Consider the following 72089-nt stretch of genomic DNA (forward strand, 5'->3'; position numbering starts at 1 on the left):
TAGGAACTTAGTAACTTATGAAAAAAACAAAAAAAACATGGTTAACAAAATGTGGCAAACATTTGCAATCCCTTTCCATATATACAGTTTGATGACTATACCTCTTCCGATAATCTTTTTTAATTTCTTCTTGTTTCCATTTCTAGCAGCATCATGGTAATCAATTCCCAAGGTATCAGACTGTTCCATTCGACCAATTCGAAAATTTCTTATCTGTGGACTAGCTGTTGCCATGATCACACTGTCACGTACCACACCAGTACTGCCAGTACTGAAAATAAAATTTAAGTATAAGCTTAGAGGCCAAACCGCAAACATAACTTGAAGACGAGTTGAACTTGAAGATCAAAGCTACGAAAAAAAATATGTTCATTAATTACATTATATTCATTCTACTTGCTTGTGGCATTATCAGTTTCTTCTGTACTATAAATTGTTTGGTCATATAAAAAACCTTCTTCCTGTTACATGTCTGGAAAAAAAATCAAAAATGTTTAGGAGTTGTTCTTGACTTTAACAGTGCTTCCTTGAAAATTAGGCACACAAAATTAGGATTATATGTAGTATAAACGCGAAAAAATAACATTTTTTATTTGGCCTCATCAAAGCAACATTACAGAATTAGGATACATAGGAATACATTTGATTTGCAGACCATTGATTTGATAACAATTCAATCATAGGTAAGCACTGCGAACAAATTGCTATTTGTGTCGTGAAATATCTGTCCTTTTCAAAAGAAGTACTACTGTACTACTCCATAATAAACAGATGTTGCAATGCATTGTACAGGATTATTCTTTGTCTTAATTTTAATAGAAAGAAAAAAAAACATAAAAAACACATGTGATTAACACAGGATCTGTTCATAGTCTACTAGATCTACCATCTAGTACAATTTAACCAAATCCAATGAGCTGAATGAAAGCAAAGTCAGTAGGCTACTTACTTCTTTTACAGTAGGACTAAGAACTCAATGTACCGCTTGCATGAGGACAGCTGTCGATTGGCGGGAAATGTAGTAGAAATTCGCTCGAGTTACAGTTCCTTAGGAGGGGTCATCGTATTCCAGGCAGGTTTACTTGCAATGTTCAGCGATTTATTCCGGGCAAATATTGCAAGCAGACGATGTTTATTTTCTTTCGGAAGACTCGAATATACAATCGGAATACCTCGCATCTTTTCCTCTCCTATTACCTTTCCACTGCATCGCTGCTGATTGGTGAATACAAATATAACCCGATAAAGTAATCGACCAGACAAAACTTAGTCAAAAGAAGGGCAAGCAAGGAATATTTCTTTGACTTTTGTCATTGTGGAAAAATTTAGCTTTTAAAAACCACTTACCCAGAGTGCTCTACAGCCATGCAGACTTAAAAGAAAATAGACAATGTTACCACTTTCAAATGAAAACTTACTAATTTCTGTATAGCAGTGTCCTAGATTTTAATTTGTTTCTCCATGTAACCAAAACTTGTTACTTTCTAAATACACTTCTTATCTAAATTATTAGCGTATAGCTATGTCAATTTTTATTGTTTGCTATATTAGCATGTATGGATATTATAGGCACATGCCATTTAATTGATGAAATACCTTTGCATGAAACTTTATGCATTCTGTGATACTCTTAACTAAGATAACTGTGATATAACCTTATATAGGTCGATTGCATCAATATGTATGTAACTTTTAACTAGCACATGTATTTTACTAGCAAGATTACCATGCCGGTTTATTTATATATCGATTGCGTACTAAATATGTTATTGTATCTAACACATGTATTTTACTAACAAGAGGACCATGTGGAAGATTAGCCTTTGGCTAAACTTGTATTTTATCCTCAATAAATAAAGTTTATTAAAGACTTAAAACGAATAAGGGGTGTAAAGGCGGAGCATTCGGCACAATTTTTTATTTTTATCTACACAGGTAGTTATTTGCCGCGATGAATTTTTTAATGTTAACCTAATCAACACTTATTTTCCTGACGGCTAGACTGTTTTATGGATCGGCCACCCATTTTCAGCGACATTCCTACTCCTTGCGCCGGGTATTGAAAAAAAAGTTTTCTGGAAATGTCGCTTGGTTAACCCTTTCACCCCTAGGTAACTACAGTGGACTCTACCATGCAATTATTGGGATGAGTCCTTCATGGTATACGTGCAGTGGTGAAAGGGTTATACCGGCAGAAGTAATAAAATAGCCCCCGCTTTGGCCTTACAGTCACCCGGGTGTAACTAGCAGAGCATATGAGTAAAAACGCAATGGAACGTATGGTACGTGTTCCCCAATGTGTGAATAAAATAATTATTTCAATTTTGCACGAAGTGACTCCCTTCTGAGCACCCTCCGTATGCTTATTGTAAATAAATAAGCTTTGTGAAAAGCTAGCAACTCTCAGCCCCCCTCCCCGTTTTTTTTCTTGTCGGAGTTAGAACAGACCTTTCTGGAGCATAGGTTTTTATCTCCTGCCTTAATTTACAGAGATACGAAGTTTTTTTTAACGGTTTAGCACTCTTTGACCCCTTATAGTAATATTGTCCTTCAGCCCAGTAGGGAAAAGGGTGGAGATAGCCCTTTCTTGATTTACTTGATTCATAGGTATCTACTATACTTTACACATAATATACAGTATATCATGTGTATATAGTTCTAGTTCTAATGTCTTGCCTACTTCAACAAAATGAAGATCAAGTTAGGCAATTTATGATAGGAATTGCATGGCTGGGGGGGGGGGGGGGGGGGGGAGGAGATTAGTTATATCACGGAATTAGATTTGCTATCAAAGTCCGTGGTTATATGTACCTGACTGAAGAGTTGATTGCAGATTTAAAAGAAGATATAGTGTAGCACTAGTGGCCAAGTCTATAGTATATCCCCTTTGGTTCGAGACAAATCTTGCGCTTGAATATAAGATTCTGATCCTCAATAATCGTCAATGGATAAATGTAATAAATAGTGTTCAAAATCAAACTGTAGCTTTCAGATATGTGTTGAATGATTTGAACTATGTGACCCCTTACAACTCCGAGGGAGGGGTTAGGAGGATCAATCCAAATCGGGAACCGTCGGCACTTTCCGTAAACGAGAAAATAGTATCCCGATTGGAACAGTCCCTTTGTTGAGTATAAATTGAAAAAGAACATGTTTCTTAGGAGAAATTTGATGTTGTTACGGAGGACGGATATCGAAGACAGACGATGTAATACGTACGATAGACGAATGGCAATCAAAATAGTTCACTTGAGTTACTCGGGTTATCAAAATCTACAACATAATTAACGGTTTAAAATAAATAGCACAGAATCGACTAAAAAGTTTGTGGATTTGAAGGTATTATTTTCATTTGTTTATCTTATCACAAGCGTAACAGTTCAGATAGGATGTAAAATAGCAAAGTCCAGACCGATCCCTGTGTATGTGTCTGTGACTAAAGGGAGATAAGTCATGTTTTCGAAGCATAACAAACGATTTTTATAACAAAATATTTGGAAAGTTGGGGGAATTTTGTTTTTCTTTTAAACACTGATAGTTTTATATTTTGTTAAACTGCGGTCAGCTCCTTGTGGAGGATATTATACTGTAAATTGCCTGAAATTAATTACGTTGTACGTGAGCAATATCTGATAAATTTTATATCTCCAATACCGCTTCATACTATAAGAGCTTAAAGAAATACTGAAGAAACTTATGTATTATATGACGTGAACTTTTGTTACAGCCTATATTTGGACCTAAATTAAAGTGTTCAGAGTAATTTTACACGATTTCGAGGTTTCAATCAACTTTCGGTATAAAAATGCCACCTCAATATATATATATATATATATATATATATAATATATACAACATTTGATATAGCGCCCTATCTAGCTAACATAAGCCACTCTAAAGCGCTTAACAGTACATAGATATACAATTGTATACAGTCAATACAATTAGCATATATATTAATCAATACAATATTGAGGATTTCGCAGGAGCTGCCTTATCAGGCGCTAACTACTAGTCCTATGCCACCTGGCTAATATCTCCCTATGTGTGTATGCCTGTGTGTGTGCTGGAGATGTATTGTCTCAATGCTGATATATACGAGTACATATCACCATTGGGTGTCTTTTTTACCAAATGTAAATTAAACCCATAAAACTTGTAATATTACTCTGAACACTTTGGTTTAGGTCCAAATATAGCTGTAACAAAAAAGTCCCTGTGCTTTCTTTAGTCTATATAAAATCGTAATGTTAACTCCATTTTAGAGATTACTACGGGATGGGTCTCAGTCTTTGTATGCGGGTTTTGTTGATATTTTGAAGTCTCCCTTCTTTCTTCTCATTCTTCTTTTTTACATTCATCTTTGTTGGTCGCCGTGGCGGTGCTGTGAAAAGCGCCTTCACCAAGATCGCCTTACAGCCAGACGACCCGGCGGCGTTCGATTCCCCGTTCGGACATGAAAATGTATCGGGTCGTCACCTGTCCGACCACGTGGGTATTCTGGGTTTGCTACTTTCTTCCATAGCAAGACATTCTGAACACCAACAAGAGCGATAAGAAGAAGCACGGACTTATAATGCAATGGTTGAAGTTAGAAAGAAAAAAATGAAATTGCTGGGAAGAATAAATTTTGTTTTTAAACAGTGTATGGGATTAGGCTATATTCAATCAGAGACACAATGGCTTTATACGTCTCTGATTCAATCAATTTTTTGGAACACTTCGTGTTGTTTAATAAATTCTTTCTGTTTATAATGAAACATAGTGTTGAGTAAAATATTTCGATTATATATAATAATAGGTTTTGTACGTTTGTTGGCGAAACTGCAATGGTAAGAATGAATGGAATGATGACCATTTGAAATAGACATAGCCAAATGCTCTTCATATCCGATATGTAATTTATGTATATGCTCGATGGTTAATGACGGGAGTCCGCTCATGTTCTACTTTCATTTTCAACAAAACCAAATTTTAGTGGTTTGACCGAACTAACAAGCTTGTTCGTGTGAAATCAGAAATATATTTATTAGGGACCTGAATTTCAGTGCGGTGTTCTGGTGAGTCCTAACAAAATCAACACGATGCAAAATGTAAACATTCGATCCATTCATAAAACATAGTTCAATGGTGATATGTTAAGGAAAACGTAAACGCTATAAGGCCGGAACGACTAAGGGGCAGGAACTACTAGGGACGGACCGGTTTGGGGCCGGAACTACTAAGGGGCCGGACCAGGACAGGCCGGAACGACTTGATATCGTTTCACAGAATACGTTTCACGGTAGCGATATACAACTCGTATACGTCATAAGGAACATCCGGGGTTGTGTGGCAGTTTGTCACGTGTCTACCTCGTTTCCATCCTTTACAAACCAGCTCGTGGGTTTGCCGGTAGTGACTGTCCATCCTCTGATCTTGAACAGCAACGGAAAGCAATCAAGGTTTGTATTCCTCAAATTGAATGGATATTTCAATTGCAACAGCATAGACTATTCAATCATATTCCTTTCATATTTTTGTTTTGCAGCTGTTTTCATATTGATAAGATTCATGCCTACCATTGTACAACCTACACTTGACATGACATTGAAAATTTGCTCTGCTGTAAAACGAAATTTGAACACATTTGGCAAAGTGATTTATTAAAACATGGCTAAATATACGTATTGTTTTAATTAAATGCGTTTTTATTTAATATTCCATAACTGCAAACTTATCTTTTTCCGTTCTCCAGCATTTAGCTTCAACATGACCTTGTCAACTTGTCCGTGCAATGATTTCGACTTTGGTCATTTAAACTGCAGTATCTTTTAGATTTAAAATTAAAGACTGAAAATAAACGTTATCGAATAAACTTAATCATTGGTATGTGATGTTAGAGTACAGCACATAGTCTTGTTGCTATGGTAAGAATATGCTGTTAGCAGGTTTGGGGGGTCATCGGGCCCCTCTCAATAAAAGTTTCCTCTAGCATGTCTAAGCCCCAGACAGGACCTTTAAGACATGATGATACAGTTGTCAGACGGTCTGGTGTTGGGTCAAAGCACAATTTTATGCCAAAATTACTTTTGAATATGGTTTTGCCAAGTTTTTGTGTGCTGACAAAAGAAATGTGATATATTGACATAACAAGATTTAGTATAGATTTTCAAAACCGTACATAACAAGTTAGCCTTATCCACCTTGGACGAAATCTGCCAAACTTTCCCGATTCGGCTTGGTCAGATAACTACATTAACAGGATCATGTGAGTAACATGTTTCATGTAGTGACCATGTTGGATCGTCTTTCAGGGTGTTCTTATGAACTGTTTCCTTGGAGCATATAAACTATAATGCACAATGACAGCTTTTGTTTTCGTTCAATACCTCTGAGTCTTGCAACTGCACCATTTTAGTAGTGGAACGTTAATGATATCTGAAACATAAAAAACAATTGATAATTTTATAAAACAATAGCATTTAAATTATCCAAGAGGATGCCCTTATTAGAGGAGGTACAATCATTAGGTCAAGTACAGAACGTACACATTATTAAATGTATTCTGTTTGTATCTTTCAGATGTCGAAGAAACTTGGGTTTGCGGAAAATTTCGCCCTTAGTGGTGCCGCTGCTGTCATTTCCAAGACAGCTGCAGCCCCAATTGAAAGGATCAAGCTGCTTGTTCAAAATCAAGAGGAAATGTTGAAAAGTGGTCGTCTGTCTGAGCCATACAAAGGTATCATCGACTGCACTGTCAAAACATACAAAAATGAGGGGTTTTTGCCATTCTGGAGAGGAAACTTGGCAAACTGCATCCGATACTTCCCAACACAAGCTTTAAATTTTGCATTCAAAGACAAGATCAAGATTATGTTCAAAGCCTCCAAAACTGATGCATATGCAGTGCAATTTGCAAAGAACATTGCATCTGGTGGTGTTGCTGGAGCGATGTCCCTCTGCTTTGTTTATTCCCTTGACTACGCCCGTACCCGTCTGGCCAATGATGCCAAATCTGGAAAGAAGGGCGGTGAGCGTCAATTCAACGGCCTGGTAGATGTATACAAGAAGACCTTGAAAAGTGATGGAATCGGTGGTCTGTACAGAGGATTTGTCATCTCCTGTGTTGGTATTGTAGTATACAGAGGATGCTACTTCGGATTCTACGACAGCCTGAAGCCAATTCTCTTAGGCGACAATGCTGGAGTCCTAGCTTCTTTCTGTCTTGGCTATGTGGTGACGGTCTCATCCGGCTTGCTCTCCTACCCCATCGATACCATCAGAAGGAGAATGATGATGACATCCGGTGAGGCTGTTAAATACAACGGCTCAATTGACTGTTTCAAGACCATCCTGAAGAATGAGGGATTCATGTCCTTGATGAAGGGTGCTGGAGCCAACATCCTCAGAGGAGTTGCAGGTGCTGGTGTACTGTCTGGCTTTGACAAATTCCAGTCACTTTACATCAAGTGGCGTATTGGAGATAATTAAGTACAATTAGGACTAGTAAAAAAAAAATTGAACTTTTTCTCACAGTGACATCTTCAGAGAGGAACAACTCTTTTGAACACCCAATTTTCCAGAACTGTATCTTTGTATTTATAGTGCTGTTTGAATTTCGATAACAACAGAGTGTGATATTGTTGATTGGTAATTGATTAGATGCATACAAGTTACTATGTTGGAACAGTGGACCTGATAAAAAGCGATTGTTTGATGATAATCAAAATTGTGTTGTGTTTGTATTTAATTAAGGCTAGTCTCGACTGAAGGCATGGCATCGGGGGTCAACTTGGTCATGTAACAACTTCAGAATAACTGTGAGACCCAGGGTCCACTTTGTTATTTTATGTTTATACTTTATTAGGGCCAAATGTGTTAAAATGTTTACAAACTTCTGAAAAACCAAGAACTCGAGTCAGAGGCAGATAATACATGGCATTTGATTAAGATGAAGGAATATTAATCAGCTTGACCTACTTTTCAATGTCACAAGGGTCAAATATATTATTCTCCAGAATAACAAGGATACCTTTGTGATGGGCCAATAGCTTATGATAATGAAGAAACTTATGTAGACCAGCAGTGCAAAACCTTTTCGTTTATGACCATGATCACGATCACTGCAAGGTCATCCGAGAGTACGAACAATTTTGAGGATACTTGCCTGGGACTAGTAGATACTAATCATCCACAAAACCGAAATAAAGTTCTGCTAGTACGACAAATACAAAATGGATCAAGCCGACAACATGATCAGTCTATATTTCATTCACAGATAGATGTTTTACTTCAAATTTAATAACTAAATGGCTTAAAAAAAATGAAACTTAAACCAAAAAAAAGTTCAATTAAAAAACATCCTCAAAAGTCGCTAGTAAGTCCCTAAATTTCACTAGCCCAATCTGCAAATCCGGTAGCATTGGGTTAGTGGATTTTTAAACCCCTGGTCATTGATAAAAAAAACGAGAGGCCTCACCTGGTACTTTATTTTTCAATTTAAAACCCGAGTACCATACAGGTTTATCAAAGGAGTACAATGAAAAAGTTGCAAGAAGAACTACATATAAATCTGTTTTGGTGGGAAAGACACCAAGAAAAGGAGAATTCCCTTTGCCCGAAGATTCTAGAGAACAAGCTTTGTTAAAATCCCTTCAACGGTACAGAAGGAGAAGGATCTTGAATGTTTTCCTCTATTTCCCCTAATGGGCCCTCCCCCCATCTGACACAATTTGGTCAACATCCTTCTATTAGTTGAGAAGAAGGAAGATTTTATAAGATTTTCCTATTTGGCCCCGCCCCCAGGGGGACTATACCCTCCGTTTATACAAAACTCTTCGCCCAATGATGCTCCAGACCAAATTTGGTAAAAAAAAAGTTGACGGACGCTGCGTCATGGCATAAGCTTAAAACATTAATCATATATAATTCTGTATGACAAATAGCATACAAGGCCTTTTGGTTGAGATATACTGAACAAAAAAAGAAACGCACAATTAAATTATGCAATCAATAGCCTGTGATATTTTGGGAAATTCTATAAAATTTCATATCAATATGAAGGCACAAATACTGTAGAAGAAAAGTCTGTAGTTACTCAAAGTGGGATAACTGCAAAAAAAACAAAATGATACTTCAGTACCTGGTGTGGGCACGTTTTGCACGAATCCCTGCACAGATTCTCCTATGCATTGAATTCATGAGAACATTTATTCACCTTAAGGGAATGTTGTTCCATTCTTGTGTTAATGCTGCGATCAACTGGGCGCGGTTAGTTGGGGGGTTTTGACGTTTCCTAATATGCCTGTCCAGCTCATCCCACAGATGCTCAATGGGAGACATATGGGGGCCATTCCAGAGGCTGAATGTTGTTTGCCATGAGAAAATCACGACAAACTCGAGCAACATGCGGTCGAGCATTGTCTTGCTGGAAAATTAGGTTATGACATCTTAGAAGTGGAAGGACATGTGGTTGGAGGATCTGGTCTGTGTATCAAATGGCATTGAGGTTATGATCTAGGACCACTAAGGGGGATTTTACTCCATGGGAGATGCCTCCCCAAACCATTATAGAATCCCCACCGAATCAAGTTCACAGATTCAGTATCAAGAAGGACAATACAACTCATGTTTAGTGGTGCCTACAAAATATAGGCGACGAAGTATATGATATACACAGTGAACTAAGGGCCATAACTCGGGTTAAGATACAAGTATATGATATACACAGTGAACTAAGGGCCATAACTCGGGTAAAGAGACAAGTTTATAATATACACAGTGAACTAAGGGCCATAACTCAGGTTAAGAGACAAGTATATGATATACACAGTGAACTAAGGGCCATATCTCGGGTTAAGAGACAAGTATATGATATTCACAGTGAACTAAGGGCCAAAACTCGGGTTAAGAGACAAGTATATCATATACACAGTGAACTAAGGCCCATAACTCAGGTTAAGAGACAAGTATAGGATATACACAGTGAACTAAGTGCCATAACTCGGGTTAAGAGACGAGTATATGATATACACAGTGAGCTAAGGGCCATAACTCAGGTTAAGAGACAAGTATATGATATGCACGGTGAACTAAGGGCCATAAATCGGGTTTAGAGACAAGTATATGATATACACAGTGAACTAAGGGCCATAACTCGGGTAAAGAGACAAGTATACGGCACACTATAGCTACCATCAAATGAGGTTCTTGCACAAACTTTGCCAATTTTTGGGAGACAGTTTATGAGACACGCCCTGGATAAAGAGACGCACGTTAGTCAAAGAGCCATAACTCTTTAGTTTGCCAAAGGACTTGATTTGAGGTACTAGCATTCAAAATTGGACAATTAGGTGACAGTATACGAGATATGCCCCAAACAAGTTGATGAACTGACTGACTTAAATACCAAGGAATGGAATGGAATAGTCCCATCAGTAGTACCAGTAGGGGCTTAAAGAACCAGGCATCTTATAGGGAAACCTAACCTTCACAAGGAAAAGCTTACTAAAATGAGTAATTCTAGGATTTGTTTCATATCTCATAAGAAATGGAAACTTGTGAAAATTCAATTTTTATTACTAGTGACATTCATCTAAACAATAAGTACACCAGCAAACACATGTTAACATTGCACAAACAATTTGAAATCTAGTCTTATGAACATCATCTGATGCCAAGTGCTGTGGCCGGGTCCTGGTACTGACACATGATGAGAACGTCCCTAAATTTGTCCAGTAAAGTCACCAAGTGGGCTCTATGGAGATTCTCGTAGTACATGATTTCTTCTATATGATGTTTTCCATTGAAGTATGAGCACAACCTTCAAAACAGAATCAAATGAAAAATTTCATTTAATTAAAGTACTTTTAAAAAACACAAAATTTTCATTTTATGTTAACAATGTTGACTAGTTGGTGATGGCTGATTTTTAATTAAAATACATTTTTTTACATTTTTTTTTAGGTCACCTGAGCTTTAGCTCAAGTGACCTATTGCTATTCGTCTGCGTCGTCCGTTAACAATTTACATTTTCAACTTAAGCTGAAATACTGTCAAAGGGATTTCATTGATACTTCATGGGAATGTTACTGACAGTTCCTTGACCAAGTGTTGTTATTTTTCGGGTCGATCAGTAATCCAATATGGCCACAACGGCCGCCATTTTGAAAAACTATTTCAAACTTTAAAATCAACTTTTTATGGGCCGATTTAACTGAAACTTGGTAGGAATGATCAAATAATGGTCTTGACAAAGTGTTGTTATTTTTCGGGTCGATCAAAAATCAAATATGGCCGCCACGACCGCCATTTTAAAAAATGATTTCAAACTTAAAGTAAATTAAGTTCTCCTGGGCCGATTTAACTGAAACTTGGTAGGGATGATCGACTCATGGTCCTGGCAAAAAGGCGTTTTTTTCAGGTCCATCAAAGATCCAATACGACGCTATGGCTAACAGGTTTCAGTTTTCCATGATACAGTTAAAAGAAATTCATCAAGTTGAGCAGCTGCCTATATGCTGGTACCCAGGTGAACCAACCAAATTTTCAAACAGAAAAACGAAACAAAAACACTACCATTGTTGTACCCCCTTGTACCAAGGCCCTGCTTTGGACCAGATACTAAATGTTTCAACTCCGAACAAGGGCTAACTACCCCCCTGAATAAGATCGTGGTTATCACGTATAACACCACAACTGAAAAATCCTGTATACACATCTGAATGCAGTGAAAACTTACAAAAAAATAAAAATCTGTTATGGATAATGTAGATTTCAACATATAAGATGAAAGATGATGGAAATAAAATTTTCAGCCATTTTCACTGGCAGGAAAGGCCCAGGAGTGCAGTCCTATTATTTTTTTTTACCTTGAAAAGAGTTTCAAATCCTCTGGACTTTTGGCAGCAGGAACATTTAGAACACACTCTCTCTCCTCCTTTGATAAGTGAGACAAGCCGTCTTGGTTGAATCTATTGCCTGCCCTCATGTCCTCCGATACCTGCGAACTATCACTGGCTATTTCTGACGAAGGCGACTTAGAAAACATCGCATTGATAGAGTTTGATCCTATGCTGACACTTTCATCACTGTTTACTGAAGAAAAAAATCACAGACAAATCGTACAAACTGTATGGGTACACAATAAACTCTTTTGTACGTCGTTGCCAACATTTTTTATATTGTGTACTTCTGAAAACTATATATGTTTTGACCTGGTAGCCTCAGCTCAACCGATATCACTGACGTGTGAAGCACGGGTGTTATGGCGACAATATCAAAATATTCACGAGGGTTTTAATTTCACGGAATTAAAACCCTCGCAAATATTAGCAACTATACATTATACAAGAGGTTCAAATCTGCTAAAAGAGGTCATCCATTCACTAATTCACTTAACGGTTTCTCATGAATGTCTTCTTTTTTTTTGCGTTTTAAGAAAGACTGATAAACTGTTAATAACAGAAACAGTAAAACCTTCATATAATGCCCCATCACTTTACACTAAAACATTTGTAAAAGTTGAAATTAACATGGTGTTGGAACTGCTCATGGTTTTTTGCATTGAGAAAAAATTTACACGAAATCATTCACACAGAAATATAATTATATACCGCTTATACATAGGTGTCAGCCTCTGAAACCTCCAATGAGGGAGATCTCCCTCATTCTTCATTTCCAATGAGGGAGAAAGTGCATGAAATGTGACTGATATTGCTTTGTTCGATTTATCTTTCCCATTTTATGTATCAAAATACACTGTAACTCCTAAATAACATTAATGTGATTCAGACACACCTGCTATGATCATTACACACACACTGCAGTTACTAGGAGATCATTTGACCACAGGATGTAGATTTTGAGTTTGTGTGAGTTCGGGTACGAATGAGGGAGTTTTGAGGGAGATCGGTAAATTTTAGACAAAATGAGGGAGTTTTCCCTCCTAATACGGGACGGTTGACGGCCATGCTTATATATATCATAGATATGTATTGAATATATCAATTTCAAAACTAATGCAGAAGTGAAAATATCCACACCGCCATCACTTTTAAGAGTCACTCAGCAAACATTTCTCATGTGAGAAATACAACCTTTACTGATATAAAACTTGTTGCATTTCCGTTGAGGTTGGAGATAAAGACGATCTTACAGTCCATGTCCTATTGAATTTATTAAGCTTGTTCAGTAAATTGATATGACGCCTCCATGTAAGATTCCATTTACCATATAACATTCATAATTTGAAAAGTAACAATAATGCTTTATCAGTTGACTCTTTAAAGGTAAACAAAAAAAGCACTCTGATATCCTAGTTTTTTTAAATTTCTGCACAGTGAAAAAAAGTTTCAGATTATATTTTCTAAAATAATGAAAAGTTTTGAATGCAATGAAAATAATAATGACAAAATTGACATTTCAAATTAATTTTATAGCAAAAACATTAAACTTCATCAGACAAAATCAGTTAATCAAGTTCAAAATTTTGTAGTGGCGTAGGAATAGGTTTTGACCAATCACAGCACCTACACATGTAAAAAAACTCTATTTATGACATAGTAAAATGGGTCAGTTATGTGATAAATAGAGAATAATACATGACCTTTTCCATATCACACCCAGTATCAACCCGAGATTGAAATATCAGCCCAAGGGCTGATACAGGTTTTGGGGTGTGATACGGTGAGGGCTGATATGGGTTTTGGGGTGTGATACGGCGAGGACTGATATGGGTAAGAGCAATTGTGTCATATCGCATATACAAAAAAACCCGTATTTATTAGTAAGTATGTGATAAAACTTATACCATAGATGCATACCTGATGCCACGTCGGATATACTGGACGCTCGTTGCATTTCAGTCCGATTTTCGAAAGCCAAACTCTCATCCTCCGGTAGTATAGGCATGATCCGGCTCACATCCTCCGACGTCTTCTTCTTTCTCCTGGATAACGGTGGCACGAAGAAGATGTAGGTGTGCTGCTGGAAGATCAGTCGGTGCTGCAGCAGCCACAGTACTATCTGTACCTTCTCTTCCTGTAAATCATTACAACATATATCAAGGTCAGGTAAGTAGGAAGCAGCTAGTATTCACCAGGGTGTGACATACAAATGCTACCTGAAGAAAATGCATTCAAAAAGCTATGACCAAAATTGGATCAGTGTCATTTTGATGCTTCTTGTCCTGCCTCACATAACAGAACCTATCGTAAGAAGCAAACATTTACATGTAGATGATGTAAGGCTATTCAAGGAATGCTGTTGGTACTGATGGAATAGAAATTCATTTCTGCAATTATGAGGAACTATTTAGAGTAAATAGATTCCTCTCATTTTCTTGCATACATTCCACAGGTTATATATGTTTTGTTTACATCTGAAAATGTCATTTGTGGACTAAATCTGTTTTTAATTTTTACATCAATGTTTAAAAAATGCTGGACTGTGTCTTTTACTTCTTTCCTGTTTGCACATGTGTGCCAGATGTATGCAAATAAAGACACAAAAACAATACCATACAATTTTATCAATGGACACAATTCAAAATAAATTGTCAGATAAACTATTATTTAATGAAGGGGCACAGCACTGTCTCTAAGGGTATCTATTTTGACACCTTTTTACAATGCAAGTCAATTTATTGTACCTGCAGGAAATTTTACTAAGCAGGATATCTGGTAAGTTCTTCACAGAATACCATGATATTTCAGCTCATGCCGGCTATCCCCTGGTTTGGAAGTACATGTTCACAGCAAATTCGATATATGTATTGAACACTTAAAGCTTCATGTTAAATGTAAATGTAACTAATTTGAATAGAACACTATAAATTCAGTCACACAAATTCAAAGAATTTCATACTGGAAAAGCAAACTTATTTTTTGGGGAAAACAATTCCACAAGAGTCTAGGCAATGAAAGTGTTATTTAACATGAATACACCAATCCAATAAACTATAATAAACAATAACATTCACATGGATGAAAGTGGGTAAAGTAATCAACAAAAACATATTTGATGCCATTTACTAGCAATATGATCTAATTGTTGTTTACCTGATTTTTTGGATGATCCAAAATATCCCTAGTATCTCGCAGTTGCACTGGATAGGAGAACTTGGACAATTCTACCGACAGTGATTTCTCTTGAAATGTTGCAGCAAATTTTTCATTCAAACCTGAATTTCTAAAATAAACAAACACAACTATATGGTATATGGTATTTCAAATTCAATAGTTCACGTCTCCTTTGTAAATGCTTTTGTTTTTTAAAAGGTCAAGGCCTGCAGGTGCATGCACTCACATATCTATGTATTAATAGTATTACCAGACTCCTGTGGGAGAGGGTGTAGATAAGGCCATGCATATGTATTAAAGATCCAACCTGACAACAGTGGACAGAGACAGGACATAGATTAGGCCCTGCAGGTCAACTTACAAGCAACTGTGGGGGATGTAGAATTAGGCCCTACAGAAATACTTACTAATTAGGCCCTGCAGGTCAACTTACCAGCAACAGTGGGAAATGTAGAATTGGGCCCTCCAGAAATACTTACAAATTAAGCCCTGCAGGTCAACTTGCAAGCAACTGTGGGAGATGAAGAATTAGGCCCTACAGAAATACTTACAAATGATGCCCTGCAGGTCAACTTCCAAGCAACTGTGGGAGATGTAAAATTGGGCCCTACAGAAATGCTTACAAATTAGGCCCTGCAGGCCAACTTACAAGCAACTGTGGAAGATGTAGAATTAGGCCCTACAGAAATACTTAAAAATTTGGCCCTGCAGGTCAACTTCCAAGCAACTGTGGGAGATGAAGAATTAGGCCCTACAGAAATACTTACACATTAGGCCCTGCAGGTCAACTTCCAAGCAACTGTGGGAGATGAAGAATTAGGCCCTACAGAAATACTTACAAATGATGCCCTGCAGGTCAACTTGCAAGCAACTGTGGGAGATGTAGAATTTAGCCCTACAGAAATACTTAGAAATTAGGCCCTGCAGGACAACTTACAAGCAACTGAGGGAGATGTAGAATTGAGCCCTCCAGAAATACTTACAAATGAGGCCCTGCAGGTCAACTTGCAAGCAACTGTGGGAGATGTAAAATTGGGCCCTACAGAAATGCTTACAAATTAGGCCCTGCAGGCCAACTTACAAGCAACTGAGGGAGATGTAGAATTGGGCTATACAGAAATACTTGCAAATTAGGCCATGCATGTGTATTAAAAGTCTAACCTGACAACAGTGTGTGGAGGGGGGGGAGGGGGGGAGGGGGGACAGGGTGTCGGTTATGCCCTGCAGATGTTTTTTACAATTCTAAAGTGGGATTCCCCGATAAAGGATTTAGAATTAGGCCCTGCAGATGTTTTTTACAATTCTAAAGTGGGAATCCCCGATAAAGGATTTAGAACTTTAGAATTAGGCCCTACAGATGTACTTACAATACCACTGTTGGAGATAGAACGTAGACATTTGTACCACACACAGGGAAGATGACCGTCGCCTTGGCCCAGTACACCAGGTGACTCACCATCTGGAACACCTTCGGTACAAAAAAACAAACATCACTAGTCAACATTGCATTGAAGGAACAGAGACAGGTTCAAATCATATTCAATTATCAGTCACACAATATAATCTGTCTTAATTGACCCCTATCTTATCTGAATCCCTGTCTGTGCCGACTTTGGTATTTGGTTCAAAAATGTCGTAAATTACTAATTGACCTTTACCCTTAACCTTTCAACCCAAGAATGCAGCTGTGAGTGGTGTATACCTGAGAGAGGTTGAGGTCAGCCTCCAAGGCTAGGGTCTGTAGACTCTTAAGGGGGTTGGTGACGGTGATCAGTCTGTTGAGGGACTGTGTTCCATCCAGGGGAAGGAACTCCTGCAGACTATGTTTGTCCGTCAGCAACAGGATTCCGTGGTAAGGTCTGTTAAAAATATCAAACCCTTAATATTTACGTTTGCTCTGCATCCCTCCATTGCAATGCATTGAGAATTCAAACGTTGTTGTGAGACTCAATCTCTATTGTGACGTCATCAATTTCATTGTTGTCAAAGATTTATTTGCTGTTCAAAGAATTGTTTGATATAAGTAAATAAAGAGTAACCGCCCTATCAAAATGTAAATATAAATAATGAACATTTTAGCAAATATTGTTATGGTCCTATAACACACATTTCTATTGCCGACAAACTTACATAAAGCCCAGCTTAAAGTTTGTCATCATTAGCAAGAAGTGTTTTAGGACCATAACAATATTTGCTAAATCATACATTGCTAAACTAACAACAAACTGCTTTTCTTTTCTCCTTTATACCATGTTGGCAATGCTGTTTTGCAATATACCCTAAAAGTTGTGTTTTTTTTGCGAAGTTCAAATTTTTCGGAATTTTTTGCAGTAACATTTTCCCCGAAAAATACAACCAAATCCTTTAACTCCTACAGAAGAAGAAGGATTTTAAAGAATAATTTGCTGTATTTCCCCTATTGGACCCCGCCCCTCAGGCCCCTGGAGGGCCAGACCCATGCTTTATACAAAATTGAGTCCCCTTCCCCCAAGGATGCTACCGACCAGATATGGAACAAATCCTTTCATTCCTACAGAAGAAGAAGGATTTTAAAGAATTTGCTATATTTCCCCTTTTGGGCCCCACCCCTCAGCCCCCAGGGGGGCCACACCCACCGTTTATACAAAATTAAGTCCCCTTGGCCTAACCATGCTTCAGACCAAATTTAGTCAAAATCTAATTGGCCGTTCAGGACTACTAGTGTTTTAAAGGAAAATGTGACGGACGGACGACGGACGCTGCGGTATGACATAAGCTCACCAGGTGAGCTAAAAAATGATTCTACAGTATGTCATTGCCATGAAATATGCTTACTGCAGTTCCTTTGGAAATGACTATTTTAGCAAATCTGTGAAAATAATTGACACCAACTAGAAAGACTTTTACAGTATTATCTGTGTGGTGTCAATATATATATCCATGTGTGCATTTTTCCAATTTCAGACAGAAGTTTAAATTTAATGACAAAATTCAGCAGATATTTTTTTTCACATTTACAGAAAGTGGCAAATGTCTTTGACATGCATGATGTTATGGTACTACCAGTAGGTACATTTGTTTTCCTTCTTAACAGTTTTCAGAATTTCATTATAAATTCCCATTCATCAGGTGTGCTTCACAAAACTTGAGCTATATATGGAACAGTAAGCCCCTCAAACTTTCACAAGGAGGATTATGAAACAGCTGATCAACAAAACTCCTGAAAAAGTTTCTTGATTTTTGAAAATAACCGTTCAACTGGATCAGGCCTGTTATTTATACATACCTTAACCTCTCCAAACACCTCTGAATTCTGCCTGGCTGTAAAACAAATTTCTAATTAAGACACAATGGAAGCTTATCATTGATGTCATATTGATGAACAGGAACTGATGGTATTTCCAACCTTTGAATTGGAGGAGTTCAAATGTGTCTTCACCCCTTAAATTTCATAATGAACTATTTCAACCTTTGCATAGGAGGAGTTCAAATATGTCTTCAGGGCTGAATGAGTTTTTTGTTTATGGGGCGAAGACACAATGTAAACAACAGTGTCTCTTTCAAAAATTATGCTCTGGGTTCGGTGCCCACTTCAATTATTATCTTCGTGTATACCAAACCCAGTGCGCAAATAGTTTCAAAGAGACCCTATGAAGTACGTTCTTACTATCCCCACCCTTTCAGCACATTTTTAACAGGAAATAGTCAGTTATTTTGAACTAACACATGGAGATTTTAAAACTAATTTTGCTGCAGGAAAATTCTGTTTTTGAGTTTGATTTTCATGAGACAATGCATTATCATGTAACAAAAATATCAGGTACTTAAAAATAACTTAAAATCAGATAACACCAATTAAATAAATATATTACCCTAAACTGACCCATACTTTACTTTGATATGAAAGAAAACTGAAACACGAATTTTGTTTGGTTGGCTAGGTTTTACCTATGTTACATTCATTTATCCGGTTTATACGGTTGAACCGGTTAAACCTGTAAAGAAAACGACAGGTACAGATCTGAACCGAGGCTGACCTCAGGAAAATTTGGAACGTGTGATTGAGGGGTCCAGACGTACCTGGCCAAAACTATAATGCTGACTATTGCTAGTTTGCGTTATTTCTTTCTAAAACAATGTCAAGCCACATGTAGTTTTTAAGATATTTTTATGTTATTCAGTGGACGCATGAAAGAAGGGCATAATATTCTTGATACATTATTTTTTATTCTCCGAAACTGTGTATTTTTAGCTTTACTTATAGAACGGTCCAAGTGCGTTCGTTTATCGTGGAATATTTCTGCGCCACACGTACCGTTTCAACCGGGATACGCGAATGTAGCCTTAGTAAATTGTTAAGGTAAAGGGCGCAATAATTTTAAAACAAACAAGGCATCACAAGTGATACAGAAAAGTGACCTTGACCTTGACCTTTAACGCAGTAACCCGAAGCGTAAACTTGTTTAAGGTATTGTCATACCAAACACTTGTATCAAGTTTCAGGAAATTCCGTTGACGAATGAAGTCGGTAGAGTGATGACAAACTGAGAGTTTTTCTAAAAATAGTAAAAGTGACCTTGACCTTCAACACAGAAACTCGAAACACAAACTTGTTCAAGACAAACCCTTGTATGAAGTTCCATGAAATTCCGCTGAGGAATGACGTCGCTAGAGCGACGACAAAGAGTGTAACATATGTACATACGTACGGGCTGAATCCTATATCCCCTCAAACTTTCGTTGCAAGGGGATAATCATCATTTACCTGAAGAACTCACCTCAATATAAAGGTTTCTGGAAGCCCAGGGCTGTCTGTGAATCTTGTGTGGGAGACAAAAGCTTACCAGGATGAAGTTGTTGACCAGTAACTTGACGACGCCATTATCACACAAACTGTGGAGGTAACAGTACAGAAACCGATAAAGGCAGATCTAAAACTCCTATACTTGTCAAGGGCAGCGATAAATCTACACATGGGTCCGGAGTCTTATACTCATAGAATTTTGGAAATACTTAAATTTAACATTGTTGGATGAAAACAGATTGAAGATTGATAACTGCAAGGGTAGGGAAATTTGAAATGTGCAATAAACAAATCGCTGAAAGTGGTTCAGAGTCGATACACCGGTCATTACACTCTTAGCTTGACAAAGGAAACAGACGTTTTCGAAAGCTCGCAAAATAAGTTTTCAATTTCTATAGCCATTATAACAGAAACACTGCTTTCCTTTTAAAATAATTTCAAATAGCACAGGAACAATGCGTTGTAATCAACTAAAAGAATTTTATCTTCGAAATCATGTGAAACATAACAAATTTATACCAAGGAATGAAATTGTTTACCTTTCAAACATGGATTTAAGATCTTCGGCAAGTGAACTCCTCTTCAGTATCATTGAAAACGGAGACTCGTTTGAATCTGTAAAAAAACAAAAACAAAAATGAAATTCATTTGACATTCTTTTCCTTATGTTATGCATATTTATTTCATCTTAATATTAATAAACGTAGTTTTTAAAAATATACATCAATATTTTATTGCTAGTCTAGTTCATATAAAAATACCATTTTAGCTATTTCCTCATCATAGTATCCTGGTCTTGTATGTATAAAATATCTGAAAGTTGAGGAGAATATTAAGCAAGGTTTACTGGGATATTTCGAAGTTAAGGGAAGCTTGAAACTTGTCTGACAAAAGCAAGACCTGAACATGATGATTAAGAAATACTCCCTTCCCTGTTGTTGTGTGTACTGGACTTTAAAAGCAAAGAATCCCATGCGACTGGTTTACTGGTATATATAGACAACAGAATAATTAATCCAGGAAAAAAAATAAAAAATCATTTTGAATATGTAAAAAAAGAATTTCAAGTAATTAAAGAAGTACCTAATTTATCTGCCAAAAACATTTCTGGTTATAAGCCCACCCATACATGATGTAGTTAAGAAGAAATGCAAACAAAATTTTAACAAATGCTATTCTACTGTCCTGTAATAAGCCCAACCATACCTGATATAGTAAAACAGGAAGGCCTACAAATGCTATTCTACTGTCCTGAAATAAGCCCACCCATACCTGATATAGTAAAACAGGAAGGTCACAAATGCTATTCTATTGTCCTGTAATAAGCCCACCAATACCTGATAAAGTTCAACAGATTACATGTTGGCCCCCTGACCTTATTGCAGGATGCATACAATAAGTTCAACTAAAAAAGAGGTATTATTTTTAGAACCCACTTCAAATGGAAATTATTATGAAAATGGATCCTGGTAGTCAAAACATGTCAGGAATGATGGTCAAAAGAGTATTTCCACAACAACGAAACACTAGAAAGTTTTTGAAGGTTTCTGGATTTCCAGATTACCTTCCTCAGGCATGGCGGCCACCTCATCGTGAACGCCGAGCATGATCTTTGCCTGCTGGGATAGGTAGTGCCTCCTCCGCTCCTCGTAGTGTACAGCTACAGTCAACTGCTTCATTAAGTCATGGTAACAGTTTATCACAGACAAACTTAGGTGTGCCTACACAAAAATGAAAATATTTTGAGGTGTGCCTAGAAAAACATTGAATAACAAGATGCCGTCATCAATATCCCCTGTTCGCAGTGCAAAAGTCATTAAAGACATGAAGCGTAAAATATAGTTCAAATTTAAATCTGCATCCGCAATATGCATTCAGTAGGGCAATCCTTGATAGATGGTAAGATAGAGATGAGAACAATTCTTCTTAATCAGGTGCATGGACGGACGGACGCACAGACGCAAGGACAGATGGGCCCCATTTCTATATCCCGCCAACTCGCTGAGCGGGAGATAATAACTTTAGAAAAGCCTTAAACATTAACAGGACAACAACATTAATGTATACTGTGAAATGTACGCTGCACTTTTGGTATATTGGTGTGGGAAATTTCGCACCGTCACGACATGGGGTCTGAGACCAGTGCTAAGCTCCTAAAACTAATAAGATAACAGAAGTAAAATCTTATGTGTTATCTGTTCAGAGGCAGGATACAAAAGAGACCCTGCTACCTACACTAGGGGTACATTCACGTCTCCAGTTGAAACGATTGAACCGGTTGAACCTGTAAAGAAAACGACAGGTACAGATCTTAACCGAGGCTGACCTCAGGAAAATTTTGGTACGTGTAGATTGATGGGTCCAGACGTACCTGACCGAAACTAAAATGCTGACTGATGCCAATTTGCAATATTTCTTTCTTAAACAATGTCAAGACACATGTAGTTTTTAAGATACGCTATGTTATTCAGTGGAGGGATGAAAGAAGGTCATACTACTCTTGATACATTGTTTTTTATTCTCCGAAACTGTGCATTTTTAGCTCCGTTTCATCCGGGATACGCGAATGTAGCCTAGATATCATGTCAGTGCTGTCAGCAGTCAAAGGGAGATAACTCTCCTGAATTTAACTACAAAAAAATAGTTTTTAGACAAAGATGGAAACCCAACAAATTAATTTTGGTCTGGTAATCCGGCCTTCAGATTAGATATATTGAGGGTCAGAATGATGCTGATTTCTCATAAATTTGTTGGCAAACTGATACTGGTAACAATTCTGCGCCCTTTTTTGCAGAAGGATTCAACTATATACCTAGGAATTCAATGATCATGCAAAGAATCATGGACTACTGTTAATAAGTATGTTGATAGGGGCTCATTAGAATGTTTCATAGTTTCAAAATACCACAGCAGTACTTTAGCATATTAACAAGTACCACAGGGCTACTATCCGAATGAGAGGTTAATGAAATATTTTAAAAGTTTCACTGTGTCAATGCATCACAGACCAACCTCTTTTCTGTGAATGCTACTTTTCTTGAATGTTAATTTCCTGACAAAATGCAAAAAATAACCCGGCACAAAGCTCTATACTGTATACTTAGGGCCAAATAAGGAGTATTTTTTGGATACTGTGACAGCTAAAATGATGCGGACAAGTAAGATACCTTGAGGGCTAGTATTATGGTGAAAGATATGATCTGATGAGAGGATTTGCCCGCAGCCTGACTTGTACAGGGGTCAAACATCATGGGATAGCCAATGAAATGTATGTCGTCCACTTTAACATTGAACCTCTTGCTACAGAGGTCGGACTTGACCGCTAGCAGGTTGGCAAGTATCTGGTCACTGAATCTAAAATAGAAAAAAAAAAAAAAAAAAAAAAGATCACCAAACAAAAACATAAATAGTGAATTTATCTATTACTATGGTATACAAGGTCTGCAACAATACATGAACATGAGAATACGATACGTATCACAATATTTTGGTTACAATATGATACGTATCTTGATACATATAGTAACAGTAGAAGCAAAGAGAAAAGATATATTGCAAATTTTCAATGGTAATATTACAACTGGAAATAGACTTGGTCCAGAATGGTCATGACTTTCACACAATTCACATCTTTTGAGGTGCATGCTGAGCTGGAGCTGTCACTCGCCCTGTTGGAATGGACATGAGTTGACTATATTCAGAAACGTCAAAATCTGGAAAATATTGCAGGTGTATCATGACCTCCCAAAAAATATTGTGCATCGTACTGTATTTAAAATATCGTGATATATTATATATCGTTACGACACTATAGTATACATCATATGTAGTAATCACATTTGATGGGCATTTAACACTTGGAAAATATTATTTTTACTAATAATGAAGGGCGAAGAATTAAATCAAGAAAGCTTTCTTTATTCTTATTTTTATTTCAGCAATATACGTATAAAATGGTACCTGATGCTGTCCAGTGTGTTAGTATGTTTTCTGCTACTCTGTCTTTGGTTTCTGCAACAAACAAACAAATATTATCATATTAATTACTATTTCCACCAACATTAAGACCCTATACACGCTGCCATATTGGACAAAAAGAGTGATTACCCGCTAAGTTGGGGGGAAAAAATATAATTTTTAAAAAAGTATTGTAGTTTATCAAAAAGATTTTTTAAAAGCACTTTCAACAAAAGTCTTGCCCTTTTTTTCCTTTTATGTTTTTTTTTCTTTCTTTACAATTTGACAGCTGAATTCTTAACAGTTTCTGAAGCCTTTGATCCTTTTAATGATTAATAAGTGGCATGTGCCAGGCAGAGGCACCGTAGTCTAGTGGTAGGACACCAGGCTCATGACCCAAGGTTTTGGGTTGGGCAGTGCTGGAATTGTTGAATGCTAGCTGTGAGCACCTAAATGGCTGCAATGGCTGTATGCTCCCCAGGGAGTTGAGAAATATATTGGCTAGTTGCAAAAGCCCTATAACCATGGACAATAATTTGTGAACAGCTTTGAGACGACCGACGGACTAGGTTGTAAAAAAATATTATATTAAGCAAGATTCCTAGCTTGATGTACCTAACAACCCTTAATGCTCAACAGTACAGGCATAAACACAGTATTTTTATCCAGTACTTACAGAGTCATGATAAAAACAGAGTGTTTTTGGAAGGAGAACGACCATGAAAATGCTTCATTTGGAAGTGTTTTTAAACTTTTGCAGATTTTTTTAATAAACAATTATTTGTTTAATGCTCCTTTACATAAAATCAGACTTTCAAACCTGCACCAACAAGATGAGAGGACTTACTTGCATGCTTGAAGGTCTTCACTTATCTTTACTGCATAAGGACTCCTGGCTGTATAGGGTTTCACTGAAAAAGGACAACACTTAGAATGCCGGCACTGCTACATATTTAAAGTAACATGAGATTGAAGAATTAAATCATCCTGGTTTGTACAAGTTCTGTATGATGAAATCTGGTGACGTTGCAGTATGTTAACTTCTTTAGTTTATCAAGCATGAACCATTTGCATTTATTTGATGTTCGCATGATCAACAAGAAAAGGAAATTAATAATTAAATTTTGAAAAATTCAAACATTTGTGAAAACTGTATAATTATGTTTACGACAACTAATCTAAGATTTCACAGATTTCTAATAATAATTGCATAGTCTATCATTGTATAAGTTAACATTAATTAATAGCTATAAAATACTTTCATGATTTAGGAGTGTAATGTATATGCCAGTTTGCTGGAGGGTTGGAGCTATATGTTGGAATATTAATTTACCTTGCCTTTCAATAGCGCAGATCTGATGCCAACTTTTGAGTGCTACTTTACTGATATACCATGAAGAAATCACTAATCACTGCAAATATTCAATCTTGGCTGCCTCAAAACTTGTGGGTAAATATAACTTCACCGGATATGGCTGTATTATGCTATAGTATTGATTGTGTAAGATCATACAGTCTTCAAAAAATTGGAGGCCCTTTTACATTAACAGTTGTTGTGTCTGCATTGCCTTTATTTACTGTAAATTTTAACATATACTGTTAGGCCTACTGCAGCAGGAAGTATACAACCCGACAAAGACCCTTACATCAGGTCCAGTACATTCTGCCGATTGAGTTATATAGCTGTAAAGACCTATAATAGCTCTATTGACCTATCTGAAATAGGTCTTTTGAGCTATTTTCATGTGATTGTCTTTTTAAAGGAAAACGAAAGAAAATCGCTCTGAAAAGAAGATTTTATCATTAGGTTGATAACAAGACATTAAATATAAGTATTCTTTTTAAAAAATAATGATGTAAAAAAATCGGAAATTTTACATTTATGAAAAATGAAAATAAACATCTAAATGTTTTATGTGACTTTGCTTGAATTTGAATGAAAATTGAAATCTGAGAAAATATAGCTCAATACAGCTATACGTTATAGGTGAATATAGCTATATATAGGTCTTTATAGCTATATAGCTCAATCGGCAGAGTGTACTGGACCTGTACATTATCACTGGAAATTATTAATTCTAGTTCAACAACAGTATGGTAATGTCAATATAGGACATCTAAATTTTGCATAATTTAACACAAGTGACAGGGGCATTGCACAGGGACAGGATACAGTTTGTAATCCAGGGGTATTATAAATTTGAACGGTTGAAGAGGGATTTATTTGATCATAAGGGGTTCTTTTGGATGAGCATCTGAGCCTCTCAAACATAAAATCCTAGTCTAGTCTAATCTCCTAACATATCAAACACATTGACTCGCATAAGTCTGCTGCTGCACGTTCTAACCGATATCAACAAGGCCCTGTGGTGTGACTGACGAGTAACGACTGAGGCATTCGTAAAACAGATTCTTACACTTATCCCCGACAACCGGCACGTCTGGTTCTATAGGATACTTGTATAGAAGTCTGTCACCCCGTGTGCCAGACGTGACGAGCAGCACCGCGACTGGATTCAGTCTTTTGTCGCCCACAGTGGTCACCATCTTTCCGTCTCAGCTGCTGTCTAAGGGAGGCTACTCTGAGCGACACAAATCAAATTACCTCCCCTTTGACCGTTAGGGACAGGAAAGCTAGTTTTCCTTTTTTTTTTTTTTTATAAATGAGGATATTAAACTAAATAAGTAATATAGAATATTATCTGTAACAAATATTCTTATTATTAAGGTCAAGAACAATATGATGATTTTGTAAATTTTAACTTCCTCAAATTCTCTTTAGACTAATCTGATTCCTGCAGTAGATACCATTTGTCAATACAGTTGTATAATGAAATGTGAACAAATGGATATTCATTCAAGTAGTTTTCATGACTTCGTTTTTCAATGGTTCAGCTACATGTAACATATTTTAATTAACAGTTGGCATAGTAAAATTTATAGCTGCTAAAATATATATGCTATCCATTTGATTCCTGACCTTACTTACACCATTGAGGAAGAACTTTCTTTTGATCAAATACAAAACTATTGCCGATAAAAATTAACCGTGGCTAAACACAAATATGCTAATTCTATTAAACCATTAAATGAAGGATTTAAGTATATCAGAATGTCAGGGGTAGGTCAAGTGATGTGCTTGTCAAATCAGGTGTCGGTCAAGTCTGGTTTCATCCATCAAGTGTGCGGAAAATAGAATGTCACTGTACTCATTTTATTTTCAGTGACCATACTTACATAGCAACTCAAATTTCCATTACAATTTTCAAGTTTAATATATTCATCATGACAATAAGCAATGATAATATATATATTTTTTTCATGTAAAGGTTGTCCCAAATTAATACTTTCTTATTAGTGCATTTTGTTACCTGTGTAACAGGAAAGAGAATAGCGTGCTTCCACCGAGGATCGGACCCTCGATCTCCAGGTTCCTAGTCCGACGCTCTACCACTGAGCTAAAGGGAAATTCCCTCTAGCTCGAAGCTAGAAGGCGACCTTAATCCTATGTACAGTTGAACCCTGCCACACCTGCAATAAGGCTTTGCCTGGTAATAAGCTCATCCATATCTTATGCATTTCAGCAGAAACTTTATACTGTAACCTGGAAACTTTCGCCGAGTAAAATATTCACACTTTGCTGATAAAAATCCATTCTGCCTAGTGTTAAATTCGCCCTGCACATGTACTTACTATATATTGCATATTCACTGATAAATTTGCCCTCATTCTGGAGGATGAAAAAGGCAAAAGTTTAACTTTAGCAAAGATTGCCCTGTATTACACGGTACAATTTCAGTATCATGAAATAAGACCATGTAGTAAGAAAACTTGTTATTTTCAGTAATGAAGTGTCCATACTAAGAAAAAAACAGAAGATTTTGTAGCAGTACCTTGTACATATTAAATTTGGGAAGGTTCAATTAGTTCCAAGTTCAAGTATATTTTATTTAAAAGTCGGGACATGTTTAAACAAGGCAACACAAGCCTTTGGAAGGCTTTTACAACCGACTTAATTAAGTCAAGTAATGGAAAAATTACTTCAATCGGAAACAGCTTCCCTAATCTCTTAACATCCATGCGACATTTACTATCACATTTAGATGGTCTGAAAAAGAGCTAAACATCTTTGTCGTCCACTTTAAATCTCATCAATCACTAGCAATTCTTTTGTTAACAAAGAGACAAAATTAGTTTTTAATTTTGAAGAAAAAACGACCATTTGCTTGTATTAACAAAATGCATGATTTTTATCACTTAGAAATGAAAACAAAGACCGATATCCAATAAGCAAAATTTTAATGACATTTTGTTTTTTACAAATCAACAAAATGCGATAAAGCCTCTCTCAGAGAAATGTCAGTGTGCTTAAGTTACATAATAATTCAGCTTATTACAGAATGATATTATCACAAAATGTTTCTTCCGGTTGACTTTGAAGTTTCAGTTCATAATGTTTATATCATGTAGCACTAGTACATATCACTGATATTCATTTACATCGTTTATTTGTATCATTATCCTCCATTCGTAGTGGTAACACCAAAACTTTCAATCCATAAATATTTCCTGTAGCGAGGTCACATCAGCCGTCAGATCTCACGTACGACTGCTCATGTCTGAATCGGTCAATCACAGAGTTTATGGGTCATTTAATTTTCAGGGTCCAAGATGAAGAAGAATTTTACTTTTTCACAATCTGGATGACGTCATCGTGGTTCATCAGATGGTTTAGGCCAACACGCTGTGGGCTGTATTTCACACTTGTTCCCTGAAAATATTCAAAATACAATAATATTAAAATTTTAAAATAAAAATACTTTTATTAAGGGCTATCATGTATACCAGAAATACATGTATACAGAAAATATTCAAATACAATAATATTAAAATTTTAAAATAATACTTTTATTAAGGGCTATACATGCATACCAGAAATACACATACATAGTATGTATGTGCGTGTATGGGGACATGGGGCCTACTATATAGGTAGGCCCAATGCAAGTTGTAACCCCTTCAAACAATCAATTTACTTTAAATTTCCTGGTTTTAGTATTTCAAAATATACCTGGTTATTTACATCTGAAATTGACAACACCCCAACAGGATGTGTGCAGATATGAAACATCTGAGTTTCTGCCTTGCTATAGAATATGGAAAATGCTCACAAAAAGGTACATGTCCTAGATTTTGTAGATGGTTGAATGTTTTACATTTTCACAATAAACTTTATAGGAATGGCAGATGTCTTGCCGATTGGGATGTGTCATGCTTACCCTGGTTCAAACTTTTCGCAATGATAGCCATTAAAACAAACTACACAAAGACCAGGGCTTTTGAAGATCAGTAGACATTTGAGAGGATGTTTTTGACTCCTCAAAATAAGCTTTAGCTCTTAGGGTTTAATGGACAGGTCTATTTGAAATTTGTTTTGATTCTTCAAATCTAAGGGAAACAGTGTTTTTAGATTTCTAGAAATGCTATATTCAAAGTTACGACTTAACGCCCTGTCTCAACCAAGCAAGATAAGTATGCAGAAATGATCCTTTGACAACCCCACCTTACCAAATCTCACCACCCACCCCCAATGACTCGGGGAAATACCTATAACATGGTACCTCACACTGTATATAACAACCATAAATACACTAAAAGTCCGCTTATGACCTTGAGCTATTATTTTTTTTACGACAGCCACACTCACCCAGACTAAAGCGTACTTGAATGTGTTTACAATCGTCCTGTGTATCAAATGGCACTGGAAATAAAGACAAACATCAATTAGTACACAGAATACAGATGGCACTTCAAGTAGAGATAAACAAGGCAAAGGTACTTTTCAATTTAAAACGTTCTAGAACAAATTCAGGTTCATGAAAACACTGGGTAAAATTACAAGTATACATGTACATGTATAAGAATACTTGTTGAATTTCATTGACCTAGATTCAGGCTTCAGTGTCATGAAAGTTCCTTAACTCATTCACCCCTGCAACTGTATAATGTACTTTTCCAACCTTTGAATTGGAAGAGTTCAAATATGTCTTAAGGGGTGAATGAGTTAACATAAGAAAATTCCTTCAGTTTTTCAATGTGAAGCATTATTGGAGCTCTCCATAAGAAACTTCTAAAGGATTTGTTTTCTTTCACATCATTAATGCTATTTTATGTAAATTCTACTGTTGCAAATTTATCCAGCAGTAAGCCAATGTCTGTTAATAAGCCCACCCACATTTATTGAATTCTAACAAATGCTTTTCACTGTCCTGTAATACGTCCATCGCCAAAATTTTATTCAGAGATTATTTCTTGTCCCCCCGAACCCCCCTCCAACCTTGGGTTGGTTTGTTTGTGTTTGACGTCCTATAAACAGCTTTGGTCATTTAAGGATGTGCCAGGTTTCGGTGTTGGAGGAAAGCTCGAGTTACCGGAAAAAAAACCCATCGGCCGACAGTCAGTACTTGGCGCCTGTCCCGCATTAGTCTTGAACCGGTGACCCAGTGGTGGAGGGCTAGTGGTAGCAGAATGTCAGACGCCTTAACCACTTGGCCACCACGGCTCCCTCCAAACCTTGGCTTTTTGGAGGATGAGTATGGTAAGTTAGGAAATGTCCATAAAACTTGTGGCATTGTGCAAAAAAAACCCACAGAGATAAACTATTAAAAGTCTTCACTGATACAAAAATGTTGACTTCCTCGCTGTACCTACCACATGTTCCACCGTACAGCCCCGCCTCAGGATAAGTCCTCCATCGAAATCGGGTCTCTCTGTAACAGTTTAAAAGGGGTACATTTTAAAGTCACTTTATAAGCTTCAGCTACGGAGAACTTCCCTCTAACTCTGTGGTTGACCATAGGACCAGAAATATTTGAGTCGCTGGTTTGGTCCCCAGCAGAGGCACCTTGTATTCCTGGAAGTACTTTTATAACCTTTTATAAAAATTCACAGGCAGCAGTATTAAAGGAACAGAAAAGTTAATTGATATAAATATCAGGATTTATGGTCTAAAGAATAATAAATATGTTTTCATTGGAGTTTCTTACAAACTTCAAATACATCAATAAATGATTTTCTGACGAAGGTTTACAATTCCAGAAAGGTTATCACTTCCTTGTTTTTGTGTAAATCATACATGCACCATGGGCCTTTTTGCTTATGTGGACCAACCGGTTCATTTTCTTAATAACATATCTCTAGGATAATTAAAGCCTGACAGACCTGCAAATACTGATGCAGACCAGGTAGTCTTTGCCAAGAAAGATTACTAGGTCCATCCCTGCTTCGAAAACGAAAACATTCTGGTCCAACACCTTGTAAGGCGATAAACAAAAGTGGTCCAGGGTTCATAATACTCACCCCCTCGTTTCTTTGTGTATACTCGCACCAAGGCCAGGTATTCCCAGACTGTCTCCAGTAAGTAATCAAGGTTCAACTTCACATTGCAACTGAAAAGTAAATAAAAACAACATACAAATTGAACTGCAAACATTTCCTTATATTGAATAAAATCTACTGACCCAAGGTGTTAATTATCTAGAGCTCTCTACCTGTGATAAATTGCCAAATGTTGCTGGAAACCTGGATCTCTGTCCCATTGTAGGCAAAACACTTGATAATTCCACTGTGTTTTTTTCCATATATACAGTAACCTCCCTTTAATATCACTTCAGTATATAACTGAAGTACTGTTAGGACAGGATACTCTACTGACCTGGGGCCTGTTCGTTTATCTGGAACAAAACAACCGGTACACCCGTTTTTTAAATGTAACATTTTTGGGTATAAATCCTGGCGGACTTGCAAATGTTTATGCAGGGGCTTGCAAGGCTTTGTCAAGGCTCGCCTGAAAGCAGCATCAGATTACTGGTTCCAACCTGATTTCATAAACGAACAACTCTGGTCCCACCGGTTTAACCGTTTGGACCTTGATAAAGGAAAACAGCCCGGGTAACTCATTTGGTTAGAGCAACAGTATAATAGTTTAAGGTCCAGGCATAAAACTCTTGTCTAGCCTCGCTAATTTTAATACTCCGAATGTTAACACTATTGTTGATATTTGTTAATTTCATCTCCATTATTTTTTTCATAAAAGTCCTCTAAGGTATCTTTTCGATTTCAGAAATAACTGATAAAAGTTATAGTCATGCCAGAAAAACAAGTCAATCGGATTGATACGTCTCGCATATTGATATTTGTTAATTTCGTCTCCATTATTTTTTCTTAAAAGTCCTCTAAGGTATCTTTTCCATTTCAGAAATAACTGATAAAAGTTATAGTCATGCCAGAAAAACAAGTCATTCGGATTGATATGTCTCACCTATACCCCCGCTTTGACCATCAATGGACATATCTGACAGAGAAACCAAGTTAAACGCAAAAACTTAATGTTGATGGAGATGCTGACAAAGTCAATGGACCATGAAAGGTAGGCCGCATCCAGCATTTGATGTATGGGTTGAGATGTTCTACCTAAGATGCATCTATGGTCAAAGTTTGGTCAGTGTATCACTTATAATTTCAGAGAAACAAACTTAAACGCAAAAACTTAATGTTGACGCCACAGTCGCCGGAAAAGGAACACCTGTAAGTCGGGACAAACACGGTCTCTGATGCATTTGCGGTAGTGATACAAGGATCTGTAACAGTATCCAAATCTCCAACCTTATATCAACAGTATCAGACATCCAGACCAATCTGTCTTACCTCATAACAAAAGTATGGGACATTCCGACTTATTTCTCTTACCTCACAACAACAGTATCGGGCATTCTAGCTAATCTGTCAACTTCTTCTATAGAAATCTGATCAATCTTGTTATAAACCTACAATAAATAAAAGATAAGATAAATTAACTAAATTCTTAATTGCAAGCAATAGAAATAGTCCCCCCCCCCCCCCCCCATACTTTACTGAACTTGCAGAAAGAGATTTTAGTGGTATAATGCTCCTTTATAGAATTTTTTCAACGAAATCTGACATTATCTATTCTTAATTTCGACCAATCAGAAGCCAGGTCACAGCAAGTGTCTTTTAAAATCAGGAAACCAAGGTCACAGTACATTCCACAGTGCCATAAAACACCTGCATACCAAATTTGAATTAATTTGAACAATATCTAAATTACAACCAATCAGAGGCTGCCAAGAAAGACCTACCCGGTATATTAAAATATGGAACTCACATCAGCCTATCAATATGTTTTGCACATTCAGGCAAGTTTCAATTTTTTACCAATCAGAGGCCATTTATTTATGCTATGCATATTTCTTGAATTTTATTCTCAGACCTTTAAAAAAAAGCAAACGGTAATAGCTGGTTCATTTATTGAAACTTTAATTTGGCATTTTGGCTACTCCACATCTAAATTGCCAGCGAAGTTTCAAAACAAAAGTGAAATAAAAAAACTTACATAGATACATTCTAAGTAAACTCTGCTTCCGAGAATGACATCCACGAAGTCGTCCGACGTGCAATCTTCTCGGAATAAAACTTCGGCATTGAATATTTCTTGCGTGGTTAAAGACAAACAAATAGGCTGAATATTCTAAAGTTGTTAAAATGAACTTTTAAAAAGTAGAGGTAAAACAACACCTAACAAACCAACTTTAATACAGAACAACAGGGAAAAATGACTGCTGCAGACTTATGTCCCACATGGGATGAAACAGACAAGTATTAAGGTAAACACACTGGCAAAAATCATGTTTGAAAACCATTGGACATCTAAAAGGATTTTTGAAATTTTAAACCTTTAGCGGATTTTTCATCTACAAATTTTGATATCTTGTAAATGTATTTTTAGCTCAGCAAAAATGTAACAGCTACCTTATTCGCCGTCATTATTGCCCCTCCCCTTACAAACTTTTGGCTTTCTTTTCACCACATACTGAAATGATATAAATGTCCCCTTTCCGGAAAACACCCTCCAATCTTACCTGTCAGTCTCTCACAATTAAGATTGTTTTCCAGTTTTAAAAAAAAAAAAGAAAAAAATTGGAATTCGCAATGGGAAATGTGTTTGATCGTGAGTCATATTTACAAACAGCAAGTGCCATAACTAACTATTTGCTCTCTCAGTAAACTCCTGCTTCTGCTATTTTTTAAGTGCACTGGATGCTAACTACAGTGAAACAGAACCTAGTATTACAGTAAACAGCCTGTAAGGATACTCCATTCGTGTAGAATCATCTGAACCAACTTTTCGTTGCATTTCGTCAGGGGTAACGTCGAGTTGAATGATATTCCTCCTCCTTTCTTTTGCTGCGTGAAGAGAAAATATTTACAAGATTTGATATTTAGGTACCGTAAGTATATGACCATGGTTTTACTAGGTTTTTATAGCAGTGCCGTACAAGAATGTCGTCTGAACAGCTAATGATAAGAGCCGAGTTACACTGCAAAATACTTTACAATTAAGAGTGTTACGGAAAGCTACAGTTCATATTTCTATTTGGTTTCGTTTCGTTTGTTTCTTACATCCCATTAACAGCTATGGTCATTTTAACTCATTCAACCCTAAAATTTCACAATGAACCATTCCAACCTATGCATTTGAAGAGTTCAAATGTGTGTTCAAGGGTGAATGAGTTAAATTATATATAAGGACATGCAGAATTAACCAACATATGTGTGCCTGTATTAGGGTGAAATATAAAACGCTATTGAGAAAATGTTGGAGGGAAGGTGGTGAGAAAATCAAGAGAGGACACTGCAGACTGAGTTAATCATTTTTCCAACGAATTTGAATCCCAAGTTGAGCAGACAATTGAAAAAACTCTTGAATGCCCGTTGTTTCATTGCCAACACTCTTACTACCAACATACCGGGGCATTTTAAAGTCCCTTTTTTCTTTTTTTTTCTTTTTCATGTTTCCTATAGATTGCCAAACTTCAAAATATCGCCAAAATGGTGGCTGTATATTGAGGTTATACTATGCATGCATCTAAATTATATAAAAAAAAATATTTGAAGACTTGAATGCAGTTTCCGTTAGTACAGTTAAACTTCAGAATTCATTAACGAGGTCACTTCTTACTCAGCGATGTACTCATATTTGACAACAAAGTACAACAATGTCACTGAATAAGACAAAGGGTACATTCGCGTATCCGGTTGAAACGGCTGAACCAGTTGAACCTGTAAAGACAGGCACAGATCTGGACCGAGGCTGACCTCAGGAGAATTTGGAACGTGTAGATTGAGTGGTCCAGACGTGCCTGACCGAAACTAAAATGCTGACTATTGCCAGTTTGCGGTATTTCTTTCTAAAACAATGTCAACTTACATGTAGTTTTTAAGATACGTTATGTAATTCAGTGGACGGATGAAAGAAGGTCATACTTCTCTTGAACACGTTTTTTTATTCTCCGAAACTGTGCATTTTTAGCTCTGCTTATAGAACGGTCCAAGTGCGTCCGTTTATCGTGGAAAATTTCTGCGCCACACGTACCGTTTCAACCGGGATAAGTGAATGAAGCCCAGGTTACTTACCTTGAAATAGATGTTTGGTTTCTGTTTATTTAGCCGTATACCCACACTCTCCAACTCTTTTGTCAGAAGTTCTCTGTCGACAGAAACATCGGACACTTATTTAAATACAGCACAACAAGTTACAGGTATTATTTATCAGTGAGAGCACCAACATTTTAAAAAGTTGGTTCCCAAGCTGGTATTATATAACTAAACTGATCTCATGAAGGAATATATGTGATATACAGTATTGTTAGAAGTGAGTTTTGGGAGCAATTTTCATACTGCAGGATATTTAAATATTCTAAACCTTCACATTATGTCGTGTTCCTTGAAATCTAATGAAATCTTTGTTTAGTTATAACATCAGATCTGACAGCAAGTCTACATGGTTAATTGAAAATAATTTTATAGTTTTAAAAGTTACCAGAGTCTGTCGACACATTAAACAAGGTAAAGTCAAATAAAATATGTTCAATGTTCTTATAATAATAATATAATAATTTGTGGTTCTTTTTAAATCTCATTATCACAACCTAGTTCGTAGGTTGTCTCAAAGCGGTTCACAAACTATTATAGGGCCTTTGCAACCAGCCAATATCTTTCTCAATTCCCTGGGGAGCATACAGCTGGTGCTGCCATTATGGCGCTCATAGCTAGTATCCAATCACGTACTCATTTACAGCTGAGTAGACTGGAACAAGCAGAGTCAAGTATCTTGCTCAAAGACACAACACAGTGCCTTGCCGTGAATCAAACTTGCAGCCCTTCGGTTATGAGCCCGTAATATTGTTTCATATTGTACCTCTGAATTTCCTTTTTTGTGGCATCCAACATCATGATGACGACATCAGCTGTTCTGGCGACGGCGATTACTTGACGACCTCGACCCTTACCTGTAATAAACATAAAACATTGATACTGATTTATTAAAATATTTAATTATACATTAATCTTACTTACAGATTTACACAAATTCTTTTCATTACTTGCTTTGTTGATCATTCTTTAAATTTGGCGATACCCGGGTAGTACAGAATTACAATCAGATTCACAAAACATGTTTGAAAGGCCCTATTGTGCTATATGCCAAAAAAAAAAAAAAAACTTGGTATAATTATATACCTTGGCTTCAGATCATAAAGAAAGTCAAAACTCAATGTAAATATGAAATGATAACAACATAAACTGATAAGGAAGAGATTGAAAAATGAAACAATCCCATACATGAACACACACATCAGGACTCCTCCAACTATAGACGAATTCCAGAGATTTCTTAGACCAAGGGAGAAACTAACTGTTTCAGAAAGGTAAGCATTTCCTACATCACATGTAGAACCCAACATGAGGTCTCTCATCAAACACAGAAGATTACGAAAAATCTCAGTGGTATAAGATGCATTTAACAAGTCCTAATCATGGTAAAAATGAAATCTTATATTTGGAAATTGGACCATCATACATGTGGACATGTAAAAGTCCCATATCTGGTAATGACAAGATTTGGACTCTTGTTATATCTGGTGATAATTTAACAACCTAAACCGTTTTATAGAAGTCTTACAGAAACTTGGTCTTAGCTACCTTTACTATTACTGTAAACATACTCATTTTAGTGTACCCATATCATAGCGCATTATTATTTTTTATTACATACTTACTAATAAATACAGTTTTTTTGTATATGCGATACGACACAATTGCTCTAACCCATATCAGCCCTCGCCGTATCACACCCCAAAACCTATATCAGCCCGCAAAACCTGTATCACGTCCCATTTTGGATTTTTTTTCGTTTTTCAATATTTCAAAAGAAATATAGATAAGTAGCTTTTTTTAGCAAGTATGTAATCAACAGAATAAAACATGTCTTTTTCCATATCACACCCAGTATCAACCCTCAACCAATATCAGCCCTCAGGCTGATATTGCAGTCTCAGATTGATACTGGGTGTGATATGGAAAAAGGCATGTATTATTCTCTATTTAACAGTTGAAATATTTGTTGTGACCAGATGGTACCTGTTCAGTTGTCAGGTAAGCACCATGACAGAGACCCTTAACTGATTCACCCTTGAAGAACATTTGAACTCTTCCAATTCAAAGGTTGGAATACTTCATTATGAAATTTCAGGGGTGAATGAGTTAAACTATTTCAACATGGATTTAGTTGATAGTTTGGTATCAGAATAATACAAACCTGCGGCAGCTCCCTCTATGATACCAGGTAAATCAAGCAGCTGAATGTTAGCACCATTGTACTGAAACAAAAGGAAAGCCATTAGCACCATTGTACTGAGACAAAAGGAAAGCCATTAGCACCATTGTACTGAAACAATAGGAAAGCCATTAGCAACATTGTACTGAAACAAAAGGAAAGTCATTAGCACCATTGTACTGAAACAAAAGGAAAGCCATTAGCACCATTGACCTGAAACAAAAGGAAAGTCATTAGCACCATTGTACTGAAACAAAAGGAAAGCCATTAGCACCATTGTACTGAAACAAAAGGAAAGCCATTAGCACCAATGTACTGAAACAACAGGAAAGCCATTAGCACCATCGTACTGAAACAAAAGGAAAGCCATTAGCACCATTGTACTGAAACAAAAGGAAAGCCATTAGCACCATTGTGCTGAAAAAAAGGAAAGCCATTAGCACCATTGTACTGGGGAAAAAAACCCATTAGCACCATTGTACTGAAACAAAAGGAAGCCATTAGCACCATTTTGCTGAAACAAGGCATCATTGTATTGAAACAAGTTAGAGAAATTCTATTAGCACAATTGTACTAAATATATTTACAATAATATACCGAAACAACAATTATTAAAATATCCAAAAGCATGTCAAATTAAAAAAAGGAAAACTATATCTGGCACACCTGGATACAGATAACTTACCTCTATGACACCTGGTATACAGGTAAGCGTGGTAAATTCGTAGTTAGCAGACTCGCTGTGTGTTGCTGTCAGCGTGTTCAGTAGTGTAGACTGAAAAATAAACATTAAGAGTTCTTAGATTCTATAATTTGTCATAAATAAAACATGTAGGACCATTACCATACTATGGAGTAGTACAGAAGTACAATGATTTTTGCATTTATAGGACAGCTGAACTACAATCTCCGCATTTTCAACTATTTCTTGAGCTGATCCTGGAACATAGAATTTGTTGTGGTTGTTTTGCAAAAGAGACGGGCAACCTGAATCTTGAAATTGAAACCTTTTTACCCCTGCTGATCTTAATCTCTGAACTTAAGATCTTGATGATTTATATGATAAAACGACATGTCAATAGAAATTCCAATATTTGATTTGTCCAAAATATCAAACAAGTTTCCAGTAAAAAAACCCACTTATCACACATTTTTCAAAGCAAACATCTAAGAAGGGTTTTCCTGATAACATAATTTCAAAATACTAGAACTGCAAAAACTAAATCACTACAGGTTCTAGAATTTGACCCCTTTGAAGTAGTGGTGGAAAGTGCACATTTATCAACGACGATAAAGGTTCCCTTTCCACCGATATTTCAAAGGGGTCAAATTCTAGGTTAGTACATGTAGTGATTTAATTTTTGCAGTTCATTCGATGACATAAGTTACGCTTCAACAGTAAGGCCAGTAATATTAATCTGTATTTTTAATAAGATTTGGGTTGGCCTAAACACAAGCTAGGATTTTCAGTTTCCCAGAACATAAATTAAAGCTATAGGTAAGAAACCCAGTATGTATATCATTATTTTACAAATGTCACTTTTTAACAGTCTTAAGTAAATACTTCCAAAATATGTTTTACTCATGCTTTGATATTGATCATGTGTACTGTCGGATGTACACATTTCCAATATTTTTGGTTAAAGCAGAAAATGGACAACCAACTTCAGTGTTCTCCCCAGGCTGTTTTTGCAGCATGGCACCATGTTCCTATAAATTCTTGCCATGCTGCTATCCTAGATCTTCTCTGCTATATATTCATTGTAAATCTAAAGTTACCATGCTGCTTTGATTTTACATAGAGTGCTGCTTTAACAGAAATATTGAAATACCATGCTTCTTTCAAAACATTCTGGGGAGAACACTGAACTTCCTTTACAGGATTTGTTGAAAATAAAACAGAATTCAGACTTTCAATGAAATGCTGACAATGGGTTTTTTCCAGACCAGTCAGGATTAGACAATTAACATTATATTTAAAGCCTATAAATACATAGTTGTGCAGACAAAAGATCGTTCACCTTTCCAACTGAGGGGAATCCGATGAGTGCTACCCTGGCATCTCCTGATTTCATAACATCAAACCCTTCTCCCTGTAACAGATTGATCAAATATAAAATAAAACAGAAATATCCATATTAAGAACATCACTTACATATATGATATCAAAGCTGCATCGTCACATTGTTGAACAAGTAAAAAATACAAATAGCTCACTCAGTCATAGCTTGACAAAGGGACCAGTCGGTCTTGAAACATCACGACACGTTTAATCTGTACACTGCTTGTGTAGAGAGTAAAACTTTGATATCACATATTTCCAAACAGATGAATTTTATCGAAAATCACTATAATCATATACATATTCTAGGACAATACATAAGGTACAGATGTTTTGGTACTTGGTCTGATATATATGTTACAGCCCTTCCAAAAGGTTGTTTTGATATTTCACATGTTTTTCAGCACTTGGAGGAATGATGTTTTAACTTTGTACTTTGTTTTCTTTTTGTGTCCACTGTGTTGCTATTTTTTTTTTAAAGATTCTTCATGATCAACATTTTTTAGCCTTTACAAAAAAGTACTGAATCGAAACATTCTATTCTTGGTTACCAAAACAACTGGGAAAATGAACCATCTAGGATGCAGTATTTTTTTGGAGATTTTGTTCAGATGAGTCCTCAGCATCTTCTTCAAAACTCTGATGAATCCAATTACTTGGATATATTTAGTGTTCTCAAAAAGTTGGCGAGTCCCATCGGGATAACTTGAATCTGGGACCTAATTATATCTGACTCTCGAGTCACTGCTTACTTCAGTTGTTACCGCCTGTCGCTGTTGTCATTATTTCTGCACAATATAATACATAACAACATCCAAGGACTTTCTGGTGTTAAATTAATGAGATATATATATATACAAATGATTTTGCCAATTGTCTGAATTTCAGTTAAGTCCAAAGCAATAATCGTTAATAGCTCTATATATGCGACAAGAAAGAGTAGTGTGATTTAACCCTTTCACCACTGTAGACCATAATGGACTCATCCATATCAATACATGGTAGATTCTGCTAAAGTTACATAGGGGTGAAAGAGTTAAAATGGGATCGAACCCACGAACCCCAACTTCCCTGTCTGCATCTCTACTAATATTGAGCTAAAGGGAAAATCCCTCTAGCTTGAAGATAAAAGGGGACCATACTCCTATGTACAATTGAAATCTGCCACACTACTCCCCTGTTATAAATGAGTTTGCCCTCGAACACCACAACAACCCAGGTCTTTACTCCCTATCACCACAGGAAGGGCCATACATGTATATGGACACTAGTAGTGACAGGAAAGATAGTAGTGTGTTTACAACAGGGATTGAAACCGTGACCCCCACTTCCTAGTCCGCTGCATTCTGATTGATCTAAAGGGAAATTCCCTCTGGGCAGAAGCACATCCTTAATGTACAATTAAAAACTGACACATATTTTATATGATGGTGACAGATGGGACAACCTCAGTACCTTTGCTCCAGGCTTCCCAGTCGGCTCTATCAGTTGTTGTCTGTACTTCGCCAATTTTGCTTTCAGCAAACCAAGATGGTACTCAGTCGCTGAAATAAAGAAAATCCATATAGATGCTATTGGGTTAGACTGGAATGGGATGGGGGGGGGTACATTTTATAGAAAAGGGGGATATCTTATAAATGTTCACTTATCATACTGAATTGGAATCAAAAACCACTACACGACTAAAATATATGAGTAAAATTAATATTGCAGAATAACATATTTCATTAGCATAATCAAGTTTCCCGTATGACAGCTGGTGGACAGCGAAACTGAAAGTGTCAGATGTGTTGTGCAATTTTCATCAGCATACCTTTGTTTTTCTGGGTACGGGATATCTCCCGCTCTATCTCTCCGATTTTTTCTAAGATACCCATGTTTGTCTTTAAATATAACAATCAGTTAACAACTAAGATGACAGAGAATATAACGGAATACGGTTGAAATTTCAACATCTGCAATGCCATCGTGGAAACATGGAGAGCGCCATCTTGAATGTACATATTAAACTTCTCAAGGAAGCGGAGAAATATTCCGGAATACGATTGTCGTTTTATTCACTTGGCTAGCAACGATTTATATGGGATAAGAATAAAAATAGCGAGAAAAATTACGTAACTGTACATAACATAACACAAGGGAAGATGTAGCCATTTCCACTGGGTATTTTTAAACAGACAGCAGACTACTTGTCCCTTTGATTGAATAATAAAGGTACAGAGCTTTGTTTTATGTCTTTTTCTCGAGCTACAAATATTCAACATTTTAAAATGAATCATTAAATTTTCGGATGGGACAAAGACGTACATATTACAGAATCTCTGTAACATATACGTCTCTGGATGAGGTTGAGTTTTTTTTACAATCTCAGCAATTTAACCACATACTAACGTTATTTAGAAGGGGTGCTATGCTTAAAAAGATATTACGCACATATCAATGCATATTCACTTTTTAAAGTAAGATCAATGATCAATTAATTTATAGTAAGGCTTGTGGTAATTTTTATTGAAAATCCACATAAGTATACGTCAAAGGGCCGGGAATGGCGTGGCTAAACTCGGCAATACTCTTTTAACCCGAGAACTCCCGTATATTTCGTACTTCATGGGAGGGGGTGGGGGTGAGGGTGGCTGAAGACTCCATCAGAAGGGCTTCTCACCTTTAGCGCTCGCGCACAGGCTGTCGTCGCGAGGGATATAACCTATCGCAGACATCACATCATCCTTTCCAACTTCCTACATCCGTCCCTAATTATAAGTAGCTCATCATGATGTACTACACTGGCCATTTTATTCTCAAAATTTGACTATTCTAGACGCCCTTTACATTTGACACTCTATATTGGAATCGAGTCTTTATATCGTATATAGATGTGTGGGGCGATAACAAAAATGGTGGGGTTTTTTGCAAAAAAAAATATGGTGATATTTCAGCCAATACCTGATTGTAATTAGCAGTTAGATATATTCTCATAACGCAGGTTTTTGCGTTTTTATATTTTGTCAGTATCAGTATGGTCTTTCGATCTAGTTAAAGAAGAAAAAAGAAAGAAAAAAGAAACAACCGGAAAGGGAGAAGAGGGAGAGAAAGAGAATATCAAAGTGTTAAAAACGCCGTTAGTCGAACACAAAATTGATCACATCAGTGGAATATATAAACAATGAAAGATTAACACTGTTACAGAAACGTTCGAAAAAAGTACAACGCGGGTTAGACCAGGATTCCCGAAAGGAAAATTCTGCGTCAGTGTCGAGACATGCCCGACTTCATAGCAAGAATCGGGGTAGTGACAGCAAAACAACAAGGAAGGCCAAAAATGTCGACATTCGTCTCACAATAAGAATTATCATATTTCCAAATGAGATTGTAACAGCGAGCATAAAAATTATCCGTAATCATGGCCTCATCAATTTTAAGGCTGCATCTTTGAAAACCCTGTGTTGTAAGTTTGTCCGTCAGTAGTCGACATCTATCACGGAAATATTATACTCTGAGCAAGATCTTTAATGCCTAATCAGCTTCGACATGTTAACATTGTAGGTTGGGAAAGTATGGATGTTACTTTCAAGAAAGGGAATGTTGACAATTGGAACAGGCATGTGGTAATTAGTTAAGATCGAGGAACCGGCAAAAGCAGATGAGTATCTATAGTGTCCTTGATTTAAACTTCAGGAACGTTTATAAAGATCGACGTGGTAGATAAAGTCCTGTCACTAAAATATAGCATATTTTCCATTTATCTGAAAGTGTTATTTTCTTTTTACCAGTTCTGATACATTTTTCAATAAATTCAGTCTCATATGAAAAAACCCAAAGTCGGTCTGATAAAAAAGAACTATAACATCATTGAGGAAACATGACGCCGATTCGGTAGATGCATGGTAATCTGACGTCTTCGGGCCTTGCTGTCAAGCGATGTGGATTTTTTTATGGAAATGTACACATTTCAACACGTATGACAATTTGTGTGCTCCTAAAATATTCACACTATTTTCAAGTAAATGTCCTCTGTTTAATGGATTGTAATATTTTTTCTCGTTTGTGGCAAGTTGTGTGTGTTAGTCCCGTCTGATCACGTTGACATATATAGTCAACGAACTTTTAGTGACGTCATTTACGTTGTAATGTAAATACTTTTGTCTGACATGTAAAATCCTTTGTAAAGGTGGAATATTGTGCCAATGCCATGATACTGCGTGTCCATTATCCAGATATCACAGATACTCGGGGCCATATAAGTCGGGGCTATAAAGTAAGTTTAGAATTCTGACGGTCCCCATTCATTAGCAGATAGACTAAGATTTTATTTTATCACATGTGTTTATGAAAGGTCAAGGTGATTTATTTGAAAAAAAATGATAAAAAAAAGAAATCACCGACAAACTACTGGTCATGATATATCATGGTCCTAGAATTTGTTTGAAGATTCTAACTAATTTGACCTTGTGACCTTGAATGTCGGTCATGTGTTCCAAGCAATTGACCAACAACATACTTATAGTGGTATTGGTCGTCGTATCTGTCTGTATCTATATCTTTACGTTGTAGCGCCCGTTTCCGGCTTTTATACAACGGGAGGGAAGAGAGAGAGAGAGAGAGAGAGAGAGAGAGAGCAGTTCAGTTAGAGTTTTGTTGCGTTATAGCACTCTTAAATGCCTCCAAAGTAAGGGCACATACTAAGTCCTCTTCCAGATGGTTCCACTCTATGACTGTACCTACACAAAATGTGTTCTTGTATTGATCACAGCTGTACTTATTATTTATTTATTTCGAATTTCATCACCTGGACTAACATTCAAACCTGGATATTTTGGAATAGGGAAAAAGTCCAAAACACATCCCTTTTATTAAATGGGACTACATCGCTCAACATTTTTTTTCTGTTCAGAAACCCGATCACATCTGCATGCAAACCAACACTAGGAACTAAATATAATTACTCTGTATCTCAATATAAATCTATGTTGGAATATTTGAACTTATTTTGCTCATGAGGCCATGGCCTGGCCAAGACAAAGCAATACATATATATATTTAACTTAATGCCAAATGTTATTACTCATCTTCCAAAAATGGTATTTCAATCTTTTTACTATGTTGACTTGTATGACAAAGAGAGCTAATCAAGATGATTTAGTTGAATAAACTTGATAGCATTTAACCCCCCAGTTGTATGTCATAAGTCAAATACCTTAGGCCTAGTTTAATATGCACATATTTTATTCGTTTTAGATTGAAAAAAGTACAAGGTCATTCATTTGAACAAACTTGAGAGCACTCTACCTAAGTGTGCTACAGGTCTGCTGTCATCACATTTGGTAGTTATTCAACAGTTTTAAAATGTGACCAAGGTCATAGATTTGAACAAACTTGATATCAAGCATAATGAAGGACAAAATATCAGCATCACTGTGCAACAACTTAACCCTTGTATTTTAGCAATATACCAAACATTTAAACAGGTTTGACCTTTGTGGCCTTGAAGCTATTCATTTTAATAAAATTGGTAGCCCTTCATCCCAAAACACTGTTCCTTTGTGCAAAAGGGTATAACGATAAATATATGTTCACAGGCACAAAGTCTTTTTCAAAATTCTGAGATGAAATTTGACGATTTGAGCATTATACACTGTAAAATGGTATTGATTATCATAGCCACTGAACACAATGTCAAGGTTACATCATGGGTTCCAACTTAAAAAGGTGAAACCCTTGTTATAGCAGTTATGAAAGAAGAAAATTAGGAAATGTGATTTTTGGTTTGATACTGGTCAAGTGTTGACATTTGGGAAACAAAACAAACCATTTGATTAAGCTTTAAGAATCAGGTTTATTACTCATAAGAAATCAGGTACTGTGTTTAACATCTGGCAGGGTTTGCAGACACATGTAACATCTCGCCGTCTTTCTCGCACCATTTACACGACACTCCAACACTCACAGCAGCCACCGCAAGGTCAGCGTGAACACCAGTAAAGGTCAGCACGTATTGTTCCTCCCTCACCATGGCAACCAACATTCACCCATAAACAGGCAGTGATAGATAGTATATATATATTTATTTTTTTACAGTGGTCACTCGGATGGGCGAGAGAGTAAAATGCGATAATGTCACAACTGACCATCCAAATGTTGACATTTAATTCTGGACCTACCTACATGCAAGTGTGAATGATCACCAATTGGACAATCAAGTTTCTCTCAATCCGAAGGGAGATAACCACAACACGAATTTTTATTTAGTCTTGCCTCCCCTTCATTTTGAAAAGACAGATAAGGCAAGATACATGCATTGACCTTTGACCTTGCACAATAACTTTGATAATTTCTTGTACCGCATATGTTCGAGACCATTTTATAAAATATGTGTGTACTGACTTTATTATCAATTGAACATATTCATCCAAGATCACGACGACATATAACATACACCTTCTGACCCTACGCCCAGTGTTTTGCTGGAAACAATATCATCACGTACAGTCTGCAGTAAATATAAACAGCTGAAAATAATTCAGCAATTACAGGAAAAAACAAAAAGTGATGCTTAAAAATAATTATAATTTGACCCAAAACACAACAAATTCAAATAGTGTAGTGTAAGGTGAATCTAAAACTGTTCTTTCTTTACACGTTTTTCACTCTGATCTGACATGCATGTTTGTACCTTTATGTACCCTTTGCCTGCTCTCCCCACATTGGTAAAGTATAGGGTGAGCAACATTAACGTTGGACACCGAGTCGACATGCATGATGAACATAAACGGCTACAGCGGTAATAATTCTTCTCTCCCTTATGTTAAATCATAATAATCATCTCTCAGACTTCAAAATATGACCAGATATGCTATTTCTGTAAACTTCTACGCATTACATTGACAAGAAGCATTTTCGAGCCGTTTATGGTAAATATAACAAATGTGAATAGTTTTCTTGGAACAATTCTCCTTAGTCTGGCCCACTATGCTACTTCAAATATTAAAGGGATGGAGGGAAACTAAACTTGAATCAAACACAGATAATAATACACAGGACTACTATACATGTCAATTAGTGTAAAATTTTCACTTTTTTATTTACAAAAAAAAAAAGTTGAAAAGAGAATATATGTGTGTGTTGCATTGAACATAATGATTACACAAAAATTAGTTCCTCAAAATCTGATTTTGATGAATGGAACATTCAAGAAAAATTGACTCGGCAATAGCAAATGGAGAGTAAAGGTGTGTTGAAATATACTGTACACAAAACATACTCTGTTAGTCGATGATCTCACAAAACAAAACTTCTACAGAAAAAGACATTCCCCTCACTGACTGATCAGTACAAGAAATGGTAAAAACTGCAGGTGTTCCAACATTTGTGGCTTTTGATTGATTTCAGATGTAAATCAAGTGCTAAATGTAGAATGGGTTGGAAAGTGTTACACTCTGTTTAAAACCTACCATGTATCTATTCACAGCACAGATATACATCCATTAATTAAATCATCAAATCAATAATGCTCATTGCATTAGGCAGAAATGAATACATATATACATGTATATAAATCTTCTCTTTCTTGACGAAGAAAAACAATTTACAGAGATAGTAACTGACGGAAACTTGTGCAGTGACCAAAAAACTTAACAAAATCAATTGACATCAGAAAGTTTGAAAGGATGATCAAAAACGGCAACAACATTACAGGAAGCACTTCAGGTTTAGCATTTTTTGAGTTTAAAACCATGTTTGCCTTCAAGGGAAAGATTTTTGTCAACAGTGTTTAAAGAAGGTATGTTTGGCTCAACTTCAAAAAACACTGGTTGAACCCGATATGAAAGAATGACAGGAATATGATCAATGTCCAGTAAGATTAGGTAACTAGAATGACAAATATGGCAACAACGTAAAAACATGAAGCATTTGACATCGAGTATATTGTAGCGTACAATCGTACTAGCACTAGATTCTACTACATATTAAACCTCTGTACAGAAATCATATCGGATACTTATTCCACCTATACATGCCATTATCATACTTGCCACCTAGACCTGTACGTGACATTCCATGTACAGGGAAAAAAAAAAAAAATCTCCAGCTTCATCTGCTTGCAAGGTGCTAGTACACCTACATGTAAGGCAGTGGACTAAATAACATTACTACTGCAACATCATTTTACATTAAACGTTTCACAAAAATCTATATATTTTAGCATTCACTTCGTAACAGCTAATTGAAAGTTTTCAAATGTATCGCCAAGAGTTGCTCAACACATTACGTCATTTGAAGTTAAACAATTCGTGGTGGTGGTTGACAAACTGTTTCATGCCATATTGTAATAAATTATTTTTCAGTCCTCCGAAACATGCATTAGTAATCCCCGACTATCCCCAACACAGCACTCGTTCAGTGAAACAACTGTAACATCAAGCCATTCTAGGTAAAAGGACAAGCACTATTTACAAGCAGTAAATTAGCACCTGATCATAGCTAAACCAATGGGCGAGCACTGTTTGGCTGTTATACAATCAAATATCTGACCGATATTTATTCGTTTACAGGAAAGATTTTTTACGGCATTTTAATATATTAGCATTTACAAAATGATATTTTAATTCGAAGATGTAACAATGCCCAATGCTCACATTACTTGTTTAATTTGCATGTCTGCAAAAATATTACGCAAGATGGACAGACAGGTCTGAATGTATAAATCTCTTCACATCCGACTCAGCCTAGGACTTTTTTCAATGACACTGCACCAAAATGCCGCACACCTTCTTCCTAAGTCAACAACACAGTACTATAATTTCCTAGAAAATACCAGTAATTTATTCGACTATTTGTCTGTACCTTGAAATATAACCCCAACACTTCGCTATGATCACATGATGTTTCTTGAGAAACTTATGAACCCCATAGGTTTTACACTGATCCCCCTATCCTGACAATCATTCTGATATTTAATTTTAGGTTTTATCTAATTTGATTTACAATGAAACCACTTTAGTCTGGACATATTAACATTAATGTACCTCCCTGCTACCATATATTTATTTCTGTATTAAATAGCCTTAACCAGAAAAGCAAAAACATTCCTTAAAATGGATTTCAGTTCTCAAATATTAAGGTTTGGGGTTTCTGGAAGTAACAGGTTCCTATGGTTAACAAATATCACTTGTATTGAGTCTGAATAACTAAAGATGAACAGTCATCTTCCATCCTAGAATTACTTACAAATTAACTCCAAACTAAAAGACCAAGATACACTTCACATGTCAAAACAATTAATTGTACAACACCAATAAGGTACTTGTTCTATCTAATGTCTAGAACATTTCTGCCCAAAATACTGTAGAAACTTGTGAATTATAGCAAAGCACTAAGAACTTTAAAGATAATATATTTTTCAAGTTCAATCATCAAGTTGAAATGATCTAGTTTTTTCCTTTATCCTCCCCACCCCTCCCCTAAAAATGTGTATGGAGAGCAAATTTTCTTTCTGGAAACCCGACTCCCAATTTCAGTACTGTACTGAAATGTGCATAATATTACATATTATCACAAACCTGTTGAATCTTGGTAGAGTAATACAAGCAATTTTCAGACCATGACATACAACGTTCTGTATTGCACATGTACAATACGGAATGTTGTATTTACCTACTAGCCGTAACTACATTTTTATGGGAATCCCCTTGTCATGGCGAACTGAAAAGTTCCCGGTATTTGCAAAAAATATCAAAGTTTATAAAATCTTCGTATCGATCTCTACCAAATACGGAAGGTATGTGATAAAAGCAAGACCACACACTTGTGTTTTTCTAACGAATCAGAAAGCACTCATTTATTGCGCGGACGTATATATTCACTCGTGCGCTACATGTGTGGGGTCAACAAAAGGCGAATGAATAAATAAAAGTGTAAATGCCTTCAAATGAAACATACATAATGATATCATTAATTTTCTGATTAATTCTCACGAGCAAGAAACAATGTGCTCCATTCATCATATACACAACTGACTGCATCTGTCATTGACAAATATATATATTTACATTATACCATTTTACAAACACAGGTAAGACAAATGTATTTTGGAATAATTCAAAACCTGGATCCGTCTTATCCTGTATTTGTTATATATAACTACAAACAATGCCAGACATCAGCATGAAATAAAATTGAAATCTCCCAAAAAAATTTATCTAAGTTTTTTTCTAAATTTGCAATCTAAACAAAAATCACCATTAGTGATTTTTAAAACCTTTATGAAGCCAAATTTCCAGTCATATTTACAAATACAGGAAAAGCTGGTGACAACTGAAGTCAATAAACACATAATCGCACCTAAAGCGACCCTACATAACAGAAACTGCTACTTTTCATCCGGTGATGGTAAACAATGGATTGGGTTTCAGATGGTTGTTACACTTGAGTGGGCAGCTCAAACGGCACACATGCTTTAACATCTTAAACCACAAAACCTATATCCTAATTCAGCATCAAGTCTCCACCAGTTTTGACTAAGACAAGTCCCAAGTAACTTTTTTTTTAACAACAGTCAATCTTGAAACTCATACTAATCAAACACAATTGAGTTTTTGTTGTGATTCAGGGGTATACAATTTCACTAACCAGATGCCTGGGGCTAGTCGATGTTACGTTGGGGCTAGTAAAAAATTCGAATATTTCCCATGAAATTATTATAGGTCGGGCCGACAGAACTTTCCAAAATCAACACTAATTATGAAATTATACACCTCTGTGATAATTTTGAATTCCTGTTTGATTTAAAGATGAACAAATATTTCAAATAAAGTTTGCATCAAGTTTACAGTGTGTGCCATGCATATATCAAACTTAATATCCTGACAGGCATTAGGTCATGAACTGAAAAACTTTTTAAGCCCTGCCTTTGTCAAATCTGGGAACTTGACCTCTACAATCAATAAACATCAATGTTTTTGACACTGCCCCTCAGACTATAGGGGTTTTGTTCCTAGTCTGTGCCTGCCAACTTGATCAATACATTTTATGGCTGCTGGCAAACACACTTTAGACTGAAACATAAACAAATGATCTTGATTAAATATCTGAATTAGATCTCTCTCGAGAGGAAATCTTCAGACTTTTAACGTGAGATTTCTGATTTCTTTAAGAAATCACGACCAGGGACTACGGCTATAGCTCGCGACAGAAATGTTTTGTATAGTACAGACTTGCACCAGACAGACACATGTATACACAGAGAGGACTTGATGGAGACAAACCCTGAATAAATCTGCAGACAGAATTTCCATCCATCAGAGTCTGGTGTCTGTCTGGCCTGCTTGTACCGACCGAGAGGATCTGTATTTTACGCCCATTTCTGATCAAGCTAGGCTCGCAATCTTGTAACCTTTCTCTCTCACTCACAACAGGCACACACACAAACAGACAGGCCAAGCATTCCATGACTAAGGTCCTAGTGTTATACTCTAAACCGATCTCTGGCCGTAGATCCTGTTTTCGTCATGGTGTCTGTATGTGCCTGAAACAAAAAATAAATGCCGTTTAATAACAATATTTCACTCGGCCAAATGAAAACAGGTCTGTCGAGTGTTTATTCTTATCAGTCTCCTTCCTTAGAAGCTGTTAATAGTAATTTCTTCATCCTGTTCTATGTTTGCAAACTGTGGTTTGACAAGGGGCCCAGTTGGCCTGAATTGCTCATCGTGATGTTTTAGAAATTATGGTGTAATATTTTCAGTTATCATGTATTGTAAATATTTCCAAATTTTTGGATTCAAAAGTTTAATGACATATCATAGTAAATTTGGTAGAGGTCTGCGATTTTGTGTTTATGGTTAATAGGAACAAATCCTCCAGTGGTGGAGCCAGACCCCTGGGTAATCCTGGTAGCATGATTGAGTGATTATTGGGTGGTGATCTCAACAGTTTCATTATAAAACCCCAAGGACAAAATCCCCAAGAACGGTGAGGACTCCAGGGGCAATCAATTATGACAACACTTTTAGGTATAATCATGACAAACAAGCGTGGTATGTTTCTACATTGTTGCTAAAAGTTTTAACAATGGCACATATGTGCCTAGACCTACTCTATTGTAAATTTCTGAGCAGTGCCTTGGTGAACATGTATGGGAGTTCATGGGACACCTCTCACAAAACTGTACATGCATCTCATGCAATGTTCCTCACACATTTATGAGAGTCACATTTCATACAGGACACACAAAACAGTACCTGTATCTCTGTAATGTTCCTATCAAACATACATGCGAGTCTGTCATACAAGATCATATCTGTATCTCTGTAATGGTCCTATCAAACATACATGCAAATCTGTCATACAAGATCATATCTATCTCTGTAATGGTCCTATCAAACATACATGCGAGTCTGTCATACAAGATAATATCTGTATCTCTGTAATGGTCCTATCAAACATACATGCAAGTCTGTCATACAAGATCATATCTGTATCTCTGTAATGTTCCTATCAAACATACATGTGAGTCTGTCATACAAAATCATATCTGTATCTCTGTAATGTTCCTATCAAACATACATGCGAGTCTGTCATACAAGACGAAACGAACCAAATAGTATTTATTTCTCAGTGTAGGCTATGTTCCTTTTACTACAAGCTAAATACTGGGATTTTTTTGCCACAATTTCCTTTCTCTTATTTCATTATCCGTTATGAGGGCAAATTCATCATGGACCTCATTTAGTAGTTCACAGGACACCATAGTAATTACATGTGAATGATGACATAAACACAGGACAAATATGGATTTCAATAGCAAAAGGCAAATCTACAATATACAGGAATTGGCTGTCTGACAGGAAACACAATTGGTCTGTGTGGGTAGAGATATGAGAAGCTGTCAAACAGGACACATAAGACAGTGATTGCTGTCCTGAAAAATGTAAGACACTTACCTGGAAACCTATTGCAATTTTGATGGGAATTTTCAGACTGTCCTTTAATTTTTTTCTGAAACATGAAGTTAAGATACATATCATAAATAGAATACAAAAAAGAAAATAACCCAATCGTTTCTCAATCATTTCTAAGTAAATTCGTTTCCACACAACCATGATTAAATTAACCCTGACTTTACTGACACCTGACTTGCATGACATTCTGCAATATCTGACCGTGATTTTATGGCCTAAAACAAATGTTTTCCTTCTATAACGGGGGTCGACACTAACACTAGTCCGCTAGTCCTGGACTAGTAGATTTCAGCAAGGATTAGTGAATCACCTTACCGAACTGGTTCTTTGGACTTGTGAAAAACATGATTATAAAATAAGAATACTCCTTTTTCAAATTTAGAAAACTGCTTAAAATAAGATACATTGCATGATAATTGTCAAAATTTTCCTAAAACTTCACCTTATTTTTATGGAAGTAGTTATTCTAAGTTCTGGGGACCGTCCCCTACTTTTGATGTTTCGTGCTATAGATCACGATTTTTCCTTATCAGGAAATCTGGGACTTGTTACAGTGACTAGTAGATAATCTATTCAACTAGTCCTGTGGACTACCAAGCAAAACAAGTTAGTGTCTAACCCCATATAACTAATTACAAGACCCTGCAACCACACAGTCCGATCTTACCAAATGATTAAGACCCTCTGAATAGGCCCTCTTGATGGCATTATGTATCATATTTTCAGCTTTCATACTCCCATTCTATTTTGATGGAAATGGAACTAAATGCACAGTTTAATAAAATAAATCAGTGGAGCTGAACACAAAGCCTAACCAAAAGTCAGTGATTAATTGTGCATTACCCAAGATGTATCCACAGATGAAGCTTAATGACCGACTACTTTTTAATGCAGACAGTGAAGTGTAACCAAGATGGTGCATGAAAAAGGCAAACACCTAATGCCCTTCCACTGTGTTACACGGACATACAAACACCATGTATTGTATGGCAAGAGCTACGCTAATTAAAGAGACATATATTGCTTCCTTGAACCTTGGACTAAGAAATAAATACATAATTCTTAAGAAAGACGACGTTTCACCAAGGTTCACATTACTATAAAATGACACATCAGGCTGTACTACACACCCTATTTTCATGATTGCATCAGGCCGTGTTGCATCTCTCGTCCACAGACTCAGTTTGTCTCCCTTGTTTCGCACATTGACCACAGCACCGTTAACGTCGTCACTGAATTCCTCAAACGACTCGCCTATTAGACACAGCAGCTGTGAACACAGAAATTATACTCAGGCTATTTTTATAACAAACATAATGATATATAGATCCATGCAACTTGGCTAGTTTTCCAAAAATTCTGCTGGCTGCTTTTTCAGGGAAAATTTCAGTTTAAAACAACTTTCAAATAAATGAATTGCATCTTTGAAGTTTAAAATTTAATTGACCAAGAAATTGCATAGCTAGTTGCTTTTTATGACAGGCCTTGCTCATATTCTAAATTTAGGATGGTTGGAGTTGTAGAACGATCAACATGTTTTATACCTCCAAATCAGTGGAGCTGTCCTTCACCTTAACTCACTTTCTATCCTACATATTTAGACTTGCTGTATCTTACTTCAATTGAATTTTTTCCTAATCTTCTGGTTATTTACAGCTTTGTGTCAAAATTTTCTATTACGCTAAATTATCACATTCATAAACATTTTTATTACTACATCAAGTGTTTCATCATCTAAATTAGTGGTGTTCGGATGAATTGATGACTTTGTCGACTATTTGTCAGTAAACTTACTAATTAACTACATAATTAATCATTAATTTTAGTAGGAATAAATGTATGTAATAACAAGAGGCCCAGGGGCCTTAATAGCTCACCTGGTATTTTATTTTTCAATTTAAAACCTGCGGAGTACCATTCAGGTTTATCAAAGGAGTACAAGTAACAAAGTTGCATCTTCTATTTATAAATATTCAATTCCCTTTGCCCAAAGATTCTCTAAAACAAGTTTGGTTAGGTTAAAATCCCTTCAACGGTACAGACGGAGAAGGATCTTTAATATTTTCCTCTATTTCCAACACAGCTTAATAATGATATTGGTCTATAATTCGAAGCATTATGAGCGTCGCCAGACTTAAAGATTGGCATGATGTTTGCTAATTTCCATTTATCGGGATATATACCATTGTTTAAGGAGTGATTAAAAATGAGGGAAAGGGGAATGGCAATTTCATTTGCTACAAGTTTTAACATTCGATGACTGATTCCGTCAGGCCCTGTTGCCTTATTTACATCTAGTATGTTAATAATATCAACTATTTCAGAAGGTATGATATGAATTTTGGACAAAAGAGAGTCTCTTCGTTTTTCTAAAATGGGAATAGGTTTGCTTTGGTCTACTTCGGAATGACTGGATATTGAAGAAAAATAGTTATTAAGAAGTTCACATTTATGGTTATTATCATTCGTGAATTCGTTAGCATTGTCATCAAAAAGTGGTGATATATCAGTAGTTTTGCTTCCTTTCAGTACAAACCTTAACAATTTCCAATATGTTTTAGGGTTGGATTTATTTTTTTACTATGATAGAGTCGATATTTTCGTAGAAAAGTTCTTTTGCTCGTTTTATCATATTATTTGTTTTATTTCTTGATTGTTTAAATTTCGTCCTATTAAAATCATTATGATTATTTATAAGTATCTTTTTTAATCGATTTCTATTACGTATTTGTCTTCTGACAATATTATTGATCCAGGGTTTGTCATGTTGTCTAATCTGCACATATTTAGATGGTATGCATATATCTACAGCGTTAAGCATAGTGGTTGTTAGAAAATCACACATGTCATTAACGTCATTAAACACATTAAATTGGTTTACCCATGATATATTTGTGATAAAATGTTTAAGCTTTTCGATGTCTGTTTTGTCATATAGCCATACCTTTCGTTTGAAAACTGTTTGGGTTTGTTTCGGTACTTCAATTATTGTAAAAACAGCATTGTGGTCACTTATATTGTCGTCTATATTAATAACTTCACTGAAAAAAGTGTTGATTGTGTTACTGATAATTACTGGATCTAATAATGTTGCTGAATGGTCCGTTATTCTGGTAGGTTCGGTTATAATATTTGACATCTGGTACAAAGTGAGAAGGTCGAATAATTCATCTCTGGAGGATTTTAAAAAGTCAACATTTAGATCGCCCATCAAAATAACATTATCTGTAATATCGAATGCCAGGTCGAGGGAATGTTTTAGTCTCTGCCATATACCGTCAGAATAATTTAGATTAGGTGGTCTGTATAGATTTCCTATTATATGTGTAATATTATTTGAATAAACTTGTACCCATATTACTTCGTCATTAGCAAATTCTAACTCAAGTTTTCTTTTAACTACGAGAGATGGAGAATAGTATAACAATACACCCCCTCCGAACATATTCCTATCTTTTCTAAACGGTTTGTCACTAAAGCCCTGTAGCGTAATTTCTTCATTAGTAATAGAAGGATCCAAATGAGTTTCGGTTATACAAAGAATGTCGACATCGTCGGTCAATGCGTCAATGTAGCCTATTTTGTTTCGTATACTTCTAATGTTAAGATGCATAAGATTCAGTGAATGGGTTGCCGTCATATTACTAGAGTTTGGACCAGGGTTGGAATGGATATCTCCTGATGTCAGAAGAAGAAGATGGATTATCATAGGAAAGAATATGTTTACATTATTGATATAGGATTGTTGTAAAAACAAATATGATGTAAATAACCAACATTTGGCATTGACTTCAAAAATATTTAGAAAATCAGCAGGGTATGTTTTGTAAGTGTATGTTATTAAAATGTTTGCAACTTTACAGTGAAAACAGCCTATGGCAGCTCTCCACGCACCAACATCATTACCTACTAAGGAGGGTATAGATCAGATTTTGGGGGCGCGAGAAGAGCTTTCATATACGGGCAGTTTAATACAAAGCAGTTGGGGATGACTGGATGTGAGATTAGAAAAGAGAAGGGAAATGGGGTAGACAAAGCAGCGGATGAGGGTAGGTAGGGAAAGCAAAAAGAAAGAAAAATGAGAAACGTTTGAATAGATATTGGGTATGTTATCGTCATTGGGAAGATGAAGTACATGTGGTGATTCCCAAATATCAGCAGATAGGTTCTGATATGGGAATGATCTATAGGCGTGAATCGGGGGGATTTTAAAAGTACTATAGTGTACATATAACAGGTTGAAATGCTTAGATAACTGGGTTTTGGAACAATTGACTTCTATTAACAGGTCTAGTATTTACAAACATAAATCATAATAGTAAGATGGCATAGTGAATTAATTGTAAAAATACACACACACACACACTTCATTACATAAGCAATCACACACATATATTACATTTTTGCATATACATAATAACATATTAGTACATGTACACGCAATACCAGGCAATATTTTGGGATGTATTAAGACTAATTTATAAGGTTATCCCTTCACTTGTATAGTAGGAGAAAAAAAAATCCTCTACTTCCCCTATTTGGCCCTGCCCCTCTGCCCCCAAAGAGGCCCCACCCTCCGTTTATACAAACTTGAGTCTCCTTTGTCCAAAGATGCTCTAGGACAAATTTGGTCAAAATCCTTCTATTGGTTGAGAAGAAGATTTTTAAAGATTTACCTATTTTCCCCCTATTTGGCCCCGCCCCTCTGCCCCCAGGGGGGTTATACCCTCCGTTTATACAAAACTGAGAACCTTTTGGCCAATGATGCTCCTGACCAAATTTGGTCAAAATCCTCTGAGCCATTCAGGACAAGTAGCATTTTAAAGGAAAAAGTTGACGGACGCCGGACGCTGCACCATGGGATAAGCTCACTTGGCCCTTCGGGCCAGGTGAGCTAAAAATCACTCAATAGGGTGATACTTACTTCATGCCCATCTCCTCGCTAGATACCATCAAAGTACAGCAAAACGCAACCGATATATAATTTAAGCCGGTACGTTGTCATTGTTGCTGACTTACTTTCATGCCTACTAATGGCCACTTAAAGACTATAAATTACCTAGAGATTCCGTGTTTGAACGGAGGTCATCCTCCTGGGTATCGCTTTTATTTGCATAAGCAACTCCCAACATGGAGGATTTCATGATATATATATTTTAGAACAATTAATCGATCATTGGTATTTAAGTTAAAGGTAACCAATAATCGATCGAAATTTTTAACAAATTCCCAACACTTATCTTAACAATCAAGTGTGATCCCCTCCCTCACTTTCAACAGAATGTACACATAAGAAGCGGAACCATACATCTTGTCATCTAGAAGTGTCTATAACCTCACTCACCGTTTCTAACCAGAAATTGTCCAGATCTGAATGACGCTGTTGTTTATTGAGATTTATTAACCACCGGCCACCATCTTTGTTTTGAGCGTCTTCCCACATGGGTTGAATACCATCCTGGATAAAAGAGTTTTGAGTGTTAAAACAATATTTCTTACTCCTATTGTTCTTCCTCATACAAACTATTTCAACTTGCAAAATGCAATTTTGAAATTAAGCAACTGTGGGATAAGATTTATACATAACCTTCTTAGTTCTTATACGTATTCTAAAATTGAGGAAACTAATAATACATTTTGTATAAGATTGTAACCTAGCTAAACATTCGATGTAATTGCCTGAAGATTGTCGCAAGGGTTGAAAACGTTAGTAAAACTGTATTTGCCTTGTTGATGATTTTTTAGTCTGCATGTATAATAGGAGGCAAAATTCAATCGTGGTCCAGAAAGTGTGACTTTCACATCAAATTTTCAGAATGTGTTTTTTTTTTGTGTTATATTAAGCATTTTGTGAAGGTTATGACATCAACGTTTAAAAACAAGGGTGGAGAACATAATGATTTCTATTGTTTACCAGTATTTCACACTAAAAATTGCAAATTTCACACTGATGCGTTGGTAACATATGGTGTCCTTTATATCCTCAAATTGTATTTCTTTGTCAGGTAATTTGTTCAGTATTTAAGTTATTATTCTAGTTAAACAAATAACAAAGTTTTCTCAAAAATGGAGATCTTGGTAACTAGTTATTTTGAGGGAAAAAAATGAAAGGTTCAATAAGGACACCACTGTTACCCACAAAACTACTACGTAAAAAACGCTTTTGGAACTCATTCAAACATTATCTGTTTTTATCTCTTTGAGACATATTGAAAACAATGAAAGTGCCCTCATTTGAACCATGACTGAATTTTGCCTCATATACTGCCAAGTGAAACTTTTGCCCTATGTCGATAAAACCCATATTCGCCTGTAAATATTAATTTTGACATTAAGGTTTGATACCTAGGCAAAACTTCCTGGTGTACAGTTTATATTTAACTCACCTTGAACAAAGAGTAATCACAGCCTGATGGTAACTTGCTAGCTTTCTGCACATGGTTGTACAATCTGCAAAGAGTTACATATATGTTAAAATTGTTTTTTATTTTTGTAGATCCTTTTTCTAGCTAGAAAATGTCTGTAGAACATAATATGCTCCCCTGCTACTCTGATTGAAACAGAGCTAAACCCAAAACCTTCCAGCTAACCAAAGACAAACCTGAAGTCTAACAAAAATCAGTGAAGCAGGAAATACGGGTCAAAATTATCCTGACCTACATTTATGTTTTGGTGTAGTACCTGCTACATTAAGTATAAGAGAAGTGTCTAACCAAATCACTGAAGCAGAACATGTAAGTCACAGCAACCTACATATCATATACATTTGATATATTGGTGTCGTACATTGGTGGTCGTACACATACTATTCAAGATGTATCTGCAAATGAATTGTAGATTAATGACTATTCGACTTCCTAGACATTAAGTCTTAACAAACACAGCCAACAGACCGAAAGACCAATGGCAAAAACAAATGCATACGCTTAATGGCAACTCCAGGGCATAAAAATCTGAAAGAAAAGCCAAATAAGTATCGCTAGATCTACACAATATCATTAGCAGAACTTGCCAATATTTATAATAACATGGTGATAGGGGGCATTACAGAAGCCATAGCTTTTATACAAATACAGGGTTATTAAGCAATTCCAACCGTCTTCATGGTTGTTTTTTTATCTCAAGTATGCCACATGAGGTTACTACACATCCAAAACAACCAAATTGAAATTACATTTATTGGCAGGTGCTGTGTAAAACACCTTTTAGCATTAAATTATAAACAACTCATGTCAGATGAATGACTTACGCCCAAAAGTCTTCCACTGTGTCGAAGGAGGTGACAAGTTTTAGGTTAGCTGTCCATTCCTTAGTGCGGTCATTCTTGAAGAACCAGAGTGCCCACTTGTTTTGTAGGGGGTGTTTGATGAGGGCCTCTGGAGACAAAAGGATGCTGGCATTCTCTTCAGCAACTGCTTCCTCTTCTCCCGGATGGGAATCCTGTCATAAGCGTCATATAAGTTAAATAAATGCAATTTTATTTATACATAAGACACAGTATATTTACAACAAGTAGTTCATATATCAAACTTTAGTGTATATAAACAATTGTCGTTCAGTAGGTGGTATTTATGAAAGCAACATATTTTGTTGCAATCGACACACTAACTAGAAGATATAAAAACAAGTTTCATAGCCTATGATATGGTGTACCAATTTGGGTACGAAATCTCACTGCGAGTTAAGCGTTCTATATTCAAAAACAAATCACTTAGAATCAATTTTTTGGGGGAAATGAACCAACATGAGAAATCTTAGTCAAGAATCAGGAAACATTTCTGATACAAGATCTGAATTTTTAAATATCACAGAAAAACTGTCAAAATTATACCAATTGTGGTAGCATGACGTTACTGGCTGTTTTAAGCTTATAATGTCAGGGGAATTCATCTAGATATAGCAAGACCAACAAGTCCTTGCCACAGAGGGCAAATAGTAAAAATACAAAGCAGGTCTAAATAAAGGTGCTCTTCTTGTCATTTAGCTGCACCTGGCTTCCTTATGAGACCAATTGCACAGTCTGTTACTTGGATGAGGGGAGAGAAAAAAATCTTCAGCAAGATGAAGGGCATATATTGAAAAGAAAACTAAGTGTACACCAGGTTGAAAAAACAATTCAGATAACATTTTTCTTCAAAGTAAAACCTCAAAAAAAATCTAAACGGAGACTTATGTAAAGTCGAGGTTGAACCTGCATTACCAAGACAAGAGTTTTAAAATGTTGGTTGTGGTCAAAGTAAGATCCAAAATGTGTACTCTTTTCATGATCCTGTTATATTAGGACAGATACCAACTGCAGACATCAATGTCTAGGAATCTATTTTCGCGCAAGTTTGATAAACATACAATCTTCTCAGAAGTGAACAAGTCTCCTTCATGTGTAAACTGCGATGTAGGCAACATAAATACAGTTAATGCTGTAAAACTAAGAGTTAAGTTAAGTCAAGCAGCGTCCCGACTTATACTGCATGTTTTGTATCCATGCATGTTACTGCTACTTGTCATATCTAACATAACACTGACTTTGCCCATCAAAAATATGGTTTAAACCCAAATTTGGTAATCAAAAAATCTTGAATCCTTCTATATATAGGCCTACCATATGACTGACCAGCCCAGATAAGAGGAAATGCTATTTAATCGCCAGGCATCTATGGAGCAAATCAGAGCTCCACATGATAATAGAGAGAGGCTATTTGGATGAGCCGTCAATACACAGAAAGGAAGGGGGGGGGGGGAAATGAGAGACTCGGGGGGGGGGGGGGGNAGGGGAAGGAGTAACGTCATCTCTTCACAATGTGCTGCAAGTTTTGGTGGTGATTCATGTGTATTGTTCAGTACTATTGTTACAATTTTTGAATGACGTACAATCAATAAAGTATGCAACAAACCTACTTAAAGCATGGACAGTGATTATATAATTGTATCATGTTCTTGTAGTAATTGTTTGACACCATCTTGTTCCATTTTATGTCAACCCACGTTGTGTCGTATGGGGAAATATTCGACACAAAATCGACTTTCTGCCGAATTCGTTGGCCCACATGGCATGTTTCCTCTTCAACTATACTGTCTCGGAGGCTATTATTTGAACATCGTATATTCCAATATCTGTCACTCAAACAAATATCACTCTAATTATTATGAAGGAGTACAGTACTGTACAACGTGTCAATATTTTACCTCAGGTAACTCTACTTGTGTAGCCATGTTGTCCGAAATCCAATATGGGTTCCAGTCACATGGGGTACCGGCATTGAAAACGAGGCTGTGAAAGCTTTTGCCTCTATATAAATTGAAGAAATTGTTGAAAATATTGTAAAATAGCTTATAAAATCGGAAATTGTGTAGATTTCCTTCCTTGGGTAAATGTGAGGTTTTTGCTAACTAATAAAATTGCTTTATATGCAATTACATTATTTCAGGAAATTCAAGGTTAACAATGTTAATCAAATATAGTGCAAGGGAAGTAATCCAAATGATACAATATAATATACCAAAGAACCGCATAGAAAATCAAATCTTAAATCGGCATTTAAAATTGTTTTATAGCTGGTAGATAAAATAACCTTGTATGTTATCAAAATCTTAAGGATTTGATAGCTTACCTTAAGTGCTTTTTTCGTTCAAATTCTTTTAGAAAGAATAATTGCAAATCGATGCTGCGTCACGCTTGGTAATTTTCATTGAAAACAGATGCCGCATGCAAAACCGTGTTATTCAGTTTTTATCATTATTTATTGTTTTTCATTACATTCCGCCCCTTTATCCACCTCCCCATCGCACACACTTTCAATATATTTGATCATTTTTTCGCAGTTTAATAGTCCACTACCCTTGCGGTAATGGAATCAAATGTTACTTTTTTTTGTCACGGAATGATAAGCACCCTCTAACCCTTTCTTGGTCCTTCATCATAATTTAGTACGAACACGGACTTAGATAGCAGAGGACTTATCTAATTCCGTGGTACGAACAAGCTTGAACAAATAGTGTTTATAATGTTACAAGATCATTGTAATTATTTTAAATTTCTGTCTAAGCTAGCGCACGTGGCACTTATTCGGTCAAAAACGGTAATATATGTGTTACTGCATGTAGATATATAGACATCGTACGTGAAGCAATTAACATCTTCCAGAAGGTGTCGCCATAATTAAGGTTACAGCTGCATGTGTGGTGTTCAACTGGCATGAGTGGTTTTGTTTTGTTTTTATTGGATTTTGCGTCACAACTTGTGACAACTCATTAATAAAGACATAAATAAAATGTATGCGTGTACTTGTGTGCGCTACGGACGTATTTCACGTGTTTTTTTCAAATAAAAGGATCAACATTTTCTCAAAATCATTTGATTCGTAAATTCAACAGAGTTGTATTAAATAATCATAATTGGCACGGCATTATGCATACCTACACATATATAAGCAAATGATGTTTCTATAGTCGGAAAATTAATAAATAAATTAGCTAATTAATGTTTTTCCTTCCTGTCGATCGCATTTTTCAAGCCAAAACAGGAAACAAACAAAAATAAGTATAACATTGAGGACTTATATAAGCGTGGGTATGGATATATTTGCCCAGTCACTCATTCATAAAACAGCGATCGATAAAATGTGACATTTGTAAACACATTACAGCTTAAGCAGACTACGATATGTGCCACATAATTGTGGCCAGAATTTGAAATTTAAATTGAGGTTCGATCTGTGTCGGCTTCGTTGTTGTCATGCGTACGCTGTCTTTTAAGAAGATGCATATAACAAGTAAAACCGACCCCTGAGTATTCTGACATATTGCTATATCCGACATTCCAATAAAATGCTAATTCTGATAATGATACCTGTGTATTAAGATACCCGGTCTAATATAACCGGCATGTTAAGATTCCATGTGAGGTCGGATAAGCCGAGTTCCACTGTACAGTGAAACCTAGTTAAACTCATCCTCCATACTCCAGGGGCTACACTCACTTTCGCTCAGTGCAGAGAGCGAAAGTGAGCGTAACCCCTGGAGTACTCTCGCTCAGTGCAGAGAGCGAAAATTAGCGTAACCCCTGGAGTACTTTCGCTCAGTGCAGAGAGCGAAAGTGAGCGTAACCCCTGGAGTACTCTCGCTCAGTGCAGAGAGCGAAAATTAGCGTAACTCATGGAGTACTTTCGCTCAGTGCAGAGAGCGAAAGTGAACGTAACCCCTGGAGTATCGAGGATGAATTAAACTTGACTCTTGACGTTATTCCTACATACAGCCATATCTGGCATTGAATGTTCATACAATTTCTTATAAAAGTTACAGTTGATGCGTGTATTTTTCTAACACCTGTCTACTCCAAACCATTCGTTGGATTCCACAGGGTGTCGGATTAGAAAGGTTTATTGAATTTAAAGATGTTCCGCAATACCATGTCGTAATGTTATAAGTAAAAGATATGACAAACAAAAGTGTTCAGTAAAATTTTACTTTGAACAGTGTAAATTTTCAATAAATTGACAACAGTGTCCATGTTTCTTGAATTCAAATAATAATTTTGAGGTCTTTTTTTATGTTTTGGAAAACGATGAAGTTAAATTACTCATGTATTGCTTTCAAGCAGCAGTTTAACACTGTTTGATAATATTTTGTATACTTGTACTTTTAATATAGATTACAGTGCTGAAATACGTTTCAGCATAAGAAAGAATGATAATACAATGAAATAGCTAATGAAAAATTCTCTGAATTATTAGAAAATTGAGCATACTGCAGGAATATTTATAAATTAAAAAAAAGACCGACATATTCCATATATCAGTAAAAATATTTATATATAAAAATGTATAAATGACAGATTATTGTCGTTTGTCAGAAACTTTACACACAAAAATATCGTTAAAAAATCCATATTTAAAACATTTTTAAAAAATCTGAATTTTTAAAAATTACCTAGAGTTTTCTCCAAATTCTGAACATACTCAAATATATATTTTGTAGATGGAAATATCTGTAATTGCTAAAAACTCATTAAAATCTTAACGTCCTCCATTATATTTTTATGAATTTCCGAAGGTGGTCCACAGGGTGATCCCCCTTCGCCCTAAGTGTCGCTAAGCAGCCAAGTCCGATCGAATATCTAAATCTTTCGTCATTGTTGAACGGAAATAAATACATCCTCTTTACACAGTCTCCATAATGTCTTCGAGTTTTTCCAGAACAGAGTGACAGGACGATCGGCCATTGGGGTCCTCTACCGTGCATTCCTGAGCAATAGGGTCAATCTCCACGATATGGAAGGTTTCGGAAATCTTGTCAACCAAGTAGCCGACGGCGTACAGATCCGAGGCTGGCGTTGAATGATATCCTTGACGTATTTCCGGAGCGTAGTTCTCAAACTGTTCTAGATAGGCTGGGTCGTTACAGAATTTATATCCTCTTCTGTACGATGCGAGCCCAAGGTCGATGAACCTGTTCGCACACAGAGAAACAAGTAGTTTCAATCACAGGGATTTGAGAATTTGTTGCAGCTATATTTGGACCAAAAAAAGTGTTCAGAGTAATTTTACACTTTTTAGGGGTTAACCGAAAGTTGACTCTCGTTTATATCATCATTCGGGTGGCATTTTTATCGAAAGTTTATATAAACCACTAAAACGTGCAAAATTACTCTGAACACATTAGTTTAGGTCCAAATATATCTGTAACAAATTCTCATGCCCCTGTGTTTCAACAGACATATTTTGATTTTTGGTCTTGCAATTTTTTCTGGAAACCACGGCCAGTGAAATGCATTGTTAATATCTTTTCTGATATATTACTATATCTGTCAGGCATTGACAATAAATTAAATTTGTACATGTTTTTTTTTCATTGTCTAAAACATAGAACTGGAATTGGTACTTTGTAGATGACATTTAATAATATTGAAAGGTAATGTTAAGTAAGCACACATGAACATAACATTCTTTACAGTCAAAATCAGCGAATTTATCTTAAATTAAAAAAGAAGGATAAACAACATGAAATAAAGCTGGACAGAAATAAAAAGAATATAAGGAAAGGAAGATAAAAGAAGAATTAGCAACATGAACAACAAGTTGATGCCAAAACGTAAGGGGATACAACATGAAAAATATTCCGGCACCAAAATAGTATAGAAAACAACATGAAAACAGTGTTGCACTTTTGTCTTTACCTGATATTGTTCATATGGTCATTCGAATTGTAGTCGACCAAAATGTTGTCACTTTTGATGTCGTTCAACAACACCTGTTTCTCGTGAATCATTTTGAGGCCCCAGAACAGCTGGTAACATATGGCTATCCACTTTCTCTTGACAAACACTTCAGACTTATTCCCGAGCAACATTCTAAGGGTGCATCCCCGCGCAAAGCACTCCTGGATAAGCGAAAGGTCGCTGGAGACAAAAGGCGACTCCATGAGACCAAGACAGAATGGCACGAATTTTGTCGTCTGCAGATAAATTAAAAGTTTGGCCTCGTGGTAGACGTCGTAAATTGTAGCGGAATCCATTTCAAATTCTTTCACGCAAACATCAAACGGACACTGCTGGTGTTTTGCTAGGTAGACGCAGCCGAAGCTTCCTCTGCCCAGAACTTCCGTACCGTTTTGGCCTTTTTGGAGTGTGACGTCTTTGGGGTATATCACGGGAATTCTAATATCTGTTAGCGATTGAGGTATAGTACCAATGTTGTTGTACCCAAACCTGCTGAACGGAGAGGACGTTGACAGGAACTTCTCGTTGTGGTTGTGGAATGGTAGTTCTGCATGGTATCTACAAAATAAATCATAGTCATGACGATGCAGTATATTTATTTAGTTTCTTGAAGAATGATCAGATTTTCAAAATAACTGCTTTTATTTGTTCACATAGCTGCAGTTTAGATTCAATTCATAAACGCGCTCATCCTCGATACTCCAGGGGTAACGCTCGCTTTCGCTCCATGCATCCCTCGAATATGTCATAGCAAAATCGAAGGCTCAGTCTGCATTGTGAATGAGACAAGGATACTAGTTTGATCCTTTGAAACGAATCTTGCGGTCGCGTAACGGTAAGACTGACTGGCTTTAAAATCGCTCCTCTGTAATCTTCAAAGGACATGTATTAATCTAGCGATTGGTCAGGTTATTCACATGAGACTAATCAAATAGCTACATTCTTGCCTTCAATTTCGCTATGACATATTCCAGGGGTGCAAAGAGCCAAAGTGAAAACAACCAATTTTTGAACCAAGGGAGTTTTTCTGTAAATATTTTCAATGCATTCTTACGGTATATAATGATAAATTGAAAAATAATTGGAAGTTCAAAAATATTTAGTAAGAAAAATATTCTTTCATAAATACATTATTTTCACTGTTCATTCATTTGCTATGAAGGATTGCTTTTTCATCACGACATGTCAAATAATGAACGTGAACGTAGGAAAATGTGGATAAAAACGGTGAATTTTGAAAAATAGGGGAAATTCAAAGGTAAATTTTTTGATGAGAAAGTACCTATAGAAATGGTGTACATTAATCCATTAAACCTAAAAAAGGTCTAGTTCTGTATTTTTATTCAACAAAAATATGTCAGAACCTGCCACAAAAAAACACACCTTGTGGAGCCTTTTCAAGGCATTGTGATCTTAGTGGTACCGGTATACATGGATTTTACCCTTTATTCTTTAAGCTGTGAACTGGCTGTCAAATCCTTAACAATCGATTTCATGTGTTTTTGTATGACCATTGTTGTTATAATTATTGAATAATATATTTTGTTGAATTCAAATATTCTTCATTTACATATTGTACCTGATAATTCCCTCCCCTTCCGACATCTGTCCAGCCTTGCATTTATCTGATTTCTGCAAGAACTCCTGGCGTTTTTCTGTGTTGCTACCAACGTTTTGTCCCGCCCCGTGACAAGTTGGCCCCGGGAGGTCGCCGCTACCACATTTCTGGGGCTGAAAATCCCCATAATATACATTTATTGGTCCCATCGCTGAGGCATGAGGGGCCAGGCCAGTGTCTCCGGAAGATTCCCTATAAACAATTAAAGCATATATTTCAAATTTTAAAAATCCATGATCAAACTGTACCAAGATTACTTTTTCAGCATCAGCATTAGACCACCTATCTCCATGAAACAAAATGCATCAGTATGTCAGTATCATTAAGATAAGAAAAGGTCAATATCTGGAGAGAAAAAAAACTAAATAAATACTGATTATTTAAATATCAAATCATAAAATGAAGATGGTATGTAGTAATTTAGTCTTTAAGATTCCTCAAAGATTGCAAGCCTGTCAGCGAAAATTCTTTTGATCATCACGAAAGGTCAAATATACCGTTATGATGACGACCGACACGTGACGAAATTTACCATTATAGCGGTCTATTTAAAAGTTTATCAAAGTTTACACATTTTCGGCCAATGTTTATAGACTTTGAAGAACCCGACTTCTAATATTCATCATTATGAATTTGATAAGTTTCATATATAAATATAAAAAAAATCCAACGCCGTAATCGAAGTATGAATATATGTCACCGTTTTTATCAATCAAGTTGTCCTATTAAAATGTTGTTTTTTTTTCAAAAGATAACTCAATATGTGCTTTTTAAGCAGAGACTTATTATATATACTACGTTAATATATACGTCTCTGCTTTAAGCAACGAAATTATTCGGTGAGAGTACAAATTTATCGGTTTCCAGCATTGTTTACAAACACACACTGATTCTCCTAGAGACCCTCATACCACTGTCAAAAACTGTAACTAAGTGTTGGAAACTGGGTTTTTTTCTGGCATTACTATAACTGTGATAAATCATTTCCGAAAAGAAAACCATACCTTCCGGGACTTTTATAAAAATAAAGAATGGAGATGAAATTTACAAATATAATCATCAAACGTGTTCTGAATGTAAACATTTCGTGGTGGGCTAGACCGTGTTTCGAACCCTGGACCTAAGACTGTGTCGTTCTTACTTGATTTGAGCTACCTAGCCAACGGACATGTACGGGCCCAATTTTGGTACAGTATAGGAAAAACCACAGTGCAGTGGGACAGAGATCCTTAATATCATTCACCCCTGAAATTTCTTAACGAACTATTCCAACCTTTGAATTGGAAGAGCTCAAATGTGTCTTCAGGGGTGAATGAGTTAAGATCATTTAATGAGTATATACCCTGTGCGGACTCCTGCCAATCTCAGCTCCTCTCTTATAAGGTTTTTCACAAAGGCTGATTCCTCCTCGTTTAGCGGCACATCCTTGCCGCCAATTTTTACCACAACTGGTTCATTACTGTTCAACTAGGGAGATAATAATACATACATAGATAAATAAATAAATAATAAGATTATCGCATTAAAGGATTGTCTCAATATTTCTTTTGCTTCTGTGTCCTTTGATTGGAGAACTTTACACTGGCGGTATTATCCACTTTTGCCTTTGCATCCTTCAAAGTTCTACACAATATGTCGAAGAATTAATTTTCAAATCGCGATTTGATAACATCGAACGGGTTTTTTTGCGTTTCATATCTTTGGATTATAAAATGATTACGAGGAAACCCAACACAATATTCTCTGCTTTTGCAAACATCGTTTAAAAGTTTACTTCACAACAATTACTGATATCTTAAAAAAAAAATCAAAATTCATACAAATATAGAATTTTTAATCTTTACGACCCATTTATGACCAACAACTGTATACCAATCACAGGGACTTGATAATTTGCTACAGATATAAGAACTCGTATACATATCATCAATTGGGATGGCATTTCTACCAAAGTGTGACCTAAACCCCCAAAACGTATAATATTTCTCAGTTTAGGTCCACACCTAATAATAACATTTACAAATTCTCAGGTCCCTGTGGTGAACTTTTATGGAAGTCAATGAACATGCAAAATCAACCTTAACAACCAGATGATGATCCACAAGGCTATCGGCACCTGAACTAGGTCGGTCACTCTGGTGAGGTGGGGTCATACGTATCCCGGAGTCCGTTAGTATCCGTACTGGCGATGTATTTGTCCCGAACTCTTCGGTCATAGGTTTAGCCTGGACACCACAATCCACGGTTTGTTTAAATACTGCCTGTGACGCGGCGTCTCGGGTTTTAAGGCCAGACCAATAAGTCTGTGATCCACATTCGGTCATGGGTGACGCTGATTGAGTCCCGTTGGTGGATGTTGCTGGCCTCATCTATAACAAACACGGACATGAAACAAATCTTGAAAGTCTGTAGACCTAATAAATGATCCTCAACCTCTAGTTTTGCAGCTGAATACAGGCCTCTTCCCCTGGCTAAAAACGCTATCTATTCTTAAAGCAGGAAAATCTTCCCGTTACTGACAACAAATAACCCACATTTTTTTTAAATAAAGTAAGCCTTGTGAATTATTGATTTTAGTCAACTGCCCGTTGATGTTAGTTTGGATTAACTGTTCATGGATTTGAAACAGTAACGGAAAAAATGCACGGCCTGACCGGGGTTCGAACCCGGGACTCTCCGAATTCTAGACGGCCGCTCCACCAATTGAGCTACCTGATCGCCGACTATCGACCCAGTCTAGTTCCGCTACGTATTTATATGTGGATGCCGGAAAATAACTTTTGGGTTTTATAATTGGCAGGTAACTATTGTTTCACTCAAATAACACTTTTAGTAGATCTTGAACCGCTGAACTGCATTTCGTTTACGGCAACCAGGTGGTTTTAGTTAACGATCCATTAGTTTCTACCTCATTCTCAGTGAATTGTGGTGAAATCCTTGGAAAGTGAAGATGATACTGCTATAAAATAATCTAAAAAATAAAATTGAATAACCTTACCCTTTTATAAATAGCTTTCTGAACATATTCTGGTATCTTCTCCTCGGGTGTTCCAACTCCAAGGGTTGTGAGACATTCCTCTTGGCGGGCCCTTTGCCTGAGTTCTTCGTGAAGTCCCTCTCCGGGTTTAGAAATACATTTCCATCGGACGACATCGGGTTCGATTTCATTGTCGTCAGGTCCACATAAGTTAAATAGCCCATCTTCACATCCATAATACAACTCGATGTCCAATTCATCGTCGTTACAGGGAGAATATGACGACAGGATGTCATTCATAAAATGGTGTTGTTGAGGCTGAAACCGGCGAAAACATTCATCAGCCATTTTTCATAGATAATGAAACGTTACAATAGATATATTGGTTCAGAATTTGACAGTCTCTCTAGTGAACTAGTTGGAGCTCTCTTGAAAATCTTTGGCCATGGTGAGCATGATTTCTCCTTGGGCAAAGCCAAGCCAAGCCCAAGTCTCACAAAGAACGAGGGAGTGTAAGCGATGAAATGTACAGATTGAAGCTAATTTGGTTTGGGGGCATGCTTCTTAAAAAAAAAATGAAATCTAGATCTGCTGGGAATTCTGAACTATTTTAGAGTATTGTTCAAAAGCCTTTTCTTTGTTAAATTTATATTGTAGTTTGTTTAAATTATTTTCCAAAATATATTGTCCCAAGGGAACACTTCTAAATGACATCATGCCAGAAATCGCTGCTGATATTTTAGTTTTGACAGCAGGCCATCAAGCCACAGAAGCTAAAGGGACATATTCCCAGTTTTAGGGGCCTTTTGTCACAGGATTGACATTAGTGTCAGAGCTGGTGGAAACGGTAACTTACAATTCGATTAGTGACCTGAAACTGCAAGTAATTTATTAAAACTAAACATTCACTGAACAATAAAACAATAATAAAAATATCCTCAATTACAATAACAACAACCATGGCGGACTTGACAGTTGATTCTATTTAGAACAGCTGGTCATCTTATATATTCTTACCTGGTTTTGAATCCAGCTGCTTCCAGATTTAGCATATTTTGATGGAACAGAAGAAGGCAGTGAATTGACGGAACCATCCGACTGGTTGTCACTACCTTCAACTAACTTTTTCCACATCAAATCCATTTGTCGATTGACATCTTGCACCTCACACTATTTACTTTAGTTGTCATGGCGTCGTTTGTATCTAAGCGCCTGTGGAACTAACATCAGTATCAATAAATCGCTTAAATAACAAGGAAATTCCAAATCAGTGTAAAGCGTCAATGTGACATTGACGTGTTACTAACAAGGATCACTTCGCCCTTTTCCGTCACATTTCACGGAAATGTCCGAGAGCTGTCTGATACCCACACAGACTGGGCTATCTGCCTTAGGCTACCATTTTTTGCTCCTCTCGACTTCATTTGATACATAAACTCGGTTACTTGTTTAGTATCATTTCTCTCCGAAAACTTTCTTCTTTGTTTCACGGTATCATAGTGTCACGGTATTTATGGAACACCGAATTAATATATATCAGTAGTGCCTGCAATGTTCTGTTCAGATCAGGTGAATATTTGAAGTAGGCCTATATTGGAAATATTATCAGTTACTTGCGCTTAATAATTTCAATTATTTACAGATAAGGCAAATAGAAGATATTTTAAATGCAACTGAATATTTCTCTCAATTTATTTGAGAAGACATATAGGTCCATATACTATCTCACATGAACTGGAACTAGACTATATGTTACAAAAAGTTCTAA

At 36.3% G+C, this 72089-nt stretch overlaps 5 protein-coding genes across 7 annotated transcripts in view; 1 reads left to right on the plus strand and 4 right to left on the minus strand.

Annotated features, from left to right (window-relative positions):
• The window catches only part of LOC110465098 (probable serine/threonine-protein kinase DDB_G0280133), a 24605-nt gene extending 23476 nt beyond the window's left edge, over positions 1 to 1129 (minus strand). For all 3 annotated transcript variants that reach the window (XM_021520683.1, XM_021520682.1, XM_021520684.1), the window contains exons 1-2: positions 950 to 1129; positions 102 to 271 (exon numbers count right to left, since the gene is read on the minus strand). In XM_021520683.1, the coding sequence (XP_021376358.1) occupies positions 102 to 234 (133 nt within the window). In that variant the 5' untranslated portion in view covers positions 235 to 271; positions 950 to 1129. The remainder of the gene's footprint in view (positions 1 to 101; positions 272 to 949) is intronic.
• A 4186-nt stretch (positions 1130 to 5315) lies between these two features.
• Positions 5316 to 7711, plus strand: LOC110465105 (ADP,ATP carrier protein 1, mitochondrial-like). The gene is made up of 2 exons (XM_021520693.1): positions 5316 to 5444; positions 6565 to 7711. Exon 2 carries the CDS (start codon positions 6565 to 6567, stop codon positions 7471 to 7473), a length of 909 nt encoding a protein of 302 aa, XP_021376368.1. The 5' UTR covers positions 5316 to 5444; the 3' UTR covers positions 7474 to 7711.
• A 2833-nt stretch (positions 7712 to 10544) lies between these two features.
• On the minus strand, positions 10545 to 41561 carry LOC110465110 (nitrogen permease regulator 3-like protein). Its single transcript, XM_021520699.1, has 29 exons — positions 41371 to 41561; positions 41013 to 41101; positions 39517 to 39588; positions 38181 to 38270; positions 37478 to 37538; positions 36080 to 36170; positions 35296 to 35368; positions 33975 to 34065; positions 33215 to 33312; positions 32551 to 32627; positions 31162 to 31250; positions 30514 to 30572; positions 29510 to 29563; positions 28491 to 28573; positions 27496 to 27532; positions 26220 to 26349; positions 24650 to 24713; positions 23806 to 23856; positions 23013 to 23199; positions 21410 to 21566; positions 20385 to 20460; positions 19820 to 19934; positions 18328 to 18362; positions 16765 to 16921; positions 16430 to 16530; positions 15042 to 15171; positions 13806 to 14022; positions 11853 to 12078; positions 10545 to 10804 (listed from the first exon to the last, which is right to left on the minus strand). The coding sequence occupies exons 1-29, from the start codon at positions 41432 to 41434 to the stop codon at positions 10648 to 10650; spliced, it is 2931 nt and encodes a 976-aa protein (XP_021376374.1). The 5' UTR covers positions 41435 to 41561; the 3' UTR covers positions 10545 to 10647.
• A 3809-nt stretch (positions 41562 to 45370) lies between these two features.
• LOC110465096 (eukaryotic translation initiation factor 4E-like) lies at positions 45371 to 61774 on the minus strand. The gene is made up of 7 exons (XM_021520681.1): positions 61697 to 61774; positions 59763 to 59953; positions 58900 to 58963; positions 57858 to 57971; positions 53644 to 53783; positions 52496 to 52550; positions 45371 to 51078 (listed from the first exon to the last, which is right to left on the minus strand). The coding sequence occupies exons 1-7, from the start codon at positions 61721 to 61723 to the stop codon at positions 51019 to 51021; spliced, it is 651 nt and encodes a 216-aa protein (XP_021376356.1). The 5' UTR covers positions 61724 to 61774; the 3' UTR covers positions 45371 to 51018.
• Positions 61775 to 64370: 2596 nt separating this feature from the next.
• LOC110465112 lies at positions 64371 to 71516 on the minus strand. The gene is made up of 7 exons (XM_021520702.1): positions 71339 to 71516; positions 70343 to 70639; positions 69423 to 69713; positions 68687 to 68811; positions 67306 to 67536; positions 65685 to 66284; positions 64371 to 64957 (listed from the first exon to the last, which is right to left on the minus strand). The coding sequence occupies exons 1-7, from the start codon at positions 71462 to 71464 to the stop codon at positions 64669 to 64671; spliced, it is 1959 nt and encodes a 652-aa protein (XP_021376377.1). The 5' UTR covers positions 71465 to 71516; the 3' UTR covers positions 64371 to 64668.
• Positions 71517 to 72089: the final 573 nt, after the last annotated feature.

This window comes from Mizuhopecten yessoensis, unplaced genomic scaffold (assembly GCF_002113885.1).
Source record: "Mizuhopecten yessoensis strain PY_sf001 unplaced genomic scaffold, ASM211388v2 scaffold11055, whole genome shotgun sequence".
Classification (NCBI taxonomy): domain Eukaryota; kingdom Metazoa; phylum Mollusca; class Bivalvia; order Pectinida; family Pectinidae; genus Mizuhopecten; species Mizuhopecten yessoensis.

Excerpts from the sequence above, each read along its gene's own strand:
- LOC110465105 (XM_021520693.1), top strand. The coding sequence starts at position 6,565 with ATGTCGAAGAAACTTGGGTTTGCGGAAAATTTCGCCCTTAGTGGTGCC.
- LOC110465110 (XM_021520699.1), bottom strand. The coding sequence starts at position 41,434 with ATGGGTATCTTAGAAAAAATCGGAGAGATAGAGCGGGAGATATCCCGT. Across the intron at positions 30,573-31,161 it reads ATACACAAAGAAACGAGGGG|AGAGACCCGATTTCGATGGA; the intron begins GTGAGTATTATG and ends AAACTGTTACAG. Across the intron at positions 12,079-13,805 it reads TATATCCGACGTGGCATCAG|TAAACAGTGATGAAAGTGTC; the intron begins GTATGCATCTAT and ends TTTTTTCTTCAG.
- LOC110465096 (XM_021520681.1), bottom strand. The coding sequence starts at position 61,723 with ATGGCTACACAAGTAGAGTTACCTGAG. Across the intron at positions 59,954-61,696 it reads CACAAGTAGAGTTACCTGAG|GATTCCCATCCGGGAGAAGA; the intron begins GTAAAATATTGA and ends CGCTTATGACAG. Across the intron at positions 53,784-57,857 it reads ACAATTTCTGGTTAGAAACG|CTGCTGTGTCTAATAGGCGA; the intron begins GTGAGTGAGGTT and ends CTGTGTTCACAG.
- LOC110465112 (XM_021520702.1), bottom strand. The coding sequence starts at position 71,464 with ATGGATTTGATGTGGAAAAAGTTAGTTGAAGGTAGTGACAACCAGTCG. Across the intron at positions 69,714-70,342 it reads AGAAAGCTATTTATAAAAGG|ATGAGGCCAGCAACATCCAC; the intron begins GTAAGGTTATTC and ends TGTTTGTTATAG. Across the intron at positions 66,285-67,305 it reads GAAGGGGAGGGAATTATCAG|ATACCATGCAGAACTACCAT; the intron begins GTACAATATGTA and ends TTTATTTTGTAG.